This window comes from Triturus cristatus, chromosome 5_2 (assembly GCF_964204655.1).
Source record: "Triturus cristatus chromosome 5_2, aTriCri1.1, whole genome shotgun sequence".
Taxonomy (NCBI): domain Eukaryota; kingdom Metazoa; phylum Chordata; class Amphibia; order Caudata; family Salamandridae; genus Triturus; species Triturus cristatus.
In genome coordinates this window covers 209,063,144-209,135,232 of record NC_140588.1, presented here as the reverse complement: position 1 = coordinate 209,135,232, position 72,089 = coordinate 209,063,144, and the positions used below count along the sequence as shown (strand labels likewise).

The window sequence follows — 72,089 nt, the reverse complement described above, 5'->3', positions numbered from 1 at the left end:
AAGACAATGCTTATTGTACTGAAGCAAGTCTTTTTTAAAGCTCCCCAAATACTAACCTGAATCATTCTGGGATAGTCAGACAGATATCTTCAAAGCAATGCCATGTTTTCATGCTTCAAAAATGTTTTAAATTCTTCAAGATCGGTTGTCTTGGTGCTTGTGATGGATTATTATTACTTATACTGGACTTTGAAAGGCAACAGGAGACAAAGTGTGAAGTAAGCATTGCATTGTTTCAAATTTGATCTTCTTATCCAACATTCTTTCTGCCTATCAACTAACACTTATAATGCTAAAAACGGTTAAATTCAGGATAAAATACATAGGCTATTTAATAGCTTTAAATGTTCTTCACCTTCAGGCAATCTGTATACACAACATTATTTCAGCTTCATTTACTTTCAAGAACTTTATTTCATATACACTTCTTTCTCACATCCCTTCATAATTTATACTAAGTTCTCAGCATTACTAACACGTTGTTCGCAATGTGTGACTCTCTTTTCCTATCTACCTAATTTCCATCAAATATCTGGTGTTATTTATTTTTGTCTCCCACAAAGCGTATACGATAAGGGCCATCTGCCTATCAGGTGCCTTATTAGACCGGAAGACGACTTTTCCGTTGCAGTGATTCCGGTTGGACTTTTTGAAAGTTGTTCTCAAAGCAGATAAAATGTGATTTTCCTTCATGAATATAGGTAATGACATTTTGATGCTAGTTGACTTAGAAAGGATCTTTATGTATAATGGGTTCAAAAACATTTCTTAGCATCTGACAAGAACACTATAAGAAAACATACTTAACATCTGTAATGAGATTGGTGAGGCATGCATGTAAATCACTTCCAAGGTTTACAGATGGCAGCCCACTAAGACCAACTTGTGCTAGTAGTGACACATTAGGCATGTTGACATATCTCAGGTTATTAACACCAGCACTTACAGAAAAATGCACCTATCCATTGTTTGTCTTATGGGATCTTAATATAGCACAAGCTGAGTCTAAATCCAAATGATGCCTCACATTTCTTAGATCTCCATGAATCTATACTCAGACACTTGTATAAACTTGAATAAACATTAGTAATCAAAACTCTTGAATAACAACCATCAATCCAGGAAGAGCAGTTTACCTAGCCACAGGTGTTATGCCTGGATTCGGAAAATCACCATGCATAACATGGACAGTGTGAGGATATAAGTATTAGTTGTTGATAAGCTGTACATTTCTAGTGTTTAGGAATTAAAACCACTTAAAGAAATTCTAACTCTAACTTAGAAGCTCTCCATAATGGCAGCTTAATGGTGTAATTCTATAAACTTAATGACAGTTAATTCGCTGTTCCCATGCACTCTTAGAAATTCCCCCTCACTGCTATACTTCAGGAAAGCCTAGAAAACCTGGTTAAGTTTCCTTTCATACCTGCTCAGTTACCACATGCATAGCTGTAGCACGAGGACATCTTGCAAGGTATTTGTTGCACTTTGGAAATTATATAACAGAACAAATTTGCAGTTTTTTTAAACATACTATTAAAGGTTAGGTGTGAAGAGGTGGGTGGCATCTGGAATGGATCTAGAAATCATTAAGGATGTACCTTTTTCTCTACTTGTGCTCCCCTCATCGTCTGTATCTGTAGGAAGATTTCAGCCCATAAGAGTGCTCTGAAACTCAGCAGGGAATGTCACACTTTGCATGCCCCAAATTAACCCCAGCAAATGGAAACTCCTAAAAAAGTAATTAGATCGCCTACATCATGGAAAACAGCATTTTGGATACAAAACACACCTTTAATATCAAGTCACATTTTAGATGTCAGTAAACAAATTAAACTGCACATTTCTGAGTATTTTATAATCAAAGTGTCCTAATCACAAAAGCATGTAAAAGAGTACTACAGAATACAACTTTACCAATTAAAAATTGCCTTTGTGATCCGGGTCCTCATTACACTGTTGTCGGGTTTTGCTGCAGAGATACTAGTGGGCCAGAATTTAAATTACTGGCCAGTATTTCCACAGTAAGTGTGGCCATTACGATTTGTTTCCATAAAATGTGGAATAACTACTAAGACTGAGATTTACTGGGTGTGTTACTAGGCAGTATTTCACAATTTCCCCCAAAACACAGATATATTCTGTCAACTTTGACCAAGCAGAAATTGTCTGGAGGACTGCTGGTGGAAGGTGAGGGTGTGGGAAGCAGAGGAGGTTTATGTGCTCCCCAAAGACTGCTGCTGGGGGTGGGGGCAGAGTCAGGGACAAAGTCAGGCAATGCTGTTGTTTGAGGTAGGTTTCACTGCACTTCTCCCACATGGATGTCATATACCTAGTTATGAAATTGTTCCACTGTCAGATACCAATTCGATGGGAAAGCCCACACGACAGAAAAAGATCCCCATTAATGGCTGGCCCACCACTGGCGCCATCTGTGTACTGAGAGGGATATCCTCTGGGTGCCTGGTTTCATGGTGCACCAAGACCAGGATATACATGTTGTCCATGGCTGTTTTGATATCCAGTAACCCCACAATGTCTATCCCAAACCTTTCAAAAGGGGTTCTTACAACTGGGAAAGGTTGGAGAGGAGCCCGACACTTTCTTTCACTCTTACCATTTGCCTGGCAGGTCTGGCAAGACCTACAATGTGCATCTGACTGCCTTTGCATTTAGAGGCAAAAGAAATGGATGACAATCGTGTCAAAGTTCTTTTCCTACTCCAAATATCGTGACAAAGGCACACTGTGAACCAGACCCAGTTGGAAGGTCCTGAAGCACTGGGGTACCACCTGCACATAGGCTTACCCAGGCTCAGCGACCTTAGGCTTGCTTTTTTTAGGAGACCATTCTCCCAGTAAATCCAGTGTGATCCAGACTGATTACCAGCTGCCTGGTTTGCAGCCTTCTGCCCCAAACACTCTAGAAAAGGGCATTTATTCTGCTCCCCGCAGAATTCTTCCCTGGTGGGACAATCTTCTTGCTGCCAATGGTTCAGCTCAGGTAAGTCCCCCAGTTTAGCTACTTGTGCCCCCGTAGGCACCGGGGCATCCCCCTCAAGGTCAACCTCCTCCCGAACCATGGGAACCTCAGGGGCAGGTTTCCCAAACCCCCTGTCCTTTCTCTTGGCCGAAACCTAGGCCACTGTTTCAGGCTCCGGGTACTTCTGAACACCCTTCCCAGCTGCCATTGACTGAGTGGCCACGCACGCCCACATTGGCAACGCAAGCATCTCCAATTGGGACCTGAGCTCAACATCCTTCCACACAGACTGATCCAGGTTGTTTCCTGGCAGACAATGACCCCCCCATTCAAAGGGAACCTGTGCCACCGTACACTGGCACTCTGAGCTGTCCACGGCAACTACTTGGTGGAATGCTCCTCAGAGACCAGGTGACACGAGACAGAGGTCACACTGGCTCTAGTATCTCTGAAACCATATACCCTCCTCCCATTGAATGCCACTCAGGCGCTGTATTTTTTAGTGTCAGCAGGCACCTGGTTTCCTGGGACCATCTCACTGTCCCTTAGTGAGACAAGGGTCATTACTGCAGGACCCACACCCTCCTGTGGGCACCCCTTCTCCCCAAACACTACACTTGCCAACACCTTTGACTGCCCACCAATGGGTGGCTGTGCCCTCTTTGGACATTTGGGGTCCCCTTTCAAGTGACCCACCTGCTCGCAGGCAGAGCATTTGCAGGGGCCAGTCTCCGCAGGCTTTCCTGAAGAGACCCTATGTTTCTACACTACTGGGGATGGGAACCTTTACCCTGGGTATTAATATGGGGTCCTTTAGAGAACTCCTGTGCTTTACCCCACTCGTGTGCTAGGGACCCTGCCCACCTTTGGTTGAGTCTCCCCCATACACCTTCTTGTGGACCCTGGTGTCCAACGGTCCCCCTCCATAGCAAACTTCCTGGCGTCATTAAGCTTACTATCAATTGTGTGCTGTTGCAGCTCTGCAAAACATAGACTAGACTGGTGCTCCCACACAATCAAATTGTAAAGCCCCTGAAAATCTGTTACATTGCTGCCCTTCACCCAACCATCCAGTGCCCTGCAGAGAGAATCCACACATTCAGACCATGTATGGGAATCAGTTTTCATACGAGACCTACACTGATCCCAGTATTTATTAGCAGTGAGACCATACCTAGTGAAAAGACCTCCTTGATGTCAGCATAGGTGTGGTTGTACCTCTTACCCAAAGCCAACCAAGTGTCCTTCCCCTCTTCTGAGAAATTAGGCCACAATCCTGCCCCCAATGCTTTTTGGGGACCCCGTTAATGTGTATCGCTTCCTCATAGCCCAATAGTAATAATCGACAATATGGTAGTAGAGCACAACAATCACTGTGTAGTGCAAATGCAAGTCCTATCCCACCACTGCCACCAATGTTAGAAATGGGGTCTGTAGTTGCCAATGCTTTGCACCTTTGTCCAAGTAGTGGCCCTTGCTTCTCTTTAGGCTAAAGGGGACACTCTCTAAAAATAACCTCTGCTCACCCGTTCGGTAGCTTAACACGAGCAGTCAGGCTTTTCTCAGATGCAGTGTGTAAAGCATTTGTATGTAACCAACAGTAATACAGTGAAAACACTTCAAAGGGAAACTGTTGCAGAGATTCTGCTCATGCACAGAACTATGCACAGGAAACCAGGACCTCAGTGAATTGCGGTGTACCAAAAACTCACCTCAGTACCCAGAACCCCTATCCGACTAGCATCAGTGTCCCATTCGTTCTCCGTATCATCTCGAAGCTACCAATGAATAGACAACCCAGAACAAGCGACTTAGAGTACTCTCAGGAATGGTGGGAATCAGAAATACCTGTTCGTTATTATTCTCATGTAAAACAAGACTGTGCACACGTTAAATTTCACAGTATTCAAGGTAAGTTACCAATTTGTATCAAACAAGATTCATGCAATATAATAATTGGATAATGAGGGATCACAGGACGATCAAGTAGATTCAGTTTCCGTTTTTATGGTGAAATTCAGAACAATCCAGCCAGCCAACACGTGTTTCGTCATGGGGTACACACACCCCCCGACTTCTTCAGGGCTGGTAAGAAAACATATACAAGGTATATATCACAGACAAGTATCTGAATATAGTGACATACAATAATCTAGTTAAAATTCTAACTAGGATGGTGGGAAAAAACCGTCATTGGTGAATGCACCATGGATTTGAGAGAGGTGTCCAGGTGTTATGGGTTAATCACCCAAATACATATAGATCATAGACTATAATTTGATTATTCTTGACCAAAACAGAGAGATAGAAAATATCAATAAGTATACGACGTCCTTAGTGCGTGAAAATACTATGAAGACCCCTTCACAGCAGGTGCCGCGCGAACGGATGTGTCCTCTATTTTTACACGGTGTTACGTGTGCGAGTCTTGTGTATTCAAACTTCATGATTGAGACTATATTAGACCGGGTGAACCAAGTGTATGTGGCGAATTCTATCATTAGCCCCACTCAGGGAGAAAATTGCAATATACATGCGAGACGAAATCGAAGTACCCCTACCTTATCGTAGTATGGCCAATGATTCTGACCTATAAGCAAGCAAAAAATCCATACACTATCACGATCCATTTCTTAATTAATAATTAACCATGAACACACACTGAAGAGTCCTTAGATACACTCTTTCACCATATGCGGTGCAATAAGTACTTCGAATCCAGGCTTACCTTACACCTGGTGATAATTCCGACCCAGGGGGTCATATATTTCCAAACACAACCGGTGTGATTAAGCGTTGTCCGCAGTTGTTAAAGGTCCAACCAAATCTGTGACTTAGTAACAATGTTCCAATTTCGACATTCAGGCTCTGTAAAGAGTGATATGAATCAGTCACTCGCACGCTCTAAAAAGATCGAATGGGGCCAACATTTAAACAGGAGTCTCCCAGTTCTGGAGTAATTCTTACCCGTTGACGAGTACGTCTATCCGTAGGTGCTTGGTGTTCTCCGCGTGTATTTGCGTTTCTGTTAGTGCGCATACCCGGAAGTGTTTATATCGGGAAACTGAGTCAAACACTAGAACGTGTGTGTGTAAATGCGTTTAGTGGTGCGCATGCGTTAGATTGAATTTGTGTTTATCTCCAAGTTTGTCAAGAAACGCGAAACTCGAAAGAAAAGTTTAAGGACAATTCTTACATGAAAATACATGGGCGAAAATCAATATATATTCTAAACGGTCAAAAGAATATTTTCTCTTCACTTGATGGATTACATTGGAGAAGCGGTACAAATTGCAGCAAAGTATCGATTGGTATTGAAAAAACACTTCGTACAGAAAAGCAGAGACATTAAGGTGCACATCGGAGAAGAAAGTGAGACACAATATTTATCGATGCATGAAATTTCGTGACAAAAGGTCTGCATCACACATTACTAACAATCTGATATCGTTCTCGGTGTACCCTTGTTCCAAATTACAAAATTTATTGTGACATTTGTTCCTAGGAAAAGGTAGTGTGGTGTTAATGTTGGTACATGATGTTACTTTCCTTAGTTAATACGGTTTATGGTTCAATGGTGGTCATTCCCGTGTATATACTTTGTCGAGACGATCACATGCTCAGGACCATGCCCCAAAGTCAATAACCCTTCGGATTTCAAAATAAAAGGAACCTATCAGTCTCCTAGGAAATAGTGCATCTCATTGTCACTATTAAAACCTAGGTCGTAGGTTCTCAAGCGCATGATCCAAAAGGCTTCTAGTCTCCTCAAGTTAAGCTCCCTATTACCTCCTCTAGGGTTCTGTTTGCAAAAATCTATACCATAGAATTTGAACTTCTTGGTCTGGCCTTGTGTGGGACACTCCCAAATGTGTAATGCCATGGGGTATCTTGAATCTTTCTGTTTTAAGGCTCTTACGTGTTCTGCAATCCTTTCTTTCAGGCATCTTATAGTGCTGCCTACATATTTACCTCCACATGTACATTCTAGTACATACACTACAAATTTGGTGTTGCAATTAATGTTTACCCTGATCTCATATTCTTTATTTGGGCCTTGAAACGTCCTTTTCTTGTCATCCGCCCATCTACAATTGCCACAACATCCACATTTGAAAAAACCTTTGAAACTTGCGCTAAGCCATGTATCTGGGAAAGCGTTGTGTGTATAGCTCGGACTTAGGCGTGCGCGTAAGGTTTTGCCCCTTCGATAAGTGATCTGTGGTTTTTTGTTAATGAACTTAGATAAAGAGGGGTAATTTGTAAGGATGTGCCAGTGTTTCTGTAGGCTTTTGGATAGGGCCCTACTGTGATCATCATAATTAGTGATCAGCCTGACTGATGTCTCTGCGGGTTTCTTCTCCTTGTCTGTGATCGTTTTTATTCTCTCAGTGTTTCTGATTTTGTTCCCTGCTTTCTGGATCACAGATGTGTTGTATCCCCTTTTGATAAATCTTGTTTCCATGTCCCGTAGGTAATGTCAAAAATCTGTGTCAATACTGCAGTTCCGTCTGGCTCTGGTGTATTCGCCTAGTGGAATGGCATTTATTTGGTGCGGTGGATGTGCACTTTTTGCGTGTAAGATCGCATTACATGCAGTGTCTTTCCTATGTAATCTGGTGTGCAGTTGGTTGTTTTTAATGAATATTTCAATATCCAAAAATTTGATACCCATGCTGCTTGATTCCTGTGTGAATTTCATATGTGAAGTGTTTAAATTTAGGTATATGCAGAATTCCGTGAGTTTTTCAGGGCTGCCTGTCCAAATCATTAGACAATCATCGATGTAGCGCCCCCAGTATAGAATAGAGTCATGGAATCTGCCTCCTCCTGGTCCCCATATCCAGTCCTCTTCCAATTTACCCATGAACAGATTTGCGAAACTGGGGGAAAATTTGGATCCCATCGCCACTCCCTTCTTCTGTCTGTCCCATTGGGAATTGAATAAAAATACATTGTTATAGAGAATAATGCGCATCATATCGATCAGCATCTCTGTGTGTTTCCATTGTGAAGCAGCTCTTTTAAACAGAATATTCTCTATGGATTTTATTCCCAGTTCCAGTTCAATGCTGGTGTACAAAGACACTACGTCCATCGTCACTAGGATCATGCCCTCCTCCCATCTTAGATCTGACAGAATGTTCAATATATGCTTCGTGTCCCTTATATATGAAGGAAGGTTTTTTACCAGTGGTGACAGAAACACGTCGACATATTCAGCCAATCTCTCCGTGGGAGCCCCAATTCCTGCTACTATTGGTCTACCCGGGGGGAAAGTGAAATGTTTGTGTACTTTCGGGAGTGTGTAAATGCAAGGGTAGTTGGGTTTAAACACTTTGAGATAATGCATTTCTTCCAGGGTCAGCAGACTGTCATTATACCACTCAGTAAGTTTGTGATTAATGGTTTGTGAAAGTGGACCTATTGGATTGTGGTGTATTGGTTCGTAGCATGATGTATCATTGAGTTGTGAAAGTATTTCTGCATTGTAATCCTGCTTATTCATTACCACTACGTTGCCTCCTTTGTCCGCTTCTCTGATTACAACATCTTTGTTGTTTGCAAGTTCTTTAAGGGCCACTCGTTCCCCTTTGGACAGGTTGTCCGTGTATCTTGATCTCTTTTTGTCCCTTTTGTCTTCAAATTTGTTAAGGTCAGCCAGTACTAATTTGTGAAAAATGTCTATTGAGTTCCCGCTAGTTAGTATGGGTGTCCACTTGGATTTTGATCGAAGCCCACTGGTCAATGTGTAATCTGTCTGGATGTCAAGCTCTTGTAATAGTGAATCTATTCGTTGGGGTGTTTCCTCTGTGTCTGCTAAAGATAAGAGTAATTGTGTATTTAGCGCGTCTTGGATACTATAACTGATGTTCGAAGAATCAGTAGGAATATGCATAGAGATTTTATTGGGTACAGGGTTCATTTCAAAAAAACTTTTCAATTTCAAATTTCTCGTAAATTTGTATAGATCCACTTTGGTATTACACACATCACCCTCATTAGTGGGGTTGAAACTCAAACCTTTTTTTAACAAATTGACCATTTCATCATTCAAAGATATGGAAGACAGGTTCATGATCTCAATGTCATCTGTCGACCCTGCCTTTATTTCTTGTTCTGACCTGACCTCAGTTTGGTGCGGTAATCCTCTTTTTCTCCCTGCCCTCTGACCTCTGCGGGTTTTGCGTTTATGGAATCGCGAATAGGTGGAAGTCTGTTCCCTTTCCTGATTCTCAGTACCTCTCGTAAAAAAGAGGAAGAGGAAGGTGCCCCTGTATTCTCCAATTCGCTGTCGCTAGTGACTGGTGCATTTAAAGAAGAGGTACTGGAAGAGATTGAACTCATATCCTGTCTTTGATTAGTTTTTTCTGATTCTTTCCCTGTCTGAAAAAGATAATCATATTTTCTCGCGTAGGTATACACTCGTCCTTCCCTGTAATCTATTTCATCCCGTTTCAGTTTTCTCGCTTTCCTTTCTTTGATCTCATTCTGATGTTTCATTAAAATCTCATTAAGTATTACATAATTTTTCTCGGTGGCTTCTTTGAGGTCTAGGGCTAATATCTCTTGTTCTAATGTCTCAATATCTTTTTGGAGTTTTATCAATTTCCTGTCTGTATTTTCAATTAGAATTGTCATGAGTGTTTGGGATTTATCATTTAATGTGTCTTCCCATTTCTTTAATAGGTCCTCCTCCAGGTCATCGTATGTTGGGAAGATTTGTGATCTTAGACCCCTGGGGACCCTATTGAGACGCATATACTGCTTCAATGTAGCTCCGTCCCACCATTTCGAATTTTCAGTTTTTTTCAATTTTTCTAATCTCATAAATTTGTCCCGCAGGCCCTCTTTGCGTGTGGGTATATTAAGCCCAGCACTCGCTGCTACTGATTGCCCTTTGGCAAGGTTGTCAAAAAGTTCCTCTGCAATTTTATCTCTATCACTGTTCATGATGAGTCTTCACGCAGATGCTGCTCTAACCTGCGTACCAATTTGATAATTAGCCAAAATGGGGGTATTATTTCACACTGCCAGGTTATTAATGAGCGCTCTCTTTTGAACGTTCTTGTCTCAAATTGAAATAAATCAGAAACGGTGCAACAGAAGAGGGAAAACAACCCCTAAACCCTCTACAAGTGGGCCTGAGCCCGCTATACAGACGTAAAACAAGACTGTGCACACGTTAAATTTCACAGTATTCAAGGTAAGTTACCAATTTGTATCAAACAAGATTCATGCAATATAATAATTGGATAATGAGGGATCACAGGACGATCAAGTAGATTCAGTTTCCGTTTTTATGGTGAAATTCAGAACAATCCAGCCAGCCAACACGTGTTTCGTCATGGGGTACACACACCCCCGACTTCTTCAGGGCTGGTAAGAAAACATATACAAGGTATATATCACAGACAAGTATCTGAATATAGTGACATACAATAATCTAGTTAAAATTCTAACTAGGATGGTGGGAAAAAACCGTCATTGGTGAATGCACCATGGATTTGAGAGAGGTGTCCAGGTGTTATGGGTTAATCACCCAAATACGTATAGATCATAGACTATAATTTGATTATTCTTGACCAAAACAGAGAGATAGAAAATATCAATAAGTATACGACTTCCTTAGTGCGTGAAAATACTATGAAGACCCCTTCACAGCAGGTGCCGCGCGAACGGATGTGTCCTCTATTTTTACACGGTGTTACGTGTGCGAGTCTTGTGTATTCAAACTTCATGATTGAGACTATATTAGACCGGGTGAACCAAGTGTATGTGGCGAATTCTATCATTAGCCCCACTCAGGGAGAAAATTGCAATATACATGCGAGACGAAATCGAAGTACCCCTACCTTATCGTAGTATGGCCAATGATTCTGACCTATAAGCAAGCAAAAAATCCATACACTATCACGATCCATTTCTTAATTAATAATTAACCATGAACACACACTGAAGAGTCCTTAGATACACTCTTTCACCATATGCGGTGCAATAAGTACTTCGAATCCAGGCTTACCTTACACCTGGTGATAATTCCGACCCAGGGGGTCATATATTTCCAAACACAACCGGTGTGATTAAGCGTTGTCCGCAGTTGTTAAAGGTCCAACCAAATCTGTGACTTAGTAACAATGTTCCAATTTCGACATTCAGGCTCTGTAAAGAGTGATATGAATCAGTCACTCGCACGCTCTAAAAAGATCGAATGGGGCCAACATTTAAACAGGAGTCTCCCAGTTCTGGAGTAATTCTTACCCGTTGACGAGTACGTCTATCCGTAGGTGCTTGGTGTTCTCCGCGTGTATTTGCGTTTCTGTTAGTGCGCATACCCGGAAGTGTTTATATCGGGAAACTGAGTCAAACACTAGAACGTGTGTGTGTAAATGCGTTTAGTGGTGCGCATGCGTTAGATTGAATTTGTGTTTATCTCCAAGTTTGTCAAGAAACGCGAAACTCGAAAGAAAAGTTTAAGGACAATTCTTACATGAAAATACATGGGCGAAAATCAATATATATTCTAAACGGTCAAAAGAATATTTTCTCTTCACTTGATGGATTACATTGGAGAAGCGGTACAAATTGCAGCAAAGTATCGATTGGTAATGAAAAAACACTTCGTACAGAAAAGCAGAGACATTAAGGTGCACATCGGAGAAGAAAGTGAGACACAATATTTATCGATGCATGAAAGTTCGTGACAAAAGGTCTGCATCACACATTACTAACAATCTGATATCGTTCTCGGTGTACCCTTGTTCCAAATTACAAAATTTATTGTGACATTTGTTCCTAGGAAAAGGTAGTGTGGTGTTAATGTTGGTACATGATGTTACTTTCCTTAGTTAATACGGTTTATGGTTCAATGGTGGTCATTCCCGTGTATATACTTTGTCGAGACGATCACATGCTCAGGACCATGCCCCAAAGTCAATAACCCTTCGGATTTCAAAATAAAAGGAACCTATCAGTCTCCTAGGAAATAGTGCATCTCATTGTCACTATTAAAACCTAGGTCGTAGGTTCTCAAGCGCATGATCCAAAAGGCTTCTAGTCTCCTCAAGTTAAGCTCCCTATTACCTCCTCTAGGGTTCTGTTTGCAAAAATCTATACCATAGAATTTGAACTTCTTGGTCTGGCCTTGTGTGGGACACTCCCAAATGTGTAATGCCATGGGGTATCTTGAATCTTTCTGTTTTAAGGCTCTTACGTGTTCTGCAATCCTTTCTTTCAGGCATCTTATAGTGCTGCCTACATATTTACCTCCACATGTACATTCTAGTACATACACTACAAATTTGGTGTTGCAATTAATGTTTACCCTGATCTCATATTCTTTATTTGGGCCTTGAAACGTCCTTTTCTTGTCATCCGCCCATCTACAATTGCCACAACATCCACATTTGAAAAAACCTTTGGATCTTGCGCTAAGCCATGTATCTGGGAAAGCGTTGTGTGTATAGCTCGGACTTAGGCGTGCGCGTAAGGTTTTGCCCCTTCGATAAGTGATCTGTGGTTTTTTGTTAATGAACTTAGATAAAGAGGGGTCATTTGTAAGGATGTGCCAGTGTTTCTGTAGGCTTTTGGATAGGGCCCTACTGTGATCATCATAATTAGTGATCAGCCTGACTGATGTCTCTGCGGGTTTCTTCTCCTTGTCTGTGATCGTTTTTATTCTCTCAGTGTTTCTGATTTTGTTCCCTGCTTTCTGGATCACAGATGTGTTGTATCCCCTTTTGATAAATCTTGTTTCCATGTCCCGTAGGCAATGTCAAAAATCTGTGTCAATACTGCAGTTCCGTCTGGCTCTGGTGTATTCGCCTAGTGGAATGGCATTTATTTGGTGCGGTGGATGTGCACTTTTTGCGTGTAAGATCGCATTACATGCAGTGTCTTTCCTATGTAATCTGGTGTGCAGTTGGTTGTTTTTAATGAATATTTCAATATCCAAAAATTTGATACCCATGCTGCTAGATTCCTGTGTGAATTTCATATGTGAAGTGTTTAAATTTAGGTATATGCAGAATTCTGTGAGTTTTTCAGGGCTGCCTGTCCAAATCATTAGACAATCATCGATGTAGCGCCCCCAGTATAGAATAGAGTCATGGAATCTGCCTCCTCCTGGTCCCCATATCCAGTCCTCTTCCAATTTACCCATGAACAGATTTGCGAAACTGGGGGAAAATTTGGATCCCATCGCCACTCCCTTCTTCTGTCTGTCCCATTGGGAATTGAATAAAAATACATTGTTATAGAGAATAATGCGCATCATATCGATCAGCATCTCTGTGTGTTTCCATTGTGAAGCAGCTCTTTTAAACAGAATATTCTCTATGGATTTTATTCCCAGTTCCAGTTCAATGCTGGTGTACAAAGACACTACGTCCATTGTCACTAGGATCATGCCCTCCTCCCATCTTAGATCTGACAGAATGTTCAATATATGCTTCGTGTCCCTTATATATGAAGGAAGGTTTTTTACCAGTGGTGACAGAAACACGTCTACATATTCAGCCAATCTCTCCGTGGGAGCCCCAATTCCTGCTACTATTGGTCTACCCGGGGGGAAAGTGAAATGTTTGTGTACTTTCGGGAGTGTGTAAATGCAAGGGTAGTTGGGTTTAAACACTTTGAGATAATGCATTTCTTCCAGGGTCAGCAGACTGTCATTATACCACTCAGTAAGTTTGTGATTAATGGTTTGTGAAAGTGGACCTATTGGATTGTGGTGTATTGGTTCGTAGCATGATGTATCATTGAGTTGTGAAAGTATTTCTGCATTGTAATCCTGCTTATTCATTACCACTACGTTGCCTCCTTTGTCCGCTTCTCTGATTACAACATCTTTGTTGTTTGCAAGTTCTTTAAGGGCCACTCGTTCCCCTTTGGACAGGTTGTCCGTGTATCTTGATCTCTTTTTGTCCCTTTTGTCTTCAAATTTGTTAAGGTCAGCCAGTACTAATTTGTGAAAAATGTCTATTGAGTTCCCGCTAGTTAGTATGGGTGTCCACTTGGATTTTGATCGAAGCCCACTGGTCAATGTGTAATCTGTCTGGATGTCAAGCTCTTGTAATAGTGAATCTATTCGTTGGGGTGTTTCCTCTGTGTCTGCTAAAGATAAGAGTAATTGTGTATTTAGCGCGTCTTGGATACTATAACTGATGTTCGAAGAATCAGTAGGAATATGCATAGAGATTTTATTGGGTACAGGGTTCATTTCAAAAAAACTTTTCAATTTCAAATTTCTCGTAAATTTGTATTGATCCACTTTGGTATTACACACATCACCCTCATTAGTGGGGTTGAAACTCAAACCTTTTTTTAACAAATTGACCATTTCATCATTCAAAGATATGGAAGACAGGTTCATGATCTCAATGTCATCTGTCGACCCTGCCTTTATTTCTTGTTCTGACCTGACCTCAGTTTGGTGCGGTAATCCTCTTTTTCTCCCTGCCCTCTGACCTCTGCGGGTTTTGCGTTTATGGAATCGCGAATAGGTGGAAGTCTGTTCCCTTTCCTGATTCTCAGTACCTCTCGTAAAAAAGAGGAAGAGGAAGGTGCCCCTGTATTCTCCAATTCGCTGTCGCTAGTGACTGGTGCATTTAAAGAAGAGGTACTGGAAGAGATTGAACTCATATCCTGTCTTTGATTAGTTTTTTCTGATTCTTTCCCTGTCTGAAAAAGATAATCATATTTTCTCGCGTAGGTATACACTCGTCCTTCCCTGTAATCTATTTCATCCCGTTTCAGTTTTCTCGCTTTCCTTTCTTTGATCTCATTCTGATGTTTCATTAAAATCTCATTAAGTATTACATAATTTTTCTCGGTGGCTTCTTTGAGGTCTAGGGCTAATATCTCTTGTTCTAATGTCTCAATATCTTTTTGGAGTTTTATCAATTTCCTGTCTGTATTTTCAATTAGAATTGTCATGAGTGTTTGGGATTTATCATTTAATGTGTCTTCCCATTTCTTTAATAGGTCCTCCTCCAGGTCATCGTATGTTGGGAAGATTTGTGATCTTAGACCCCTGGGGACCCTATTGAGACGCATATACTGCTTCAATGTAGCTCCGTCCCACCATTTCGAATTTTCAGTTTTTTTCAATTTTTCTAATCTCATAAATTTGTCCCGCAGGCCCTCTTTGCGTGTGGGTATATTAAGCCCAGCACTCGCTGCTACTGATTGCCCATATCAGTCCACAACTAGAGTATTCAGAGACACAGTAAAGTTTAAAATGTTTATTTTATAAACTGCGTGTCCTAAGATGCAGTACTTTGGCTAACATAAGCAGACAAATGATTAAAATTAAAACCATCAGCATTGTTACAATACCATAGAAAATGAAGGGAGAAATCATATTACAAATGATAGTGGGATATAACCACCCTCCGTTCGATAGTAAGCTAGTATTAGTAGACTAATAGAAGGTCTCTAGGTTTGAATGGGGAACCCCATACCGTAAAGATCAGCTTAGGTGAATCACATCACAGGATCAGCTTTGCTCTGCGCCTGGAAAAGTTCTTCTCCAGAATGTGTGTCCAATGCATGCAAACTGCAATATTTAAAGGCTCTCGATTTTCAGATATTTTCAGCTGTGTGCGTGTTATGGCTAGAGCGTGGGCCGATCAAACTGAACTCAAAAGCATACATTGATTGTTGGCCCAGACTGTTTCTGCACACAATATTCAGACCAAGGTCACGGTGCACGTCTAGGGATATGAACAACAGACAGTTCTCATGTGAAGAAAAGGCAAGCAAGCAGTTTTCAAATAATAACATCTGTCTGCAGTGTCGTGTGCAAAAGCAGCAAAAGTGGCAAGATGGCGTTTCTAACATCTAAGACGCTTATGCTAACATAGCAATGTGTGCATCTAAAACTCCGCCTACACTACAACACCACACCTGTTTCAGAAAAATAACTAATATTTATCTGTGCAAAGAAGATCTAAAATGATGAAAGACCAACGTACAGTAATCAAAACTAGGTACTTTGCAAGTATGACTTAAAAATGGAGTTCCTTGAAGCTGGTAGCTCCGTCTGGTGCTACCGCGGTGCTTAAAACAACAGAATTCAACATTTCCGCCCGACCGCATCGGTGAGGACTGGCGTTTTTGTCAGCAGACTCGTAAATAGTACCTTTGATTCCGGCAGTCCACGTCAGTACATGCCGGTCGTGGCAACTGTCACAGTTGCTATGTAAAACATAGCGGTGTGGCATGCAGTGCCCTCAAGTCACGGTGCAGGCAGTGCCGGTTGATGGGAGCTGGCATTGGTTGGCCCAGACTTCAGTGTGGGATGGGGCGGTGCATCATGTGACTTATGAGCAGTGCCCCCAAACCATGGTGTGGTCTCGGGTGTCGAAGCAAGCAGGCAGTGACATTGCCGGTGAGACCAGGGTGGCAGAGTGAAGTCAGGCGATGTGGAGTGCAATGCCCACAGGTCATGGTGCAAGCAGTGACTCAGTGGCGGTGGTGTTCATCACTGTCGGTGAGACCAGGGTTGTGGGGCGAAGTGTGACTGTTCCTTCTGCAGTGCCTTCTGGACACGGAGTCCATAGCAGTGTCAGTGATGGTGTTGGCTGCTTTTCCTCACTGTGGCAACTGAATCCCACGGTTCCAGAGCTGGTACCCAAAGTTATGTGAAGTCATTGCTGTCCCTGAGACTTTGTGAATAAGGCACAAGGCAAAAGCAGCAACTGGAGGCCAAACCAACAAAGCAACAACACAGCAATGAGGCTGTACTCCTCCGAGCAGTTCTTACAGCTTTCTTCTTGGCATGTTCCTTGATTCCAGCTAGTTCGGAAGTTCTGCTGTCAAGGCCCGAATATATGTACTGTATTTATTTTTGTTCTCTTCGGTGGAGTGTCTATGCTTAGTCCAAACCAGTTTGGTCCTCTCTAACCCAGATTCCCAGCAGGATGGTGGAAACAGTATTGCCAAAGGTTTACCAGGTCCATTCAGGTGCAAGGAACTCTCCTAGCCTCTACTCTAAATGTAGCCCAGGTCTATTTAGCCCCGCCCTGATCATCCAGGAAAAGCAGAACACACCTTGACCCCCCCCCCAGTGGCTGTCTGAAGAGAAGGCACATTCCCAGCCCCTGTCACTCCAAGGGCAGACAGTCAATCCACAGTCCAGCAGAGGCACACAGGATGGCTAAGCAAGAAAATGCCTACCTTCTAAAAGTGGTATTTTCAAACACAGAACATAAAAATCATCTTAGCTAAGAGATGCATTTCTACATTCTGAGTTCAGGCATACTGAACTCCATTTCTCTATCTGGTCCCAATGGGAAGATATACTGGTAAAATGTTACAGAGTATTCCCCATTCCACCCGATGGGACAGATAGCCTTTCAACAGTGAAATCCAAATTACACTGAAGTTCACTATCAGGACATTATTATTATTACTATCATTGTTTATTACTCAATTAAAACCATGAGCATAGCATAATACACAATACCAGACAGTAAAAAAAGAAAATGTGCAAAAACATAATAGAACTACTTCAGCCGTAATACCTCATGCTTATAGGCCTTTACATTTTCGTTTAGCCCTTCCTTTCAATTGTAGTAAAACTGGTCAATGCAGAAAAACAAAAAGTCTAGCAATAACTTTATCAAGCCAAAAAGAATTTGTAATACTGCCGATGAACTTTCTCCTAAGAACACCACTATAGGTGTAAAAGTGCTTAAATGCAAATTTGAGCAGCGGAAGTGGGTGCTTTACTAAGCAAACAATCATTTTCAGTCAAATATAGTACCCAAATATGAGAATGTGCTTTAGTAAAGACCAATGTGCAAGACGAATGTGCCAAGTTAAGCAAAATTGTTGCCTTAACAAAAGCAAGGTAGGGAACAGCCATTTTAGAGAACCCTAGCAACAACCAATTTATAGCGCTGCCATTTATCGTTCTCATAAAAACACTGCTATGGGTGTTAAAGTACTTGGCCGCAAATTCAAACAGCAAAAATTGGTAAAATACGAAATGGATACTGGTTTTCAGTCGAATATGGTACCTATATACAAAACAATGCTTTGATACTGAACCAATATGCAAGACAAAGGTGCCAAGTTGGGTAAATACTATTAACATAACAGGATAGGGACTAAAGAGAACCCTAGCAGCCCGGCCTTGCTGTTTACCAGCTTGTATACTTTTGCCTAAACAAAAAACAAAATTAACATGGTCTAAATCAAGTGCTGAGACTCTTTCTCCCCAAGATCACTCATTATACTATTTTAATCAGTTTCATGAATTTTTTAAATAGACAAAAACTGCACTAGTCTGATGTTCAACGTTGTGTTAATTGGGTCCATTGACTCCACAAGTGCAGAGTAGCAGGTTCTGATTCCCCGGTCAAGAAATTCTCCCCTTAGCAGACTTCTATGTTGGTCAATCAAACTTGGGCAGATGCATAGAATGTAGAGCAGACTCTCTATTTCCTGATGGCAAAACGACTGGTCCAGTGTTGGGAAGAACCCCCATCCACTATTTGGGGATAAGATCTAACAAGGGAATCTCTCCAAATCTAAGGGCCAAAAAAGGCTGTTTGACCTTTCGATAATAAGATTCTGCCAACAGCAGCTATTCTCTTTGAGATTAATAGGATTTCAACACCAGCCACCCATGACAACGTTTGAACAGTATTTCTTTATCTGCAGTCCAGCTTTGCAGTCTGATTGACTTATTTACTGCTTTCATAAAGGTTTGACCAAAGGTCTTCAAAATCCAAAGATTCCGCCCACTATCAGGACATGTCAGACACACCAGGACATGTCCTATTTTTTACATACACTAAACCCTCCCATCGGGTACCTTGGGTCTACCTTAGGGGTGACTCACATGTAATAAAAGGGATGGTTTGGGCTTGGCAAGTGGGTTCACTTGCTAAATGGACATGGCAGTAAAGAATGTGCACAGACACTGCAGTGGCAGGTCTGAAAACCCTTTGTAGCGCTGCTCCTGCAGGCGGCACAATCAGTGCTGCAGGCCCATTAGCAACATTTGACTTAATGGTTCTGGCACTCTTGGTGCACTTTACTAGGGACCTACCAGTACATTAAATAGGCCAATCATGGGAACACCAATCCAAAATCCAATTTATAATGGGAGCACTTGCACTATGACACTGGACATCAGTGAAAAAGTGCACAGAGACACTAAACCAGCAACAACTGATTCAAAATAGGGAGGTCAGAATGCAAAGAGACAGGGGAAACATGCCAAAAGTTGTCAGGTCTAATAATCAATCAATCAATATAAATTTTATTCTTACCATATCCGTTGCATAAAAGTACATATATCACCATAATTGAAAACAACCATATAGCACTATGGTGCAAAAAGATGCAATAATTCCCACATTCCTAAAACATTTTAAAAAGGACAGAGCTAAAAAAATACTAAAAATTAAAATACCCATGAATTTCTCTTTATAATCCATTCAAAATTAATATAAAATTCATCAAACTATCGCAACTCCTAAAACAGTAAGGGTCCAAACAAGTAATGTAAAATAAGAAAGGGAAGTGGATAGTTCTATATTACACTGTTTAGAACCATTTTAACTATGTAATTACCTATGGATAAATATATAAAAAATAACTACATATTACCAACACTTGTCCCCGTCCACATAATTAAGTTCTTTCCTTTGTATTCATACTGCCCATAAAAAGGTGGTAATCACAAAACATACTAGGGGCTTTTCAAGGCTCTGAAGATGTTGAAACGATTCCCTGTGATCCATTAACTTCACACTGTGCAAAGAGGGAGCAAAAGCTTTTGCCTCTGTTGACTATACACTGGACAGAAAAACACTATAGGGCCGATTTCGATGTCGAGCAGAATTGCTTCCGCCCAACACCAACTTGGTCCTGGGACCATCCCAACCACCTCAATAGGATGCGACCAAACACTGTTCGGTCGCATTCCTGCATTTCCCTATGGGAGCATGCATTACGGCTGTAAACTGGCCATAATACATGCTCCCATAGGAAAATGGGAGGTGCTGTTCATCCCTGCACCCCGTGGCAGGCACCTCAAGGTGCCTGCCACGGTGTGCAGGTATCAACAGGGGAGCACCATAGGTGCCTCTCGGCACCCAGCTGGAAGCCTAGCACGCAAGGGGGCCCTGCGGTGGGCCCCCAAACACGCTTTCCAACATGGTTTCCAAGTGGGACAGGCATTCTTTGAGGAAAGGGCAACCTCTTCTCAATGCCACCCAGTCTCTCCCAGGGTAACATAAGTTACTGAGAGTATGCCTTCCAGAAACAGGTATCTGATGGCTCCTGGAGGAAAAAGCCCAAAGCCACAACAAACCCTCCAAGGTGTCCAATCATAAAACAGTTCTTCCAAGACTGAAGTTTTGGTTCTAGGTAATCAGGAACAGAAGCAGAACTTGTGCTGGCAAGACTGAAGAAGACCTATATTTAACAGTTCAGAGGCAGAGGTGAAACTGGCAGGACTGGTGTAGTTCCGAAGGATGCAGATCTGGATCAGAGTTGGGGCTGGCTGGACTGGAGCAGGAACAGGGAATAACAAAGTAGGAACAAGCCATAGGAGTTGTGGTTCATTGATCATGCACAAGAGAGGAGAGGAGACCTCAATGCCAGCAATTAGTCCTTCTGCAACCTAAGCAAGCAAGTGACATTCAAGTTCATGAGCTCCTGATATTTCAGTTTCCACTTTTTGCAATCCAGACCACACATTCTAGTTCACCTACAAACCTTTACAACAGAACAAGGATGTAGTTGAAAAAAAACCTCATAGCCATCTCATTCATCCTTAATGCCCATACCTCCTTTTGGGTACCTTCAACCTCCAGAACAACACCAGCTTATCAGCATATCACTCAGTCAACACACTGCAAACACCACATTCTCTGCTTTTTCTTCTTAACTCCACCAACAATCCAATAAAAAAACACCCATAACCCTAGACTAGACTAACAACCTCACCATCTCTATCACTCTGCTCAGCATGCTACAAACAAACCGTGATCACCACAAAATAGAAAAACAAACCTTGAGATTAAACTAAGATGTTCCATTGACAACCTAATGAACTACTGTCTCTCTTTTTGGAAAACTATGTGAACATCCACACTTCAACTACATCATGCAGGTACTAGCCAAAATATCCAGTTCCCTGGTACTTTAAAGACCTAGCTGATAATAAACGCTCTGTCAGCAGAAGAAAAGAAACAAGGACATAAAATTACCTGATGATACTGAAGTACTTCCTCCCAAAATAAAGACACCTCATCACTTGAGCCAAAGCAAATTACTATACCAACAATATCAATGATGCCACAAACGGTAGCAGAAGAATCTTTAAGACAATCAAACATTGCCTCAACATCCAAAACAATGAAGAGAATCTGCCAGCACACTGACAAACAAGCCAGATTTTCCTCCTATGCCTACCCCTTATTGTAGAATCTAGCACTGACATACTTAGCTCCCACAAAGCTACTTCCCATGAAGATGATGTTTTACCATCATCCTTCATCAAAGTTTTCTCCAGGGAAGGTCTCTTTTCTGTACATGGTTTTCATATTGGGTGTTTATCTTAGAAATAAGTCTGTGCTTTATGGTCATTTTAGAATGGAGTATTACTAAACAGGAGTCAAACAGATGGTGCCTGATTGTGGCCCTGCCTGTTGCTGGTCTGGAACTGTAACAGATGATAATGGTATAATAAACACTTTGGGCCTCATTACGATGTCGGGTGAACTTACATCAGCCCAAGAACATTGTGGTATCGGGACTGACCACCCTCTGGTCGGTGGTCCTGACCGCATTATTAAGATGCGGCTGCACATGGTGCGGTCGCACACCCCTTTTTCTCTATAAGAGCTTTGCTGTGGTCAGGAACCGGCCGCAGCACAAGCTCACATAGAGAAAAGGAGTTTTTGGTAATCCCTGCACTGCATGGCAGGCACCCCAGGGTGTCTGCCACTCGGTGCAAGGATTGACAGGGGGGGGCACCATATGTGCCTATCCAGGTCCCCAACCAGAGGCCACTGTTGCAAGGGGTCCCTGCTAAGGGCCCCTAAAGTAAGGGTGGGCAGAATTTGCAAAATTGCCTTTTGTAAAATTTCGCAAAACGGCAAAAAATCTCCGCGAACACGCGTAATTTTGCACGCTCGCGGAGATGCTGGGCTGATTAATGCATTACTGAATTTGATCTTCAACTTGGGCACCTGCTTTATTTATATCTGTAAGTGCTTCCTGTTGAGGTTTAATTTTTGTGACAGGAGCATCGTGCCAGAATGAATACTGCCCTGCATATTTACCCAAGAGAAGATGCCACCGTTTTGTGCAATACTACTCAACTGGAGTACTTTCTACTGGCTAATCAGTAAGTGCTACCTTGTTGGGTAAATGTATAGTGCCGACGGGCGCCGGGGTCCCTCGAGTGAGCTGTCCATCATAGTGGGGGAAAGGGCGGGAAGACGTTGCACACCGCTGGTGTGTGGGCTGGGGCCAAACGGGCGGGGCTTCCATGCAGTTCACATGCCTCTTGTTTATAAAGAGCCAGAGACCGATCAGAGCAGCAGATGAGGAGACAGAGCCTCCTGGTGTCAGGAACTACACGGGGATTGCGCTCGAGAAATTCATGGATGCACAGAACTCCATCAAGGATTACAGCAATTTGTTGAGGGTTAGTGACAGGAGAATCATGCCAGAAGGAATCCTGCCCTGCATATTTACCCAAGAATATGCCACCGTTTTGTGCAATACCGCTACTCAACTGGAGTACTTTCTACTGGCTAATCAGTAAGTGCTACCTCATTGGGTAAATGTATAGTGCTTTTCCTACACTACAGCTGTGTAAAGGTCCAGAAGAGTTGTCTCCTGTGACCATGTGTGTCTGTAACGTTGCCACCGCGCCGACGGGCGCCTGGGTCCCTCGAGTGTGCTGTCCATCATAGTGGGGGAAAGGGCGGGAAGACGTTGCACACCGCTGATGTGTGGGCCGGGGCCAAACGGGCAGGACTTCCATGCAGTTCACATGCCTCTTGTTTATATAGGGCCAGAGACCGATCAGAGCAGTAGATGAGGAGACAGAACCTCCTGGTGTCAGGAACTACACGGGATTGCGCTCGAGAAACTCATGGATGCACAGAGCTCCATCAAGGATTACAGCAAATTGTTGAGGTTTAGTGACAGGAGCATCGTGCCAGAATGAATCCTGCCCTGCATATTTACCCAAAAAGATGCCACCGTTTTGTGCAATACCTCTACTCAACTGGAGTACTTTCTACTGGCTAATCAGTAAGAGCTACCACATTGGGTAAATGTATAGTGCTTTTCCTACACTATAGCTGCGTAAAGGGCCAGAAGAGTTGTCTCCCGTGACCATGTGTGTCTGTAACACTGCCACCGCGCCGACGGGTGCCGGGGTCCCTCGAGTGAGCTGTCCATCATAGTGGGGGAAAGGGCAGGTAGACGTTGCACACCGCTGGTGTGTGGGCTGGGGCCAAATGGGCGGGGCTTCCATGCAGTTCACATGCCTCTTGTTTATAAAGAGCCAGAGACTGATCAGAGCAGTAGATGAGGAGACAGAGCCTCCCGGTGTCAGGAACTACATGGGGATTGCGCTCGACAAACTCATGGGTGCACAGAGCTCCATCAAGGATTACAGCAAATTGTTGACGGTAGATATGGGGAGAAAGTACACCTGCCTAGCCACGACCATGCTCAAAAATGTTTTGGGCTGATTATTGCGTTACTGAATTTGAGCTTCAACTCGGGCACCTGCTTTATTTACATCTGTAAGTGCTTCCTGTTGAGGTTTAGTGACAGGAGCATCCTGCCAGAATGAATCCTGCCCTGCATATTTCTGTTCCGCCGTGGATCGCGGAAGTTTCGACATTTTCGCGTTCCGCGCGGAACGCGAAAATGCTGAAATTTCGCAAGTTCCGTGAGCGGAATGGATTTTGTCGCCCACCCTTACCCTAAACTCACGTTCCGACAGGCTTTTCATGTCAGAAGCCCAACATGAAAACCCTGCGCGAAACCGACATCATAATCCTGATGGTGGAAACGCTGTCCTTAAGGGATTACGATGGCCTTAGATGTTGATTTCACACTTCTCTGTCTCCCCACTTTTGTTATTGTGATAGGAGAGTAGGATCAAGCTGTTTGGATAGCAGCCACCTTTAAAGTCCATCTGCCAGGACATTTATTGGTGTAAAGACTGATTCACCCAAACAAGAGCCCTGTCCACTTTTCACTATGGAGATGCAGAGCTCGCAGGTTACTATATTACACTTAGCAAAACTTCCTCCATACAACCACCTTCAAGAAATCATCTCAAACCAAAATATAATGAGAAGCATATAGAGAATGTCTGCCTGAAGCTGGCCTCTGTAGCTGTACTTACATGAATTTCGCTAGTTCCTCCATCAACACCTCAGAAGGATTCACAGTTATGAGGCAATGTACATTCCCTTCTTTTGCCACTGTTACCTATCTTGTCACAATCACATGACCCAGTTCAAACCTACCACTGCCTCCTTATTGGGTGCTGACCGATTCAATAGATTGTGGCTTTCTTCTCAACAAGTACAATAAATTATAATCCACCATTTGTTAATTCATCACCTCCTCCGGGTTCACTTCAGGTGAAGCAACGAGCCCTCAGTTATTGTAATAAAACTATCTAGGAACAGCTCAGGCTCTCCTAAAACATTACAAACAATTCTTCTATTTTCCCCAAAATAGCAAAAATTTAAATATTCCTCAACATCTTTGCACCCCTAGTCTCTGTCATTTCTACAGCCTGCTAAAATCTAGAAAGTATGAAGCAATCCAGAAAATATATCCCATGCCTGCTCAGTATACTGAGCCTCTGCTACATCAAGCTGGAGGAGTTCAAGGGAAGCTAGGTCATAAGCCTAATTTTATGTGCTCAGTGCAGTCTGGAAGTTTATGGAAGATTGTACACATAAAATACAAAAGTTTCACTATGTCTAATAGAGAACATGACATTCCTTCTTGAGATAAGTACTTCTGCCGAGCCATTACAGCCCTCATTAAAGCTGACAGCAAATCTACCTGTGACTATTGATATCCCATTAACTGTACCTAATGCCTTTAAGACATTTTGAAACCTTGTGGCCTTCATTTACGACAAACCAATGTCATTAATGTAATTGGTATTATCCAGAAAATGTCTTTCTGTTATCTAATTTTCCCCATAAAGTATGTACTTAAAATATTTGACTGTCCTCATCATGTTTTGCTTTTCTCAGTGAATGGCACAGACATGCCAGGACCTGGCCACATAGCTAGGTGTGCCATAGCTGCAATTCACTCCTAAGTTTGAAAAAGGTGAACATTGTCAACATGTATCTGGCATTGCAGTTCACAGAAAAAGCATGCAAATGCAGAAATGTGTAGAGGTCAGGCATAGCTGTAAATTAGTTACAGTTCTTTCCCTGATACACAAATGAGGCAACTGCACATGTGTATAACAAATTATTGTCTTCAGTTATTTGTGAAGGAGAATGATGTTCACAAAATATGTTCCCTGTAGGCAACGTGTGGTGCATTCTCTCAATATGCCATAGTGATTGCTTAAAAGTTCCATGTAAATAACACACATTCTACACAAATCTGCATCCCTACGTTCAGTGGCTATGGGCCCTGATCGTGCTCAGTCTCTTCCAAAGTACAGATGAGATCTCAGGTAAATGTCATGGTAAAGGATTAGATCAGTCATGACTACCAGATAATGTCAGGGCCAACTGTAGTCTTTCATTTAGAAAAGTTACATGTGATATTGGCATTTCGCTGCCTCGCTCTGACCATAGTCGATGTTGTTTCCATTATTGGCCAGGACTCGGATTTAGTGTTGTTTTATATCATTGGTCATCAATCTGGAAGTGGCAGTCCATGTCGCTGTACAAGGTGAGTGCATCGGAGTGTATCATGGGTCAGTGGAAGGTCATGAGGCCATGTGCAGGGCCAAGCAGAAACAGGCCAGGTGGTGGTAATGAATGCTAGTGCCTGGTCCTTCTAACCACAGTCCCATCCATGTCCTCATTCCCGAGTGTGTGCCTTGCCCCACCTGTGGGTGTTGCAGAACCGGCTGCCACACTGTGTGCCACTGACACATCAATGGCCTGGGCGGATACGTCTGCCGCACTGTGTGCCACTGACACATCGGGGGCTGTGTGGATCCGACTGCCGTACTGGGTGGCACTGACACACCAAGGGGTGGGGATGTGGATGGTATGGGGGCAGCTTCATTCATCAGCGCCATGCCTTTTGGCGGCAATGCCATATTGGAGGTCTGTAGGGCATGATAGATCCCAGCTACATTTTGATGATGTGCAGCGGTGGCTGCCATCCTTTCCCCCTCCATAAGCACCATGTCCTCCACGAGCCTCTGTATGTCTGCCAGGTCATGGCTGGCATCACTGAAGCCACTCTGAGCGGAAAGCTGTTCTTCTCTCCACGTCATGACTCCAACGATGACAGTCAGGGCTCGTTGGAGACCATGGGGCGAACATAGACACCCAAGGATGGTGTCCAGTTTGGCAGCCATGATACCGGAGCCCACCTGCACCTGCTCCGCCATCTCCATCTGGCAATCCAGCACACGGCATTGGAAAGCCATGTGTTGTTCCTGGAGGTCTTGGGAGGGTGCCGGGGCTGTGGGTGCCTCCAGCTGGGTGGTTTGGCTGGTAGGTGGGGTCTCATCGATGTAGCTGGGCTGCCCTGAGCCTGGAGGTGAGTGGTGGATGGGGTCAATGATGTCTTGGATGGTTTGGATGTTGATGCTGGCATTGTCCTCCTCGTCATCCATGAAGAGTGGCTGGGACTGCTCTGAAGGAGGTGTTGACGGTGACCCTGCGATGTGAAGGGGAGATGGTATATTACAATGTGTCCACATATGTGTAGGCGCATGGTACAGGTTGACATTCAGACAGCATGGCATTGTACATTGTGACAGTCTGTAGATCTGGGCGATGACCCAGAGTCATTGTGGGTGTGCACTGTGCTCTGCTTGATTGTGCATGTGTGCCATTGTGCCCATCTCCACCCGTCCCCCCAGTACCTGGTGGTCACTCACCCTGGTGCGGTTGTGTTGTGTCCTGTCGAGCAGTGTCCGGTCCCTCGACTTTGGCCACAGTCTCCACACTGATGAATGTCGACACCAGCTCCTCCATGTCATCCATCTCCAGCTGTGGCGCTGGGCCCCCACCTCCAGTCTGCATTGCTGCCATCTGGTTTGTGGAGACTTTCTCCTTGGTCTTCCGCTTGATGTCATTCCATCACCTCTTGACCTCGTCCATTGTCCGCATGTGCTCTCTGACGGCATTCACCTTGTCGATGATGTCCCGCCATATTGCAGTTTTGGTGCCCAGTGACACCTTGGAGGTGATGAAGAGTTGTTGATGGTGTTCCATCACCTCCGTGACTATGATCCTGTTCGCCTGCGGACCGAACTTCGTCTTCCTCGTCTTCTTGTCCTTGCCCTTCCCTGTCCCCGTGGTCCCAGGCTAGTCGTCGCGGGTGCTTGTGGGGTTGCGCTCGTCCTCTGCGCCTGCTCCAGCTGCCTCCATCATGCATGGGTGAAGGTCAGTTTGTGTGTGGGTGTTTTTTCTGTTTTTATGGAGATTTTTCCCACCGGCCAGGTGTGTGTTGCAGGCCTGCCACTGCTTATAGCTGATTTCCTCATCGTGCTTTGGCCCGTCGCAGATTTTTTGGTGTTGTGGTTTGAGCTTTTATCTCCATCGAGGTGGTTTTATCGCAGACAATGTCCGCGCTTTCAGCAGACTATCGCATGCTATCGCCTTGTTGTGAATCCCACGTTGTCACTGGGTTATTTTCCCGAGATGGGCTGCGAAATTGAAAGTTGTGTTAAGCTACTTGCGGTAGTTATCACACGTTCTTGTGAATATACCCCTCAGAGTACACATTGTTTCATGAGTAGTGATACAGCTATGTTTAAGAAGTGAAAATCAGCCTCATTGCAGTAATGATATTAGTGTGTGCAAAGGTTACATGAGAGGTTCCATGTTAAAACAGGCTCCTACATAATGTAACGTGCAGGCTGCAGCTTCAAACTCACACTCAGCCCCCTTAGCTGGAATCACAATCTAGTGGGAGCTTTCAAGTTTCCCATTTATAGCTCAGGGCTTATCTCAGCCCTGTGGTACTTGAAATCTTTTTTTGATATGACATAACCAGGACTTTAGATTCTAGAATGCACAGAAAATACTAAGCCTCGATGAGCTAGTCGCGAACAGACCTGGCAAACGTGAGAGGTCTGTCGATGCATTTTTTTTTTTACCTATGTTCATATTATGAGGAGAGTAAAAGCTTGGTAGGAGGAACTTCATGTTTCTCTGTTGCCCATGAGCCTTTCATCAGCTGATGTCACAATAGCCACTCACCTGAAATCCAGGCGGTTGCACTTGGGTGAGGCCTTTTCCCAAATCCCTTTGAAAGTATGCAGAGAATGATGATGTGTTAAACATCAAACTTCTACGATTTCCCAGGGAGAAGGGGGATATGGGATGAGAGAAACAAAAGACAAATAGAACCAGGCTGCCGGCAACTTCAGTAAGGGTACTGGAGTTTTCAGGGAACTCGATCTGGCTGTGACTGTAGTTCACGGTTTTCAGATTGTAACCAATGCATCAAAACACCACTTGAACTGGTTTGTTACTACAAAGAAATATTATTAAACACAATAAGTTTAAAGTTTTCTCCTATTGTGTGCAAAGTGGCAAAATTATGCATTCAACTGAGAACCAAACAGTTACCTCATGCACCGGGTAATCAACAAATATATTTATGAGATTCACTAGAAGCATCTATTTTGCTCAGGAGTAATCTGGGAGCAATGGTATGTCAACTAAACATCTGTGAGTAAATAAATACAATAATGATTAGACAATATGACCTTTCAAATAGTACTAATTATCACAGGGCCTTGTTACAACAAAAGAAAATACATTACCCATTCTACAAGTGACTGATGTTAATCAAAGAACGAAAGTGATTAAATTGTGTGACTCAGTAGCCCCTTATAATCAACTCTCTTGGTTTCTTAATGTTCACAGAATTAACTCTGTTACAAGTTTCCAAAGAAGTCTTTGCAATTTAAAGAAATATCGATAAACTTTTTAAGTAGGTAATGCCTTCAGGAACATTGGCCTGAAGATTGTCATTTGAAATACAATGGTTCACCTTTCCCGTAAATTCTATTGTCCTTCTTATCTTTTTCCGCAGGCACCTGGCGAATGGGAGCAGCAGGAAAGAAGAAACGCCTCCTACAGGAAGCACGTCGAGTCAACAGAGACACTGCCGAGAGCCGAAGGCAGCAGGAAACGCCTCTGAAGCCGAAGACCCGAGAAGGGAGCAGGGCAGCTCGGGATCCCAGGACCGGAGACTTCAGGTCAGTGGAATCTCTCCCGGGACGAGGCTAAGCAATGTTCAGACGTGCACTTGAGCCTTAAATAGGCTGAAGACACGTGCTGGAAGCGCACCACACGAGGAAGCCTTAATTGACTGCACGTGCTGAACCAGTGGCAGGTGCTTGACGGCTGCAGTCACCTAAGCATGAGGAACCTCATTGGACTACACATGCTAGAGGGAGCATGTGTATAACGGTTGAGTCTTCATTTAAATGAACATCAGTCCTAGTGAATGTTTATGAATTACTTTGATTGCTTTCCCTTCTAGAGGCATAACATGCAATGTGCAAAGTTTACCAAATACCGGTTTACAAAACACAACCATTCGTGATAAATATACCTGGCATTAGATGAATTCAGAATTCAATATCAAACATTACTAAAGACTTGCTATGTTTATGTAGATAACTGTGCATAGCAGCATAAACGAAGAGTTTGTGAGCTAACAATCATAGCATGTGGTGTGGTACTCATGACAGCTGACACCCTGAAGCCATGGCCTAGGTCTTTGAGTGCCTTTAGTCTGTAATTACTAGGGAGCTTGAAAGCATAGAACGGGGTGACAGAAGCTCTCCGTTGTTTGATATTTAATTATATGATAACCAGTGTATGTTTTACAGACATGCACATTTTAGGAAAAGGTAGGAAAGTGAATTAGGAAAACGTGTGAGGGCTTTTCTTTTTATAAAGTTTTATAAAGGCGAACTCGACCCGAAGGTATCAGGTATCAGAGCGCTTCATATGAGCACACGTTTCTTTACAGATTGACACATTCATTTTTAATTTTATTTTTATTCAGGGGGAGATTACATAATTTGCCAGAAACAGAGGATGTTAAGCATTGTTGCCAAGAGTTGAACCCCCCCTTCCCAGTTTCGAGGTCGACCGCTATAGCCATTATGCGACATCCTCTCCACTTTCCTATTGATTTACATTGAAGTGGTGGATGTTTAAGCCACCATTTCTAAAGTGTCATAAGCATGCACAAAAGTGAACAACTTAACATCAACGTGCATTATGCAAATTAAAAGCCAGGGGAACATTTTAATGGGCATCTGCATGAACGCCTACCCCCAAAGGATAAGACTAATATAGGTTAGAGGAGAGGCTTACATGTCAGGAACACTGTGCAGTTGTTCCTTATGGGCAATCATAGGCAGAACATGGGTATTACTAATCAAAGTAGTTAACTCAAACTTGTTAAATAACAGTCTATGGGGCATATTATCAAGGGTGTAATAGCCGCTTTTTCGGCACTTAGCGCCGAAAAAGCGGCAATTTTTTTATTAATCAACAGGGACACGCTAACAAGCGTTAGCGAGTGTTTCCTTGCTACTTTGCATGCCGGCGATCAATATTGCTAATGACATGCAAAGTAGGCGTTCCCGTCCATAACTCCATGTCAATTCACGCTGACACGGCTTCGCGCTATTTACAACCCTGCAGCAGACCCGCGAAGCGATAAAAAATAACGCTAACTGCGTTTATCACTGGAATTTAACATCTGCTTTTTATTTGACTTAGGTACACTAATAATGGGAGGTGGATTGTATGTTTAGGTCAACACTCCCCTATCAGCAAGCAGGCCCATAGCGCTATGAAATCTTCGCTGGATTTCACACGCTATTTCTCATTTTCGTCCTCTATTGCTGGAATTACATCGCCTGTTAGCAAAGCGTTGATAATACGCTGCTAACACGGCAATGTAATCCAGCGATAGACGGCGATAAACAGAAACGCGCTAAATGCGCTTAGCGATGTTTATCGCTATTTTTTGATTATATGCCCCAAAACCTTTCACTTAAAAACATTTACAGCCCAATATATCTTCCATAAAAGTAAGTATTACACAACAATACATCTTTGATATCCCAGACCCTTTTGTTCTATTGAAGAAAGAACTAGGGCGCAATCATTGTGTTTGAGCTAACTTGGAATTCTGCATAGTACCAATCTACACGAGCCTTGCATACTGGGTCTTTCAGGGCACATGTTAACATTTTTGGGGCAAATGTAATGACCTAAAAAAGAAAAGGCTACTGTGTTATCATTTGAACTGCTTTGCACGATTGTGTAAAAGGATGGTTGTGAGTTTTTCTACATAAAATAGCCAGTAAGATAAGGCATTTGCATGCATGCCTGTTGTTGAGATCTGTCTTTAACTTTTAGGTCGAAGTTTCTGGTATGAGGATTTCCAAAAATGCGGTTTATCAAATGACAGCTGTGGACAATATCTTTGAGCCAAAAGAACGATGTATTGTTCCAATCTCTGCTTGGTAAGTGAAGCACGAAGTGATCACCCTTTCATACCATTAACACTTCTTTATTTAGTATGCACCAGTGCTTACCCATGAGGGTAACAAATTCCTCCCTGCAGTATTGGATGATTACTTTATGTCTGTCTTATTTCAGATGCCACTTAGCAAAATAATAAGGCAGGCAGACGCACTGCATTTGTTCTGTCTACCTTTCTGTCACACTGTAAGGGATTACTGTTGCCACTGAGTGTCTATTGTCTGTAGTAGACTCAATTCTCACACCCAGCAGTGATACATTGTGATGCTTTGTGAAGCTTGGCCTTTTATTTTATTGGTTTATTGTTAAGCATTTTTTTAGGTGTTTTTTAAAGAATTATCTGGTGATATATTTGAAGGATGTTTTATATCATTTTTTGGGCAGGACTAGGGTGTGCAGTTTTTTAAATATATTTTTTTATTGATTATAAAATTGTTTTTATACGTTTCAATTGGTTAATTTGATCATTAATTATGTGAGTATTTTCTTAGCTATTTTGTAGATAATTTAAAAAATATGAGAATCCATATTTGTTACTTGATTGAATAAAGGTTAATTATGTAATTGTTATTAATAATTTGGATATTAATCAATTATAGTATATTGAGGGTTTTATGTAGTACAATTACATTTATAGGTTATTGTTTTGTAAAATGACATGTATTGTTATTTTTTTCTTTAATTAATGTAACTTTTTTTGGTTGTTGGTATTTTAAGATAATAGAGAGGGAACTATTTTAAATAATATATTTTTGTTGAGTTTTAATTCCTATAATGTTTTAATAATATTTTATGTATAAAACTACATGTTAATTTCATTGTTTTGGTTATTAATAATTTAAATAATTTATTTAAATAACTTAATGTTGATAAAAAAAATTCTATGGACAGATATTTAATGCTTATTTATTGTAAATATGTAATTTATTTTCAATTAATTTAGGATCGGTAAAATGAAATCTGAGTATTTAATAGTTTTACATTTTCCCTATTGTTGCTCTTGCTGGAGTGGAATAGCAGTTTGGACCCCTCCAAAATTCAGCACTTACCCTATGGTTGCCCAGGTTTGAGTTAGAATAATAAATCTCACCACTCCAAGGTCCAACATGTTCCCTACTGTTACTTACATTAGAGTGGGAATAGTAAATCTAAGCCCTCCAATGTCCAATGCTTTCCCTACTGTTGCTTCTTTGGAGTCGAAAGACTAAATCTGACCACTGAACAAATAAAAAACTGACAGGTGCAATTCTTTGGTAGCGGATGTATGGTTAACCCAGGTAGAGAATATATACACTGAGAAAGCAGGAAAGTCACACACATTGCTAACCGAATTAACGTGATGGATCAAAAAAGGCTCAACTATTGACAACATTGTTACTCTATTTTACATTGCACAGCAATCCAACATAAAAAATAACATGCCAGTGTACGCCTGCTTCGTAGACTACTCCGCCGCATTCGACGGGGTTATGAATAACAATCTATGGAGGAAGCTAAAAAAATTGGAAAATTCCAGACAGCTTCTTGAATGCTATCATGCGTGGTGTGCGGCATCGGGTATGGAGTCACACAGAAAAACTGAAAGAACCACCAAAAAAACCATTCATGAACATATCAAAACGCAAACGTCTTGCAATTGAAGAATTACGACATCAAGAAGGCGGTGGTATTGTGTTACTCACCAAGGACAACTACGAAAAGCAATGTACCGACCTCCTATCGGATCAAAAACTCTATTAAATCCTAGACATGGCCAAGCATCAAGGCTACAAAGGATCATAGAATTGATGACAGATGAAGCTGAGACCAACCAATGGACTGACAAAAATGAGTCTGATTTTCTCAAAACCAAGACACCAAAAACTCCCTACTTTTACTCACTGCCGAAAATACACAAGAACAGAACTCCCCCACCGGGACGACCGATAGTATCTGGCATAGGCTCTATACCTGAGCCACTATCTCAATTCGCAGACCAATATTTAAGACCTTTGGACCAAAAAACACCAACATAAATGAAAGACACAAGAGACCTGCTTAACCAAATAAAAGACTTGACTTTTGAGGAAGGGACAATGTGCCTAGTAGGATTAGACGTGGAAAACCTTTACACAAGTCTGCCGCAACAAATGACACCACAAACCATCAAGGACATCTTGTTCGCCCAAGAGTGGGAGCATAACACCCCAAGACACTTTGCACTGGAATACTGCTGTCTATCTCTTACAGAGAACCTTTTTAAAATATAACGGTACCCTCTTTCTGCAAACCCATGGAACTTCCATGGGTAGTACATTTGCCCCCACTATAGCAGGACTTTATGTTAGTGATTTCAAAACCAACCATATCCTCAATGATATAAATCCCTACACAACCAAAATACTTTTCTGGAAACGCTACATCGACAATGTCATCATGATCTGAACCGACACCCCAGACAGCCTACCAGAATTCAACACATGCATCAACACCAGAGATGAATTCCTCCAATTTACAAACACAGACTTTCTGGATATTACAATATCAATCGAAATTAACATCAACACAAAAACCTTTTACAAACCAACAGCCCAGAACAGTCTCCTCTCTTTCAACAGCTTTCACCCGCGCCCTCTATGAGAAAACTTACCATATAGCCAATTTCTGGGTATAAGACACTACTGCAGCAAAATTCAGGACTACAAAAAACAAGCAAAAGACCTGAGTATAAAACTAAAAGTGCAAACTACCCAGAGAGAGTAATCAAGCACACTAACAGACACATGGAACTTTGCACCCATTACTGGTCATTACCCCTGTGGATCCTGCTCCGTCTGCAATCGAACCAAATAAAAAAAAAAATTCAACTCAAACCAGATTTCAAATGGACATTAAGAAATCACGCAAACTGCAATACGACCCATGTGATCTACATGATCACATGTCCCTGTGGCCTTAAATACAGAGGCATGACCCACCGTAAAATAAAGCAAAGAATTGTAGAACACAGGAGCAACATCAAATGCAAGAAAATGACTACAAAAATGAGCACTCGCTTTATAATTTAAAACACACAACTGAAGAAATAACGTGGGTGGTTTTGAAAACCCTAACAACAAGAAATGAGAATTCCAAAACGCATCCTATTAAAAAAAGAACAGAGATGGGTCGATTGTCTGAAAACCTATGATGATGAGCTGAATGATAATATACATTGGCACTCAATCCCACGATGATGCCAATCAAACTCTGGTATCAAAGCAATGCATCACCACATAAAGGCACAACATGTCCTCACTGAATAAACATATGAGTCTCCAAATAGGACAAAATGAGAATACCCAAGACTCTGAAATGACGATCCCCCCTTTTTTGAAGCAACATGGAAGTTATTCTGCCAAGCTCATTATGCTTGTCCTACCCGCTGAAATGACATATGAGGTTCACGTCATCACAACGTCATGACAGTCATCTATGCAAAATAACTATAGCACTAGAATTACATCACGTTATACCAAAGCACACAATTGTCCTTCACCAGTACAAACAATGAGGAAACTCTGACTTCAATATTGAAAATTATTTATAATCCCATTGTGAGAGAAACACACACATAACTGCCAAAATAAACATAGAAGAAATTCAGAGTTTTTCTACAATTCTGACTCCTTAGTGAGCACTAGAAAAAGACTCCTCTACCGGCCCGCGTCACCGGGGCCCGGCAGTTGAAGCAAGCACAAGTTGCGAATAAGACGTCTTAAGGTAGGTCCTCGCATTAGCGGGTAGAATGCGCTCAGAGACTATCAAAATCGCCATTCCATTGCTTAATCTTTGACCCCTCTCTCACCCTTTTAGTAGAGACAGTCCCAGCCCACCCGTCCCCCTACGAAGCTTCTTGCCATGAAAATAAGGCAATGAATATAACAGCATCTGAATGCATGTTGTTTTTACAGCAGACACAGCATGTAAGATTAGCCACATTATATTACCGCCACAGAAAACAGCAAGCAACCATACGACGCGCGACCTTAATATAATAATAAATGCTGCTCCACTTTAAAATTTAGGAGACATTATTTCTTGTCTGGACTAACAAACGATACCCACGGACATGTAACAATAATCGAACGCACTAAGCACCGCACGTGCGAAAATAGAAATATATTATAGCTACATGTATCCAGCTGAGCATGAATTTAACAGCCATGATATTCATGAACTAGACTATCATTTTGACACAATTGCGAGCGCTCTACACAAGCCACTAAGTAGCGCTTAAGAAGTAAAGCCTAATCACAAAGGTTTCAAATTAAGCGCGGTAACGCACAAGCATGAACCAAAATTTAGATGTTTACATTTAGTAATCTAGTCTGTTTTCCCAGAGCATTAAAGCACACAATATTGTGACACTCAGAACGTGTGAGCATCATAGACTGGAAGACTAGGATTGACTCTTGTACATTGGGCTTATTCCTATGGTTTTTTATTGTTTTTTCTCTAGCTACAGGTACAATCACCTTTAACAAGTCACAGTGCTAATTAGCAAACACAAGAAGAAGGGTAAGTGATCTACTTACCTACGCATACTATAAAGGAGTGTGTAACCACATGGTCCTGAAGAAAGCCCAACGAACCGACAGGGCACAAGAGGGCTGAAACATGTCGACCAATCACACTTTTTTACAGGTGCAATAGAACAGTGACACTTCTATTTGTGCACCGCCTCTCATTTATGAACCGTACCCAATCATCAACGTAAAAAAAGGCAACCTGATTAGATGGAAGTATTTTTAAACTCACTTCACTCTCATTTTCACAATCACTGATCACTACTGGGAACACCAGTTGGTCTCCCTCCAGGTAGAGGAAAGCATAATGTAAGACCCTATGAAGATGCTTTTCACGTCATAATGCTTGCGGACAATCTAGATATACTGCACCAACAGCTTCTACGTGAATGAGGGTTTTTAAAGACGGATAGACCCTAATAACAGGTCAAGTGATTCATTCTCTTTTGATAATTTGCCTACTGGATGGAAACCGAATGAGTCACAGCTTCTCCCCACCTCCCTTTTGATTATAAGATTATAAGGTCACATAGACTCTCAAACAACAGTACCTTGGAAAACAAAATCTATGGATGATGCACATCGTCATGGAGGTGAGGCATAAGTGCTGAGGCCTGTTCCCTGGTTGTCATGGGGAAGGTGGGGCGTCATGTCCATCAGGAGGCGACGTGTTGAGTCCAGGACAGGGGAAGTCGGTGGTGTTGGCGCTGAGGAATCGGTTCCAGTGAGGCAATGCAACATCAAAGAGTTTGTGAAGGCACCCTCGTCGGTTATTGGCTCTACGATAATGGGATGCTGGCGCAGACAGCATCTGTGCGAGCACTGGTTTTGAGAAGACCGATAATTTCAGGCGTCAGAGGGCATCAAAGGGCATCCCAGCTGTGGTGCAGGCAGGGCAGTGCGTCGTGCACTCCACGAGCTGTGCCCCTGGCCTCGGTGCAGGACACAACATCACTGGGGATGGCGCTGACAGCGGCAGAATTGTTTTTACTGCTTTCTTTAAGGTTCTTCCAGCTCTCAACAGCAGGAACAACCTCCAGATTCCCAAAAATGGATTAGGCACCTCCTGACAGGTCAGAACTCCCAGCAGTGGAGTTTGGGGGAGCTGGTGGTAAAGTCTTTGGGCCCGATTCACAAAGGCAATCTGAGACAAAAGTCTAACTTTATGACTTTTGGTATTCACAGAGGACATTTACGAGTCGTATCTTTACGTATGTGGTCGGGCCGGAATCTCCACTCCCGGGCCATACTCTCTACTCTCCGGCTCGGGTCAGATAAACTGTAATCAATGGGCTGGAATGCAATTTTTACAAAAAGGAACATGAGAACATGAGGAGCGTATGATAAATGGTAGAAGAGGTCATAAGAATCAGTTTGGGCAGGAAAATGGGTGTGGCCAGATACTACATCATATTCCAGACAAGTTTGCTCCTTTGCATCATGGTTCATGCAGTCGACAATTTGCGCTCCCCTCATTGTTGACTGTAGTATCAACTCTACAATCAACACTAAGGGGAGCGCAACACAAATTGTGGACTGCATGTACCATGATGCAAAGAAGCAAACTTTCTGAGATATGATGTAGCATTCGGTCACGCACTTTTCCCTGCCCAAACTGATTTTCATGACCTCCTCTACCATTTATAACATGTTCCAAATGTTCCTTTTTGTATAAATTGCATTCCGGCCCATTGATTACACTTTATCTGGCCCGAGCTGGAGAGTACGTCCCGAGCCAAAGAGTATGACCAGAGAGTACGGCTTGAGCTGGAGTGTATGGCCCGGGTGTGGAGAGTACGGTCCAGGTGCAAAGATTCCAGCCCGACTGCAGATGTAAAGATACGACTCGTATATAACCTCTGTGAATACCAAAAGTCGTAAAGTTAGACTTTTGTCTCAGATTGCCATTGTGAATCAGGCCCCCTTGTGTCCTTGAGACTTCAGAAGAGGAGGCCAGCACACACAAGCCCTTAGAGATTCTTCTTCAAGCAAGTCCTTAGCAAAATTCCAGTCTTTGTCCTCTTGCTTGGCAGAAGCAGCAATTGCAGGCCAAGCCAGTAAAGCACACAGCAAAGGTGTAGTACTCCTTCTTACAACTCTCCTGCTCTTCTCCTTGGCAAAGGGTTCCTCTTGAGTTCTGAAGTGATCTAATTCTCTAGGGTTTATTAGTATGTATTAAATGTGTGTATTAAATGTATGTATGTATGTATTAAATTCTTGTTGAGCGCAACTGTCACCCCAAGGGTATCCTGGCGCTGGACCCTAGGTGAGTCATCAGATCCGATACACTACATTACTTTGGAAAGAGATAGGTCTTTAGCTCCCTTTTAAAGGAGGGGAATTCTTGCTTACTCCTGAGCAACAGAGGGAGAGTATTCCACAGCTTAGCTGCTGTAAAACCAAAGGCACGACCACCCATCCTCACTCTAACAAATTTAGGGACTATGGTCAAAAAAGCCGAGGAGGATCTTAGAGGTCTAGCAGCCTGGTACCACGAAAAGAGGTGTTGAAGTGGCAGCGGTCCCAGCCCATGCAGCGCTCTGAACACAACACATGCAGCTTTAAAGAGAATACGCTGCTGAACAGGCAGCCAATGGAGGTCAGACAGAGCTTCTGAAGATGATGCAGAGCGAGGTCGATCTAAAGCCAGTTTGGCCGCCATGTTTTGAACCCTCTGCAGCCTACCTACTAAGGACTTAGGTGCCCCCAGAAGTAGTGCGTTACAGTAGTCTAACCTGCTGAGTATAGTACTGCGCACCACCTCTATTCGAGCCTGTGGGGGGCGCAACGGCAAGATTTTGCGTAGGGCTCGAAGCAGAACCATGCACGTAGCTATGGTCTTATTCACCGAGGTATTTAGTTGCAGCCCCGGCTCAAACACAATCCCCAGGTTACGGGCCGACTCCGCCGCTGTCACCGTACCTAAGATAGAAGCTGGCCAGAAACCTTCTGGTAACGTACGGGAGGGCTGATCCAATGAGCAATGAAGCACTTCAGTCTTTGCCCCATTGAATTGGAGTGAGTTGAGTCGGAGCCATTCTGCTGTTTCCGACATACACTGATGGAAAGTGTCCCTCGAAACCGCCTCCTTTCCCTCAAAAGAAAAAATCAGTTGTGTATCATCGGCATAATTGATAACCGAGATGCCGAAAGATTTTATCAAACTGATTAGGGGCCGGAGGTATAGGTTGAAGAGGATCGGGCTGATCGCAGACCCCTGTGGTACACCCTGCTTCACCTGACGTGTATCTGACCGAAAAGGTGGTAAAGCCACTGCTTGCTGCCTATTTTCCAGGTAGGATTCAAGCCAGCCCAGCGCCAGACCACCCACGCCTGCCCCCTTGATGCGATCCAGCAGGACAGCGTGATCCACCGTGTCGAACGCCGCCGACATGTCCAGCAGCACCAAAAATGCTGCCTTACCCATATCGACACGCGTTCGCAGATCGTCAAGCACGGTGATCAGGGCGGTCTCGGTCCCATGCGCCGGCCTGAAACCAAACTGGGCAGCATCCAAACAAGCGTTGGATTCCAGGAAGTTTGATAAAGTTCTTGTGACCAACTTCTCTAGAATTTTTATAGGGAATGGAAGCAGCGATATGGGTCTATAGCTGGCAGGACAAAGCGGGTCCAGAGAGGCCTTTTTTAGCAACTGTGTCACAATTGCAAGCTTCCAGCTATCAGGAACCGTGGCTGAGGTCAGAGACTGACAGCAGATGGTATACAGCGGAGGTAGCAACTCTATCTGAAAGGCCTTCCATATCCTATGTGGCAGGGGGTCCAATGGGGAACCCGACGACACACCATTAGCCACTATGCAGAATTCCTCCAAGGACGGGGTGGGAAAACAGGATAATAATTGTTGTTCACCCTTAACCTCCTCAACACCCGAAGGGTGAGGGGTTTCCGTGGGGAGGACTCCATCAGGGCCACATGGCTCGGAGTCGAAAGGCCACTCAAGATGAGTCTGATTTTTTCCTCAAATGCAGAGGCCAATGAATCACACAGCTCCTGAGATGGTGTGGTAACTGGGGCTGCAGAAGCCGGATTTGCCAAGTTGTCAACCAGCTTAAAGAGGGTCTGCGATTTATTAGTGGCTTTAGTCAGAGAATCTTCCAGGAACTTCGCCTTAGCCAACTTTAGATGGTCTTTGTATTCCCGCAGGGCCTGTCTGTATTGTGCACGATCTGAGTCTGCGTACCCTCTCCTCCAAGCACGTTCCGCCTGTTTACAGCGGAGTTTCTGTTGGCTGAGATCACTGGTGAACCAAGCATTGGTTCTCCGAGGCTTGTTCTTCACCCTTTTTAAAGGGATCAGTACATCCAGAGATGTTACAATCTGTTTACACAGGGTAGTATAGCTTTTATCCACCGTTTCCTGCGCCTCAAAAGTTGTAGGCAGCAGAGAAGGTAAATTTGACCCCCTTAGTAGACGGGACCACTGTCTACTAAATTTATACCCAGCCGAACTGTCACTGCGCTGCACTCCAGCCACAGAAATAGACATGAGGATCAGAGCATGACCAGTCCAGCATTGATCCAGGACTTCATTAATGGCAACCAATTTTTTATCAGCAAAGACCAGGTCCAAAATGTTCCCCCTCACATGTGTGGGACATTGCACAAGCTGTTCCAGCTGTATGTTATTGCATGCTTGGCAAATTTCCCTGTAGGCTAGGTCTTGTGGGCCTAATGGTCGTAAATTAAAATCACCCAGCACTATAAAGTTGGAGTGTGAGTTGGATAAATTGTACACAAGGTCAATAAATTGCTGAAAAGAAGGGGCTATACCGGAGGGAGGTCTGTAACACAAAAGACCAGAAAAAACTGTGCCACCCTGAGCCAATAAGGAAAATCCCAGGAGTTCAAAGCCCACCACCTGTTTAACTGTAAACTGTGAGAGGGCAAGTGTGTCTTTACAAATAAACCCCACTCCGCCACCTCTACCCGCTCTATAGTCCACTACTTATACCCTATTTTGTCTTTGTTCTCCTTGTGGCAAGGGTCTCTGAGCCCAGTCCAAACCCGACCTGTCCTCTCTAGTGCAGCATCACTGGAGACAGTATTGTGCATATTCCAGTGTAAATGAAACTCCTACCACCAATCTAAATGCAGCCAACGTCTATTCAGCTCAGTTCTGAATCACCCAGGAAAGGCAGGACACACTTCAACCCCCCTTGTTGCTGTCTACAGTGAATTCACATCCACAGCCCCTGTCACTCCAAAACAAGACAGTCAATACACAAACCATCAGAGGTACACAGAATGGTTAAATAATAACATGTCTACTTTCTAAAAGTGTCCTTTGCAAACATACAATTTAAAAACCATCTCCCTAAAATGAGGTGTTATTAAATTCTGAGTTCAGAAAGTCTAAACACCATTTCTCCATCGTGTCCCAATGGAAAGATATTATTGTAAGATGTTACAAAGTAACTCCTATTTTAGCCTATGGGAGAGATAGCCTTTAAATAGTGAAAAACAAAATCAGCAGTATTTCACTATCAGGACATGTAAAACACACCAGCACATGTCCTACCTTTTTTTGTACACTGCACCCTGCCCATGTAGGTACCTTGGGACTACCTTAGGGGCATCTTACATGTAAGTAAAGGGAAGGTTTGGGCCCGGCAAGTGGGTGCACTTGCCAGGTGGAAATGGCAGTTTCAAAACTGCATGCAGACACTGCTGTGGCACATCTGAGATACCTTTACAGGGTTACTCATGTCGGTGGCACAATCAGTGCTGCAGGCCCACTGGTAGCATTTGATTTACAGGCCCTGGCACACTCAGTGCACTGTAGTAGGGACTTACCTAGTAAATCAAATATGCCAATCATGGATAACCAATTATGTTAACAATTTACATTAGGAGCACTTGCACTTTTACACTGGGCAAAGTGCCCAAAGCATCTAAGTCACTAAAAAACGAAATCCAGCACAGCATCAAAAATACAAGAGGTAGAGGCAAAAAGTCAGGGGAAACCACGCCAAGGATGCCAACTCTAACACACGAGGAAATTGACAGTACATCAGTACAAGATGAAAACAAAATCTCAGGCAACCATATACACCCTGTGTAAACTTAATGGAAAGCTATATAGCACAACGATTGTTGCAAATGAAAGGGTCATCAAAGCAAAACTGTTGTCTACATTAGGCTATGTGCAACAAGCCTTTCCAGGGCAAATTGAGTCTTTACTAAAGAAAACTCAGTGTCAGGGCTACAAGCGCCTCTTTCGGCTACCACAATACACACACAACAGTCTGCTATGACTGGAGTTCCACCTCTGGCAGCAAAAATATGAATGAATTCTTGGGCATGCATGTGAAGTACTACTACTGGCTCCTGAATGCTCCAGTAGGATCCATGAAGGAGGTGCTAAAGCCAAGATATGCAGTAAAGAATAACTCCTGGAGCAGGTATTTAAATAGAGCGGTGGAGACTAAGGGCCTGATTACAATGGTGGATGGACTTCTGTCTGTCTGCCATTGTCCCAGGAATGGGTAACGCCCACCTATAAGGAGGCAGTCCCACATATGCAATTACAATGTACCTGCCACCATGGCAGCTGCAAAATGCATTTTTTCCATTGCGGTGGGTGCAGCTGGCTGCAGCAGCTGCCGCAATGGAAACAAGGCAGGTTTTACTTTTCCCTGGACTACGTGGCAGGCACCATGCAGTGCCTGCCACATGTTGCAGGGAACTGTAGAGGGGGGCCATAGGTGCCCCGCCAAGTGCAAAAACAAACTTCCCCTGAACAAGGGTGGTCCGCAACAGGCCCCAAAGGCCATCCACGCCAGCCTTTCCATGGCGGGTGAACAGCCATGGAAAGGCTGGTGGGGAGCCAGCATCTTAATCTGACCACTGCTAGGCACTGCCGGCATTCATTACAAGCTGAGGGCCACCGCAATACCGACAGGCTCAAGGAGCCCATCGGATACTTGGCAGTAGGTGTTTCCGACCGCCTCGGTACCGCCCTCCATCCTAATATCGCGGGCCGAAAATGGCTTCACTATGGCAGTGAACCTACCACCCACAGCCTGTCGGTGGCGGGTTCACCGCCATCGTAATGACACGCTTAATCTGGCCATTGAGAAGTGGACAACAGAAGAAATAAGTTACAAAGCCATAAAGAGGGCAGTAAACAAACAAGCCCATCAGTTATCATGGGAAGGCAATATTGCAAGACATGGAAAAACAATGGCACTCACCCCTTATTGCATCCTCCAAGGCTAACAAAACACAGCCATACCTGAGCCAGGTCTCGGGAAAGCAATGCTTGAAAGAGATTCTGCGGACCAGGATGGTGCCTTTGCAGATAAAAGAGCTAAATGTGAACTGGAAATCACCATCACACAACATAGGTTCCAGATTATGCAAATACAGAAAGGAGTCCCTGCTGTATCTCATATGCTGCTGTCCAACCTTGGTACTGCCACGAGGGAAATTATTAAGACCAATTTTCCTGTCTAAGGGGACACTGACATGTGTAGGTGAAGTTCCAGTTCTCTTTTCGAGCACCAACCATTCAGCAAATTTATCCTGGCCGTAGGAACCTGGCTGACAGAAGCCATGCGTTAATGACTCAACAAAGACAAAAATTAATCACCTGTGCAATTTATCCGAAAGACCTTGCCTCCCATCTTGCTCTGTTGAACGCAGCAAATGTTGCACTTTATCTTACCCATTTTCACATTTTCAAACTGGTCATTGCTGTTCTTTTTCTGTCAGAAACTGCGCCAGCTTTGGGGATATTATAATGCTTAACTGACATGAAAGCTTTTATTACTCTATGTTACTATGTGCACACTTTTAATGCACAAACTTTTATGAAAATACTTAATATGCTCTTTGTGTATATTTTATCAGCGAACAATCATTATGAATAATGTGTCATTCTGCTTAGTCATACGAGGGAGACCCTGCACTTTATCCTGCTTATTTGCACATTGTTGCAAGCGGCCGATGTTCTTTGTTTTTAACCAAAATTGACAATAACGGTGTTGTTTATAATTTTGTTCTTCCATAAGAGGGAGAGCCTCTACGTTGCCAAGTGTACGTGCACAGGGTTCCAAGTGGCTGGTTGATGTTCTCTGCTTATAATTAATATTGCCGATCACAGTGGTTTTACCATTTTTAATCCACATGAATGTTTTTATTATATTTTGTCATTATTCACACATTTTCTACGTAGAATATTTATGCAAGTACCGCATCACGCCCTTTGTACAAGTTTCTTTTCTTTCATGAATCATGAATCTCTCTGATATATGTCTGTATGCAGTATTGTGAAAAGTTACAATGCAATTGTATTGGTTGAAGGATTGCAATGATTTTAATTATTCTCACAAAAAAGAATGAATTAATTCATTCATTCACTCCAAACCTCAACACATTCCCTACTGTTGCAGGCCTTGGATTGGGAAGATTATATTTAACCCCTCCAAAGCCAAACACTTTCCCTATTGTTTCTAATGTTGGACTGAGAATATTAAATATGAGCCATATTAAATATGACCCCGCCAAAGTCTAACAATTTCATTACTGTTCCTTATGTTGGAGTGGAAATAGTAAATCTATCCTCTCCAAAGTCCAACACTTTCCCTACTGTTACTTATGTTGAAGTGGAAACAGTAAATATGACGGCTTCACAGTGCAACACTTTCCCTGCTGTTGGTCAAGTTAGAGAGTGAGTAGTAAAGTTGAGATCTCCAATTCAAATTCTATACAGTTTTACTATCTAGTGCTTGTATTTATAATTAGTTATGATTATTATGTTTTAATATTTATGTTTAAATAATGTATTTTTGTCATTATTTAAAAGTATATATCTTATTTTATCTTTCAAGTTATAACTTTTTGAAATAGTTTAAGTATATGTTTTAAATGTCATATTTTTAAAGTTAATATATGTTTTAAAGTTAATATAGCGCGTAGTTATTAACATTCAGTACACTTATCTATTTTATTAGTTAAGTCGATAATTGTAAGCTCAATATTTTTGTCAATATTTTTTGTAAATGATGTTTTGTTGAATGACCATCATCAAGAGGCTCTCATGTATCTTAGCCCTCTTATCGATCCATTACTTGCTGCAGAGTTTAGGAAATCATTTGTCATCAAGGACTGCTGAGTATGGGGCTGAGAGGACAAGCCTATGATATATCAAAAAGGAAGGACAGAGACCCGGGTTAGGAGGTCCTGCACACAGGCTCCCGGGTAAGGCTAAGAACTAGAAGGAGTGTACAGTTCCCGTCAGGACGTGGGTAAGACAGGTCTTTCTTCATGATGCCCTCACACACCCTGAGAAGTGTCATGATTCATCAAAGGACGTTTGCTCCTCATCAGGCCAGTTCTGCAATGCCTGACGGGCTTCCGAAACCGGGGATCTTTTGAAGAAGAAGCCGTAAGGTGCGTGCGGGTGTGGGGGCTAGGTAGTGCACAAGGGGGTGAAATAGTAAAAAAAGGTATGGAGCAGTCCTATTGAATCAAATTTTAATAAACTAGGTAGCTCTTGCCCAGGGGTCTCCAACCTTTTGTGTAGTGAGAGGTACTTCTGGTTAGTGAAAATCGTCGTGAGCTACTAAACCCCAAGCAACTCGCGTATTTTTCCGAGAGACCCCCCACGCCCAGTTTCATTGACTTTAAGCCTAATTTCTTCAGAGTCCATACTGTGGTTTGAACAAAATACTTAACCACTCTCTCTCAGATGCATTTAATTAGTTTTATAGCACCACTCCTACCAATGTAAGGTATCAGAACACTTTACATCACACAGAGACAATCAATCAGTGAAATGTTACATAAGGCAGAGGACAAGAAAGTATAGGAGTCATAGGTCATCCATACTGGTAGGCAGGGTAGTTTAACAGAGCATGGTCAGGAGCGGCAGAAACATCGAATTTAAAACCTAACACCATGGTTGGGGGATTCTCTTTAATAATAGGAATTGATTTCTACCCAAATGAACCTATTTTGCAACATTAGGAGGATGAAAAACTGGGGGAAATCATAACGGTCCAGCCAGCCCTATGCCTTGCAGTTTTCATGCAGCTCTTTGATAACAGTTACTTGCTCACTGTTCTACATTAGGATTTTAACTCATAAAGAGCTAGCAACAATATGGTCTCTCTGACAAAAGTAGTAACCCACGGACCTATTTACATTACGTTATATATGCACTTTGTGATCTGCAACTTCTTTGCATCTGGCATATTAACCCTATGTGCTACCTTACGATGAGTAAAAACTTCCTTTACACTTACAGATTATTACACAAACCTCCAATCTCTCTCTCTCTTTTTCCAGTAAGTACATTTATCACCCCGTTAATTTGCTATTTTTATTGTTGGCTGAAATTTGCTGGATGCCTGGAATGCAGCAGAAGGTGCTTTTACATAATATTGGCGCCCCCACTCGAAGTCAGCACCCGGTGCTACTGGTTGAGCCGCCCTAAATCCGGCCCTGGAAGCACAGTACAAAGACACAAACCCACCACTCTCCTCTGCTGAAGGCTCCTCACTGGTTACCAGCCACAAGAAGTTTTCATCCAAGCTATCATGCATCACTCACGTAGTGAGATAAACAGTAAAGGTCCTAAAAAATCATTGCAGACAAAACTGCTCAAATACTTCCAACCTAGAAACTTATGTTGCGGGCTAGCACAGGGTATAATAATTCCAGCATACAATAAAATGTGGTGGCAGTACTTTCTCCATACAGGCCTTCAAATTATTGGGAAATGCATTCCAGGCAAAAGTACGAGCCATTCAGACTCATCTAGAAATCAGAAGAATTGTAAAGGCGAGAGTCAATGCAAATACCGGCTCAACTCTATTGCTGGACAAACATCTTGCCTAAAGTCTTTTTTGAACAGAACATAATTAATAGAAAGGCCAACACGCCTACAAAGATAGTAGACTTCTTAATCTCCACCTGCTCAAACCCTATGCAAGGACTTTTAATTTGAATGTCGGCTGCCACTGTGCTTTATTACTGTTAAGGCAGAAGTAAAGCACGTGGCAGCTGATGTTAAAATCAAAGGTACTCGCATGCTCTGAACAGCTTTCCTAGTCATGCAAAGGCAAATATATAGCGCGGTGTAGTAATCAGTGAAAGACTTTCACTGATTACTACACCGCGCTATATATTTTCCTTTACATGACTGTGAAAGCTGTTCAGTGCAGGCAAACACTTAGGATTTAACATTGGCTGGCACCGTGGTAACGGTCAGTGTCTGCAAGGACCTTTTATGTTAACGTCGGTTGCCACGCGCTTTATTCCTTAATGCAGATGTAAAGCACAGTGGCAGCCGAAGTTAAAATCAAAGTTACTTGCATGCACTGAGCCGCTTTCACTGGTTACTACACAAAGGCAAATGAAAGCGTGGTAAAGTAAGTGAAAGCGGATTAGTGCAGACAAGTAACTTTGATTTTAACATCGGCCAAGTGCCTAATTTTAACGTTGCCTGCCACTGAGCTTTATAACCGAAGGCAAATCTAAAGCAAAGTGGCAGCCAACATTAAAATGAAAGGGCCTTGCATGCAGTGAGTCAATTTTACCGATTCTGCTACTGCTCAGTCAGGGCCCCACTTACCTCACAGATGCTCCGGGAGGCACAAACGGAAAATAAATGCAAAGCCCGGTGCCAGCCTACAAAGACAGGTGGCGCAGACTAAGAGGAAGAACGTCACATTCTTCAGCACGCCCCACCCCACCCCAGCTAAACTCACTTCTGCCAATCAGAGCAGCTGGTTTGTGTGAGGGCGGACAAGGGCTGAAAGCTGTCAAAGAGAATGAAGGGTTACAAAATAAAATGCTTAAATGATGTCTCAATAATTAGATAGCAGCACGAGCTACTCCCAGAGGGTCGGCGAGCTACCAGTAGCTCACGATCGACCGGTTGGAGACCCCTGCTCTAGCCTAATTAAAAACTGTGTGTGTGCCCCTGTGTGGAACATAATGCTCCTCAAGGGTCACACTATGTGTGAATGGTCAACATATTTCGTGCCTGGTTTGCCCCTAATGGGTCAATTGGCACTTTGGCAGGACCGGTAAAGTGTGATAAAGTGCTCTACCGCCTGGTATTCTGTATAGTGATATAAATTACCAGGGACGGTAGGAATGCCCTAGTAGACGTGTACTGGGGAGTTCTGCAGACCTGTAGGAAAAGGGGGGGACAAGAGGGGTAGGAACAACCAAGAGAAAGGCGTCAAAGCATTAGCCTCGGTGAGTGACATGTGTTGCCCATGGTGGCAACACAGTATGATACCACAACTTTTCATGAATACATTTTAGTAAAAAAATGACATCTGGCAGGTTCTCCAATGGGTGCGGCTGGTCAGTGAATAAATTAAAAGCAATCTTCAACACATGTGGCAGGGTTATGGGAAACAAAAGGAAGGGTCATGGGTTGCCGTGGTGGCAACACAGCATGATACCACAACTTTTCGTGCATACATATTAGTAAATCAATTACATATGGCAGGTTCGCCAATGGGTGCGGCTGGTCAGTGGATTAATTAAAAGCAATTTTCAACACATATGACAGGTTTTTTGACAAGTAAGACAATAGAAGCGGCTGATCAGTGAAAACGTTAAAACCATGATAGTAAACTTAAGTGCAAACGTGGCCAATGACCAACAGTCTCATATAAATATGAGCATTAATACTGTTAAGTGTGACGGGTTGCATAGCAAAATGGTCCCGACATCGCTTCTAGACGGACTTATGTGTGTTGTACCACGGATAGTATCGTCAATGCTAAAATGCGTGATTTCATGAGACCTAATAGCAAATTACACGGGTGGCAATAACACAGTGCAGAATGTTTCGTTTGGGAAGGGGCTTATGCGTCAGTGGCCACCCGAAAGACGTGTTGGTAATGGGAATGGAACACAGTGCTGAAAGTTAAAAGACTTTAATGCCGGCAGTGAAGAATTGGTGTGCATTCTTACTCGTCCGTTATTATAGCGTAGTGGGGACTCCACGGGTGCGTACTGGCAAGTGACATAAGTACGAATACTCACACAACAGCAACAATATAAACTCACACACCCTCACAATGCTAGCATAAACTCACCCCTAGTCTCAGCGTCATAGGCTGACGGGGCTGGCCAGAGCACATCGTTGCTCCGGTGATCTTGAAAGAAACAAACGGTGCGTTCAAGCGTGATTAAAAGGCGCCGATGGCTTACCGGTAGTGTGGGAGCTCCTGAATGAGAGGTATACTTACAGGCCTCGATAGGCAACTTGCCTTCGTCCTACCCTTGCTCCGGGACCCGTAGTAAAAACTTCCGGGTCTCCTGTTTTATAGTAAAGGCTAGAATGCTAGTGGTGTTGGTGGCCATCTTGGAAGGATGCAATCTTGAAACTTTATTGAGAGTGACACGGTTTGTGTAGAAACGGACGGGGGTCACAGTTGGTGAGCCAGGAAGTGGCGGGTGTGTGCTACGGGGTAAATTGCCATATGTGATTTTTATGTGAAGGACAAAGTGTTCCCTAAAACTCATGGGTATTACAATTCATTAAAGTAAACTTCGGGCAGAGGAGGGACACTGATCTGATGTGTGGCGACCAATACGAATAATAGAAAGGGAACTAGGGATGGTTCTGATTGGAATACTCATAGTTGGAGTCACCGTGCAGAGACTAAAAATTTGCGGTGGACGAGTTAGTGTGTGGTCAGTGGAGGGTATACAAGGAGGTGAGTTCTCCAACAAGGGAACATAATGCACTTGAGACATATACTAGAACAAGTACAGGGGTGGCTTAGATATACTGAAGGGGGGACAAATATTCACTAGTGATTTAGTTCTGCCCAGGGAATATCATCATTGCGTCCCCTAATGTGCCCTCCCAATTTGAAAAAACAACATTGTTCCTTTCTAAATAATGCCTCCTTGGTGATAGTAGGAAAGGCCTCGAGAATTGTCCATTGTATGTCATTGGCTGAGTGATTATGTTCCACAAAATGAGCACACATTTTGGTGTTTGTTTTTATGCAACGAACGTTGCTCCTATGTTCGGTGATTCTTGTTTTGACAGCACGAGTGGTCATCCCTATGCATTGGAGTGGGCAGGGACACGTAATGAGGTATATGCAATTATGTGTATTGCAATTTGTGTGTTTGTTTTGGGTCCACGTCCAGTTGTTAGTTAGTGGAATGGTTTTCGTGTCTTGAGTGAAAGGACAGACTTCACATTGTCTGCAAGGATAATGTTCAGTCACAGGGGGTAGGTTCCAGAGAGTGTTAGGTGCCCTGGTTGTTTGATTTTTGGTCTTGTATTGACCAGTAGGTCCTTTATGTTGGCTGTCCTCTTAAAGGCGAACCGTGGTTTGCTTAGGGCAAGATCCCCTGTACCCAGAATTCTCCAGTGCTTGTTTATGATTCATTTTAACCAGTTCGACTCAGGGGTGTAGGTAGTGACACATGTGATGATATCACTGGCAGGTTTGGTATGTGTTTCTAGGAGGCTTAACCTGTTGGTGTTGCGTGCTCGTTTTTGAGCATTGGTTACGATCCGTGGTGGATATTGTCTCCTGACCAAGTGCGTACTTAGTTTAGATGCTTGTTTTTTGTTGTCCTCAATGTTACTACAGTTTCTACGGATGCGTAGGAACTGCCCGTAAGGTAGATTTTCCCTCAAGGCTTTGGGGTGGAAACTTTGGTACACAAGAGGGCAGTGACTGTCGGTGGGTTTTTTGTATGTGATGGTTTCCAACCTATTTGGTTTCTTGATGATCATGAGATCAAGGAAGGGGAGTGCCTGTTTAGAGCAATTGGCTGTGAAATTGAGGAATGGATTGATGTTGTTGATCCACCGGAGGAAGTCAGGGATAGTGTTCCTGTCACCCCTCCAGGAAATCAAAATATCATCGATATATAACGCTTCCAAAGGAGAACGTTATTCGTGAAGGGGTTGGAATCCGTGAGCACATACCTCGCCTCGAAGTCTGACATATAGAGACATGCCAGACTTGGGGCGAAAGTACTGCCCATGGATGTGCCCTGTGTCTGAGGACAAGCCTATGATTTCCGGGGCTTTAATCCTGGCCCAGCGACAAATGTCCTCCCAGAACTTGTGACACACCTTCCGCCAACTGGTGTGGGCACACAATGCACTGCAGCACATTGAGATTCTCACCAGATTTGGGCCTCTAATACATTGCTCAACTGGGTATATCGCCCCCCATAAAGCTATGGGTACTTGTTGAAGAGAGGGATGATATTTAATTAATTCTCAGAGTTATTTTTGTCAAAATCCTCAGCCATTTCGTGGGCAAGTATTGCCTGGAGGAGGATGGTGCGTGGAAGAGAGGACAGCTCAGATTGAGCACAAAATGGCTGATTTTGTCTTCCTGTATGTCTTTTCCAGTTTCTAATGGTACATGAAGATCTCCACTTGAGTGCTGAGTCTTCAAGTCCATGTTTGGTGGGGAGCTTCCGCACACAGGGCAGAGGCTCCGCATGTGGGAGGACGACCTTGCATGTATTAAAAGAAATCTTACTCTGATTGGTAACAACATTAGTAATGGTAAGTGTTACAATGTTTGAAATATTTACTAGCATATTTAAACTTGAGTATATCATGTTAATTGGCGATATGATGTGAAATAACCAGTTGTCTCAGCATGGCATCTATGGACAGTGTGTTATTTGTCCACCATTCAGCAGAGACTGTTCAACAACATAAATACAGCAAAGAACTAGCATCTCAAGAGAATAATGAATTGACCAGCCCATCCCACACCTACATAACCTGACCTATGTTCAGTACCACCACCCTGTTTACCCATGTATGGGCGTAGATCAGGGTCAATATCTATATGTATTTTTTTAATGCTTTTAACAAATGTGCCTTTATTCCGATTGTACCATATCATGCCTATCTACATGCAGGGTGTGTCCGGGTAATGTGCATGTATTGTGTTGTAATGAATATTGACTGTGTTTGAGATGTCACCCCAGATGCTAATGAAGGCTCAGTGTAATGTGATTTACTTACCAATAAACCACATCTGATCAATATCCCAAGCAACCAATTCATATGCAAGAGGTGCTTGTTGGAAGAAGTAGCTGTCATGTGTACTTCCAGGAAAGGCAATGTAGACATCAGTAAAGCAGCACCTGGCATCACAGACAGCCTGCACATTGATAAATGCCAGCTATGTCTGTTGTGCAAAAAGTGTGCGATACAGTGAGGTAGCTGAAGAGCTGCCTGGATCCGTTAAATGGCACTTAGCATGCGAGGGAAGTGAACAAAGGCATACAATTTCCTTGCCACCCTTTGCCTTTCTGCCACTGAATGTGTATTGTGATCAACTTCGTATTTTGCTACATCTCAGTACCATAGGCAGATACAGAGACTGGTTTGTGTCTGAGGTGCCAACTTGTCAGAGGAGAACCTATGGAAAGGTGCAGTGGCCATATAATGGAGTGCAGTCAGTATTGTGACATAGGGCAGGATTGTAGTGAATGAGCCACTTTTGTGGTCTGACACCCTATGATGACCTTCAACCGCCACCATTTTGTACTGACTTAAGTGTGTTATGTTACCCTAGCCTTAATGTAGGATGGGTTTGCATATGCCTGCTTCTCTTCTGTCCTGTAATCTTGCTGTCTTTTAGTAGAATAGTCTTGCCAAGAATAGGAGGTGTGGGATGTCCAGGTGCAGTGTTGTGGGTGATGGTGCACACATGTGCCCAATGTTGTATACTGAGGGATAAAGTCTATAATGTTATTTGGGTTAGGTGATTTATGACTTTGACCTATTGGCTTTGACGTGGTCTAATGTCATTCTGATTTCTGACTTTACCTTGCTTTATGGCAGTGCTGGCAGTGCTTACTATTGCCTTTAAAAAAAAAATTGATACTTGTATAGCGCACTACTCACCCGCAAGGGTCTCAAGGCGCTTGTACGAATACCGCTGTGGAACCCATCCTGGCTTTCCCTGTGAGGCGTCCACTCCTGGGCACCCCCAAGGTGGAGGCCAGGCATCCTTAGCGTTGTGGGGGCCGTTGTGGAGATTAAGCAAGCTATTGCCCAGAGTTGCAGAGTGGGACTCCATGATTGGAATGGCACCGAGGCGAGAATTATCAGGTCCGTGGAATTTTTGAGCCCAAGACCCACCGAGGCGGGGAATTGAACCCTGGTCCTGGGCTAGACCTCTGCATCAGGGTCTGCCGCGCTAATCATTGAGTTTCATGTCATCCTTGTTTTTCTAATTCCATCTTGCTTTGGGCCTTTGTGTGCATGGCTTAACTAACTCCATTTTCATGCTGAAGCCATTTTCTGTGCCTGCACGAAGCTGCGGAGGTGAAGAGGGCACGTTTTGCTTTTCTCCTGTTTTTCACACTTTACTGACTAGAGAGAACTGGTTATTATCAGAGGAATGTACATGGTCTGTCTCGGAGCCATAGCAAAGGCCTGATCAACTGATGCAGTGGCCTTGGAGCAGGCTGGTACAGGCTCTCATGAGAACGAGGGGTGAGGCTTGCTAGAAGCTTCGTTGTGTTTGAATTTGTATTAAAAAGGGGAGCCTACACTGGCTTGGTGGAAGTTCATGCCGTGGAGCAGACGAGTTGTCACGGAAGAGTGGTGTCACCTCTGAGCTTTCACTCGGTTCAAGCAATGGACTCCCCTTGAGCAAAGTGGGGTGAAATGATGAAGCAGTAGGTGAGGTGTCTCTGCTACTAACTGTCTCTTGATTCTTTTCTGAATTCTTTCCTTTCCTTCTTATTTTCTGATTCTTATATCCATACATATATATTTCTAAATATATGTTTGCCTTGATTGTGTTTCAATCATACTATTGATATGTTAGAGTCTGCTATGATAGGTGCATTTGGCTTACTGTGTGGTGCTATTTACAAATAAATAAATCCCAGATATACCAATTCATCTTTTCCTTGTAGCAGGAGGTGTGGACTCTTCTTGGCCAAGTATTCTGTTGTAGAAGGATGGGTGAATTCCCTCCTAGCAGGTAAATGTGTTATAGGAAGTTGTTCTAGTCCTGGCAAGTGATGTGCAAAGTATATTTCGATATTGTTTTCTTGCCTTGCCTTTGGGGGAGTGTTGAAAGTTTACCCACCTTAGGAAGTGCTGTGTATATGTTATATTCCATAAGTTTGGAACTGATAATCTCTCCCTGGGAAAGTGACGGTACATACCTTGGTCCAGGGGAGATCTGAGACCTTTCATTACAAGGATATCCTGGTAGAGGTCTGGATGTGAATCCTGCTCCCATTCAGCAACCACGTCCAGGATCACATCGAGGGGGTAGGAATATCTGTCAATGACAGCTTTCTGGACATCTCAAAGATGTTGGTCATGTGCCTGTCACCTCTCTCTCACCTCCTCAAATGATTCCTACTCAAACAAGGTTCAAGACTAAAATGACGTTCAGTGACACAGTGAGTCAGCTTAAGGTATTTGCTGTGTGAGCTCATTTCTTATGTGTTCAGCCTGGCTGTGATTGGTTGTTGTTAAAATTAGTTTCAGCTGGAGATGGGTGGCGGAGTTGAGAACAATCACCCATTTCAATAGCAGGTGTGTTGCAAGTGTTGTAATCCTTGTTATATAAATCAGCAGCATTTGGTTCTAAGTGAAAATTAAAAAATGTACAATCAAACATTTCCCCAGGTTCAATCATTAAACATCTTTTTATTTGTGAAGTCTCCCTATGCTAAAGTATAGGGGAATGTAAACAAGTTTATAAACTTAAAAAGCATTAGAAAAATATGTTTATGCTAATTAATATTACAAATTAATTTTATATATTTATTTCAATTGTAGAATAAAATTAAAAATGCTACAGCACTATTAACTTAATTTTAAAATAATCCTTGTGTTGAAATTATTAAATGAAAAAAAATCATTTTCAGACTTTTGAAAAAAATAATTTCAAATAAAATGTAAAATATATATATTTTATTATGCACTAATGATTATTAAAAATAATGTATAGAATCAATCAAAAGTAATTTGTGTGTTTTTGCTCAATATAATTAGGTTGCTAAAATATTTTATAATTAAATAATGAATATGTTTAATTTTTATTAACTTTGATATACATTTAATTGTATGCATTTGTAGTTAAACTATTTAAACTAATTTAATTTAATGTAACATTTTTTCCTAATGGGTTTATTTTAAATCCCTGCATCCATTATTTTCTATTGAAGGAGGTTACAGTACCTGTAAATGACCATGTGTAGTGCCGAACTTACTTCACCTCTGAGGTCAAGCAATATACTACTGTTTTTGGTCCCTTTTTGGCTGTAATCGATTCAGAAGGGCAGTTTGTGAATAACAATGAGCTAACTCTTTTGCGGTTGGGTGCAAGTCCCTCCCTAAACCCCTCCCTAACCGTTCCTAAACCTTTCCTTATACTTTCCTTCTCCCCATCCCTTTAATCTTCAGTATTCCCCATATTCCAGCCACTCCCCTCTGTCTTTTCCACATTTACTACTGAAACACATACTTATGGGTTTGGAGTCTCTGCATTTGGAGCAGAGATTGCAGCGCAGAAAAAGATAGGAGAGACGGAGTGCTAACCTTTCCACGTAAATTTGTTAATAGAATACATTTGTAGTACTATTGTAGTAGCACAAAATATACAACAAAATGCAGTTTGTGAAAAGCCCCCAGGAGGACACAAAGAATATAATATATAACAATTAACTAAAGTAATATTAATACGAATGTGTGTCTATATGGGTCATCACACTTTGTGAGGTGGGATTTCTCTATAACGATGAGTATACTCAGATAATCATTAGTTTCTACAAAAAAGTAATCAAACTTCTCAGTATACCACTTTTGTAACATTATTTTAAATGCAATTTGCTTTTGAAATAAATAGATAAAAACCTATCATAATGTATAATGATGCTTCATAGTGAATGAATTCCTGTTGCTTAATTCAATTCATATTCGTTAAGCAGAGTGTTCTGGCTTTTCTTCTTATCAGCCAAGTTTCTAGCTTAGTTCTCTTCCTGGAATGAAATCAATCAATTAAGTTGAGCAGCAAGCATATTTATTTTGCTGCGGTAGAAGCACAGTTCCATCAAACATAATTACGTTGATGATGCATAATGATATGAATTTACAGACCTGGCTGTAATTTCAGAATCAAGCCATACACTAACAATGTTTTTCGGAGTCATTATGCAGTCACTCTTGACTCATAGGTCCAAATTATAATCATGAGAAGGTGAAGCAGATCCCGGTCTCAGTTCAATAAAACATCATTTAAAGTCTAGACACACCCAAATGTCTTGTTACACCTTAAACACTGAACCTATTTTCACACAATTAGAATATTTTCCAAACCCATGAAGCATGCCTCTTTATGGATACAACTCACCCCTCCCCACTTTACATGCACAAAATGGCTGAGGGAGCATGTTTTGAATATCATTTCATAATTATTTGATATTGTATAAAATACTTACTTTACGTGAATCACACATTTATTTTGTTTTTACTTTACAACGAGCCTCCAAATCCATACATTTGAAAACCAACAAAGATAAAGATGGATAAGGAGACATGGAAATATCGAGAGACAACTTTGATAAAATAACTAAATAGAGATGGGATGCCATGTGTAGGTGGGAGCGTGGTGGATAATATCTGGAAGGATGGCATTTGATGTCAAACAGCTAACTAACACACACGGAGGAGGGTACAGCATACTAGAAATGCATATGTATTCGTTTTGTATTTAATACTTGAATACATCTCTACCTTTGCATTTAGAGACATAAGTATAAAAACATCAAAGGTGTCCCCACACCCATTCTCCAAATTGCTGTGTTTTTAAATGACTGATTTAATTAACCCATAATATCTTAGTCTGAGGGACCAATACATAAACAGGCCTTTCAGAAAATGGCCTCAAATATTACATTCCGAATTTTACGACCTGCCTGTTATTTTGGTATAGGTCTTATGTATTAATAGGCCGCGACTCGAAATATTCTGTTGCAAAGGGTACCAAAATGACGTACCTAATGAATATTAATTAGGCAGGTGGATATTTCTAACAACCTCTCATTCGCTACGAACAGATGAGAGTGCAAGGAATAGTCGGTCACTTTCCCTGTATTTCCATTCGCAAACCGCAGGCCATGTTCTTTAACGAGACAGGTGCTGCTTAAAAAATAAAAAAAATCCCATTTGGGAAGATTAACGGGCATGGACAGCTTCCCTTTTACAAATGTGTTACTGCCTTCTCTGGAATTAGTTGCTTTTCAATAGTTTGCAATGGTCACGGACGACTAATTACTTTTATTGTGAGCTGCAAATAGGAAAGGCTATCTTTTACACCCCTCCTACTTGCCATTTGAAATTAGTCATTAAACTCATTTTGAAGTCAAGAAAAGGGTTTACCGAAGTGGAAAATGAGTTTAGTAGAAGGCAAAAGACAATTTTGCGTTTGCAAACACTGCAATGTCGTAAACTGCAGGGGTTTGCAACAGCAAAATGGTTACGTACCCCTGGACAACTGTATGAACGCCCAAAGGACAGCAATCCCGTTAAGAGGCAGTATAAAGTGTGTGATTCCTTGTGCATTAACGCTTTTTCCGAACAGTGAAAAGTCAATAGCACCCACTTTCAAATGTTGTTATTCGCTGTTAATATTCACAAATACTGAAGAGAACTAACAACTGGGCAAAAGGCTGAAACTGTGCATTAGGCAAACCAAGGGGCAATTCAATTGTAATCTGTAAACATGGGTCCATGTTCATAGTTTAGCGGTCAAGCGGTCATCCTACTGTATACCTGCAAACTGGACCCAGTGCATCCCTTCTGCAATTGATGATCAGGGCAGTGAGGGCAAGCAGTCAAAGGCTTATCTGGGAGGTAATAAGGGGGGTGGCAAGAGCTCACTATTCAACAGTCAAACAAGAAACACACCCATGTACTGTCCAGTCCAGGCTCTATTTTTCTGGAAACAAAAGTGCTGCAATATCACAGCAAAACAAAACACTACACAGGTCAGTAGGGGCTCAGCAACAGCGCTGCGCTCTCCCCTATGATTCCTAGTCACATAAAATGCATGCATTGTGTTCTGTCCCCTTTGAAGGAAGCTCTCCCAATGTCTACAGTGATGTGTACAGAAGTATAGGTAAAGGCATAGATTAGGCACAGGTGCAGTTCACTAGTGATTGCCCCATGGGGTAGCTCATAGGTCAGTTCAGTGATCTCATGGCAGTTCGTTTTCTCACAACAGATTTACCTGCTTGATCATTTCTTTCTTTAAGTCTTTCATATTGGGTTTCCTCCGTACCTTCCCATGGAGATGTAGCGGCACCTTCAGTGTTGGCTCCTGTGATGCGGGGTCTCGTGGCAGCCTCAATGTGAAATTGGACCTCTGGTAGATGAGCAGCTTGCCAGGGTTCTTCAGCAGGTGCCTTTGTTAGGCAGATGAGGCCCCCTGGCCAGGATCAGGTGAGTGATCATCTTCCGTAGTTGCGGCTACTAGACCAGGTTTGGATGGGCATTCTTCTTGAGCAGTTGAATCGTCCGGAACAATTTCAAATGGATACTCGTCTTTGGCAGTTGCAGTTTCAGGCCAAGAACAGGGTTTCTGCTTCAGCTGTGATGAAAGATTCCTCACAAGGTACACTAGAGTCAGAGAGAGGCACCACCAGTGCTTGGGCATGCTGGAAGGATGCGGGACTGCATAATATTGCCTTTAAGGCTGATTTATTTACGTTGTTCACTATTGTAACTGCATTGGAAAACCTCTCGTGACTCGGGGGAACTCTGGCTTGCTCTTGGTGGAAGTTAGCTGCCTCTGGCTGTTCTTCCTGCCAGGAATTCAGCTGGGATTATTTTTCTGGACAGTCTTTTCTCCTGGAGGACAAGTCTCTCTCCTTCCCTCTCTGAGTAAGCATGTAGGCTCTAGGCTGAACCTCGGCTACTCTGGTAAGTTGCACAGGCTTCAGGTGATATCTTCTCATCCCTGGGAGACAGAATTGGGCCACGAATAACTTGTATCTAGAACAAAGTGTTTTTTTAAATTTATTTTTTATTGTTTCTTAGGCACGGGGAGATTAAATGATTTGCCCAGAATCACAGGATGTTCAGCGTCATTGCCGAGACTCACCCGGTTCCCCAGATTCGAGGTCGACTACCCTATCCATTAGGCCAACTCCTCTCCAACATTTATGCTCATTTTACTGACAGAGGATGTGGTTCTATTGTCTATAGTTTTGGGAAATGTTTGGGGTGTCTCCTTTTCAGATGCTGTTTTCTGCTTGCACTGTGCAGAGACAGCCTTTGCTGCAACAGCAGGTAGTGAGGAGGCTTGTTGCAAGCAGGATAATCTAAAGCAAAAGAGCAGTGAAGTGTGAGATCTCTGACTCTGGCTGATATCAGCCTTTTTGAAACAGCAATCGAAGGGTAGGCCCTGCCTAGACACTTCAATGAGGAGAAAACCATGGACCCAACCCGCACCTCTGACATCTGCCAAATAGCACATCTCAGGAAGAACTGATCAGCAGTCACTTGCTAACCCTGTCTCCATCCTCCCTAAAATCAGCGTCTGGATCTTTACCCTCTACCCACAGAAATGATGTCAATGCACTTCCACTGGTTGGGGAAGCTGTATTGCACTACCATCTTGTGATGTTTTAAACCGGAGGCCGTTCAATTGGATCCCACTGGTCTTAGCAGTCAGACTCAATCCATACACAGAATCTGGTCACTAATGAATGTGCTACACACTCACCACATTACATGCACTCAGGCACAGACTGAATGTCATTGCAGAGGTCTGGGGGTCACAGTACAGAGGAACATTATAACAGTGGTATGAGTAGACAACACTCCTTTTTTTACACATACAAAATGTGGTAGGCACTAATAATTCGCACATCTTGATATGCTGCCACCACCGCTTTATTTGAGCAACAAATTACAGTAGTCCCATGTCAGTTTAGGGCACACCTGGTGCACCCTCCAGGTTACAGAACAAGGTTGGGACATTGGCATTATCATGGAAAGGCCAGAACCACAGTGCACACTCTAGATTCGCTTGTTGGCACTGCCAACAAGAAGTCAGGATAGCAGTTTCACATACACCTGGATTAATACAGGTAATGGTACTTGCCTGTGTGCCAAGTCAAGGACAGTCCCACACCACAAATTTGTCGAGTACACTCTGACTTTTTGTAAAAGCATCCTTTGTGTTGCAAGGATTTGTAGCCTCCCCCACACTGCTGTAGAATAATTTGGCCACTGCACAATGGGAACATTCCAATTTGCTCTCTCTCATCTGAGAAATGTTGCTGGAAATGCTTATTGTTGCAACGTTGTAGATGCTCATGCTGAAAGCAGGGACAGGTTTATCACTATGAGTGGCACAAAGATTACAAAAATGTTGCAAGATATTGTTTTGATCAGACCTAGAAATACGGCCAGAGCTGAATATGTAAGAAAAGTTAGAAAAGGGTGAAATAGTAAAATATCACAGCTCGGTTTCATCCACTGGATTTGTAAGCCATATTTTCTTGTTCAGACAAAAATAAGGAAACAGACTTCTGACATTAAATTTGAGGGCCTGATCATATTTGTGGTTTATAGGCATTTCATAATAGTCAGATTCCATCTTTCCTATGAAATCTTTAAAAAAGTACATAGGCTGAAACACTAGATATTAGGGGTGCACATCTTTGTGTTACAATATTAAAATAACAGCAGATTTTCTTTCAATTACGTTGGCATGACAAGAGGTAAGAAATAGATAGTCACCATTTGACTTTGAGCTTGTTCTCTGGCGTTTTGTGAAACCCTTGAAACAAGATTTGCCTTACCTTACTTGACAGTGTGCTTGGCCATAATTTACTCCCAATGGGAAAGTTTGGGATTTGATTTGAATTAAGAGGAGTGTATTGGAGCAGGGGGTTGGTGAAACAAAATATTATTTTCCACATGTAATAAGTACACTTTTTATGAGACTTATGCGCATTCCAGGAAAAATGCCTTGGAGATCATCTGTGTGAAAACTGTACATGATGCATGCCCTCGCATAAAAAGTCATGTAAGACACTTGCTCAATGTGCATCCCATGCAGTTTCTAAAGTCATGTGATGAAAGTCGTTAACATGGCACAGATAACACTACCTGTTTTACAGCTCCCACCAGATATTTTTTTGCTCCACTTAGGCTCCTGCAAATAAACTTTATGTGAAAAATGTATGTTTAAGGATAAAAAAAATTACATTAAATACTGAAACCCCAAAATCAGCATTTGTGTGAGATTATACCTGCATAATAACCATCTGGCCTTAGTTGTAACCTTTCCAGTCTCAGAAAAGGTTTCTTTTATGGAGACCAGATTACATTTATGCCCCGGGACAGGGAGTAATTTCTCAGGAGTCTTCAAAAACAGAGCATTGTAATGGAGCAAGCATTTTGACATGAAAACAGACTGCAAAATAGTTGGATTAATGAAATGAAAATGCGTATTTAATAGAGCGTTCAGCTACTCAAACAAGAGTGTCCTGGCGCTTAAGCAGCGATAAGAGAGGAGTGAAGAAACCCAGTTATTGACTTACAACAGCCTTTTCTTTAAGCTCTTTCTAAAAGAAAGTAAGTTTGGGTCAAGCCTCACAGTTTCCGGCAGGCTGTTCCATAGTTTTGCACCCAGAAAGCCGAAAGATCTACCACCTGTACGAACAAGGCGTGTTTTGGGCTCAATGGCCCAATTAGTGTTTGAGGACCACAAGGGTCTGGATGCAGAGTAATGGTTGACTCGTTTAATTAGGTACTTGGCACCAACCTTGTGGTAGACTTTAAAAAAGGTGGTCAAGGCCTTAAAGTCAATCCGCTCTTTGATGCGGAGCCAGTGCAAAGATTTAAGAATTGGGGTCATACCAGTTCCGGGTCTGGATCTCACGATGGCTCTGGCAGCCGCATTTTGAACCACTTGCAAGCGCTGGGTCAGAGATTTTGGGATACCAAGGTACAGACAGTTGACATAGTCAAGTTTAGATGTTACAAGAGCCTGCACGACGATCCTTCTGCTCTTCAGTGGTAGGAGCGGCAGAATTTTTTTAACATTCGGAGCATTCCGAAACATGCACCAGAGAGGTGTTGGATCTGAGGGCGCATCGACAATGATTTGTCAATGATTATCCCCGGGTTTTTTACTTTCTCTTTTTCAGCAGGCCGCGGTGGCAAATCCTTGGGCCACCAAGTGCTCCAGTCAGGTGTTTCAAGAATTCCAAAGAAAACCACTTCTGTATGGTTCGGATTGCACTTTAGCTGATTAACCTTGAGCCAATTGAAAATCTTTGAGAGGCAGGAATTAATCTTTACCCCATCATAGTCAGAGCCTTTTTCACACGAGAAGAGAAGCTGCGTGTCGTCAGCATAAGTGACAATTTTGACGGCCGCTTCCTCAACCAAGGATACCAAGGGAGAAAGATAAATATTAAAAAGGGTCGGGCTAAGAATGGAGCCTTGAGGGACGCCAACATTGATAGCCGGGATTGGAGAGGTGAAAGGTGGAAGCCAGATGTCCTGGGATCTATTTTCCAGATAGGAGGACATCCACTTGAGGACGGTCCCACCCAGGCCAATGTTTTAAGTCTATTTAAAAGCCTCTCGTGTAGGACCGTATCGAAGGCCGCCAACAGATCAAGCAACATCAGAACTGCCTTGCCCCCCTCATCCAGTCTACCCCTGATAAACCCTGTAACTTTCAGCAGCGCAGAGTCAGTACTGAATTTTGCCCTGAATCCAGAGTGGTATTCATGGAGAAGCTTCCCTTCTTCAATATGTTTTTGCAAGACTTTGTTTACGTACTTCTCTAATGCCTTAGAGAGGGCCGGAAGCAGAGAGATCGGCCTATAATTAGCAGGATCTGTTGGATCAGTATTAGTCTGCTTTATCATAGGAAGAATCTTGGCATGCTTCCACGATTTAGGCATAATACCTGTGGAAAGGGAAGTATTAAAAAGCTGATGTACAATTGGGTTAATTGTAGAGGCAATCTGGGACAAAATGTTAGCTGGGCAGGGATCAGAAGGAGAGCCTGACTTACTGCTTTGAAGAAGAAACAAAGATTCTTCTAACTGGAGCTCAGGGAAAGTAAGAAAGGGTGGGGGATCCTAAATGTGGAATTTGCCATTATTGTATAAATTCAGCTTGTCCTCAGATATGTTAGAAAGCGCAAGTTGGATCAGAGAGACTTTCCAATGGAACAATTTAGCAATCTTCTTAGACCAATCCTATGTGTGAGGTCCTACCGTAGAACAGGCTTTTGGGAAATAAAATATTTGGCTATCCTAAAAATTTCTTTGCTCGTATTTTGGGCATTGTCAATTCTAGATTGGAAAAAGTCCATCTTGGCTCTTTTAACAAGTGTATGATAAGTTTTTAGACTATCTTTGTAAACTTTCCTGTCCTCTGGAAGGTAAGATTTTTGCCATTTCGGTTCCTTTTTCCTGCAGTTCCTTTTATAATCTCTAAGGCGATTACTATACCAGGGAGCCGAAAGGGTTGACCTTTTCGAAGAGCGGGTGATAACCGGGGCAGCGGCCTCGATTTTGGGACAAAGCCAATGGTCAATTTGGAGAGCGGTGCACATCAACCTAGGAAAAGAGCGATTGAGAACTTCAGCTAACGTAGGGATAGATATTTTGTGAAATGCCCTTTAGTCTGAGGTCGTTTGCCCAGTAGTCTCCGGGGAAGCTACAGCGGAGTGGGGGATGTCAAATTTGACCAAGGAGTGGTTGCACCAGACAATAGGGAGTGGTGAGCTGGCTGTTAAATCGAAATTATGGAAGATTTGGTCCAGGGTATGACCCTTCACATGTGTGTCCGAGGAGATAACTGGGAACAATTTAAAGGTATGCAGCGTCTCCAGTAAGAGGATAGCATGGGGATCTTTATCGTTATCCATGTGTATGCTAAAGTCACCAAAAATAAGTCAGTTATTGTGTTTTAGGACCAGCGAAGAAGTGGCTGAGTTAAGTGAAGAAATAAAATCACTAATGATGCCCGGAGGCCAATAAATCAAAAACCCAGTGATGCTCTGGTGAGGGGAGATAATACAGCCAAAACCTAGGAACTCTGTACACTCAATAGTTTCTGTAGGAATTTGGGAGCAATCTAAATCATGCTTAAAATGATCGCAACCCCCCACTTTCCCCAAAGATCTATATTTCCTAAGAATAATATAGCCCGTAGGAACGGCCATAGTAATAGCGGGGTTAGAGGCGACAGAAAGCCAGGTTTCAGTAAGAAATAGCAGACCAAGTTGTTCGTCAGCAAGTAAGTCATAGATGTGTGCGCGTGTTTTTGCATAGAATGACAGTTAACCAGAGCGGCCTGAATGCCCTGAGTTGTTTTTAATGTTTCTACCCTTTTTGTCACCATGGAGGGTCTTAGGAGCAGGTGTTTTGGCAAGAGGAAGGTACCAGCTGCAAAGTTTGCAGCAGAAGTCTGCCGTTAAGCAGAGATCAGCTACACCACACTGACATGATGGTGATTGTATATATTTCAGTAGCGACTCCCTATTGTAATGTATAGAAAAGACCTATTAATGCAAGTTAGAATGGTGTTGGTGCAGAGAAGGACACCACTGTGATCAAAAGTTTGGTAAAAGCAGAAAGCTGCTGTTTGGTTGTCATATCCCTGCTCATCAGTATATTAATGGCTCGGGGTGCAGAAGGCCTCAGGTGCTGGTCAGTGTTCTGGGTTCCTCAAATGTGGATTTGGGTTGTAATTCAAGATTTGTGAGGGATTACACAAAAGGGACGTGGCTACACCTAAGATGTCAGTTTCTGAAGCCGTACTGGGGTCCACTTCATATAGATCATATTGCCCTCACACTTTCAAATTCTCTTATTATCTTATGCACCTTAGTCAGATAACTACTCCAATGGTTAATACCCTGAGGGGTATATTCACAGGAATGCGTGATAACTACCGCAAGAGAAGTGTAATGCAACTTTCAACATCGCAGCCTATCGCTGCAAAATAACCCCTTGACAACGTGGAATTCATGCGGCGGTACCATGCGATAGTCTGCCGAAACCGCGGACAATGCCCTCGATACAACCACCTCGATGGAGATAAAAACACAAACCGCAACACCAAAAAACCTGCGATGGGCCAAAGCGCGATGAGGAAATCAGCGATAAGCACCACCAGGCCTGCAACACACACCTACTAGGCGGGAAAGATCACCATAAAAGTAGAAAAAACACCCAAACACAAACTGACCTACACCCAAGCACCATGGAGGCCGCCGGAGCAGGTGCAGAGGACGAGCGCAACCCCACTAGCACCTCGGACAACCAGCCTGGGACCTAGGGGACAGGGAAGGGCAAGGACAAGAAGACGAGGATGACGAAGTTCAGTCCGCAAGCAAACAGGATCATAGTCATGGAGGTGATGAACACCATCAACAACTCTTCGTCACCTCCAACGTGTCATTGGGCACCAAAACTGGAATATGGCAGGACATCGTCGACAAGGTGAATGCTGTCGGAGAACACAAGCGGACAATGGACGAGGTCAAGAGGCGATGGAATGACATCAAGCGGAAGACCAAGGAGAAACTCTCCGCCTACCACAAGACAGCAACTCAGACTGGAGGTGGGGGCCCACCACCACAGCTGGAGCTGGATGACATGGAGGAGCTGGTATCGACAGTCATCAGTGTGGAGACTGTGGCTGGAGTCGGGGGAGCGGACACTGCTCGACAGGACACAACACAGTGGTACTGGGGGACGGGTGAAGATGAGCACAATGGCACACATGCACAATCAAGCAGGGCACAGTGCACACCCACAATTACCCTGGCTCCTCGACCAGACCTACAGACTGTCACAATGTACAATGCCATGCTTTCTGAATGTCAACATGTACCATTCGGCTACATACATGTAGACACATTGTAACACACCATCTCCCCTTCACATCGCAGGGGCATCATCAACACCTCCTGCAGAGCAGTCCCAGCCACTCTTCACTGATGACGAGGAGGACAACGCCAGCATCGATACCCAACCCATCCAAGACATCATTGCCCTCATCCGCCACTCACCTTCAGAATCAGGGCAGCCCAGCTACATCAATGAGACCCCACCCACCACCCAGCAGAAGGCACCCACAGCCCCAGCACTCTCCCAAGACCCCCAGGAATAACACATGGCCTTCCAACGCTGTCTGCTGGAGTGCCAGAGGGAGACGGCTGAGCAGGTGCGGGTGGGATTCGGCATCATGGCTGCCAAACTGGACGCCATCCTTGGGTGTCTATGTCCGCCCCATGGTCTCCAATGAGCCCTGACTGAGATCGCGGGAGTCATGACGTGGAGAGAAGAACAGCTGTCCACTCAGAGTGGCTCCAGCGATGCCAGCGTAAGCTGGCACACATACGAAAGCTCATGGAGGACATGGTGCGGATGGAGGCGGAAAGGATGGCAGTCGCTGCTGTACATCATCAAAATGTAGCTGGGATCTATTATGCCCTGCAGACCACCATCATGGCATTGCGGCCACAAGTAGTGGCACTGATGAATGCTGCTGCCCCCACACAACCCACATCCCTGCGCCCTGGTGTGTCAGTGCCTCCCAGTGCAGCAGGCGCATCCACTCAGGCACCTGATGTGTCAGTGGCACACAGTGCTGCAGCCGGTACTGCAACACCCCCAGGTGAGGCAGAGTACACATCTGGGTACAAGGACGTGGATGGGTTTGTGATCAGGAGGCACTAGCATTCATTTCTGCCAACTGGCCTGTTTCTGCTTGGTGCCGCACATTGCATTTGGTGTACCGGGTCCCGTGGACACTACAACAGGGACACACTCATCACTCACATCCTTGTCCAGACATGGACTGAACCACACCCAGAGCCCACGAGTCATTGTTGCAAGCCCTGCGCTGGTCCGGTGTATGGCAGGCCAGACCACTCCACTTATGTTCCGAGGGGGGGGGCCCTCATTGCTATCCATCGCAGGCGAACTCGCTGGTGGTGTGCAGGTCACTGGTCTAGTTGTCAACATGTCACAGCCACTCTCTGAGGGCAGGTTTGCACGCACACCACACCCATCCAGCACAGGCGTCACAGGCCATGTGAATCCACCAACATAAGGGGCCGATGACGTCACATTCCCCTCTGCCGGTGGTGACTGGATGACAGATGCCACGGGTCTCAATCATAAAAGGCCCAAGATTTGTTGCGCACAGGGTTAGTGGCAACCGAGGCCTGCATATGACATGGGCCTAACACCACGTGGTGCTGACTGGGGTTGCACAGGGTTAGTGGCAACCGAGGCCTGCGTACAGCATGGGCCTACCACCACGTGGTGCTGACTGGGGTTGCACAGGGTTAGTCGCACCCGGAGAATTTCGGCCGGCACAGGCACCCCACCACGGGACTGTGACTTTGGGTGCACTGAGTCAGTGGCACCTTAAGCTGCTGAGTGGGTGAGCAGCCTGAGATGATGCCCCATCCTGGCGGTCCGGACAACTCAGATTTTGTGTGCCCTGCTGGACCGCAGGGTAGGCCAGATCCAAAGGGCAGCGCGGGCCTACCGCCACGTGGCGTCGCTTCCAGGTTCACAGAGTTAGTGACACCCATTGGGCTGATCGGGTGTGCAAAAGACACACAATTGATGTACATAATGCTGAACAAATCAAAACTGAGCGGGTGTAAAGCCTGCAGTGTTGCCGGGTGCACTGGTATGTCCTATGCCATGGAGTACTCAAGGCCCAGCACCAAACGTGAGACCTGGTGGTCTGCAGAGCGTGGCTGCATGGGGTGGAGGGTGCCATGTGCGCGGGCCTCGGGCTTGTGGCTTGCAGCAGCCCGTGGTGGGACATCCTGTCTACACGCCGGTGGTGGAAAATGAGCAGTGAGGCCTGGGTGTACATTGGCAGGCATGCTACGATGCACGGTGGGAGGCTTCAGGGTGCCTCTGCCTGGGTGTGAATGGGCGGGCAGGTGATGTTATCTTGTGCAAATGTGTGTACTGTGCCAGTCATGTATCTGGACTCTGTTTCAGATGACGGCTCTGACTCAGATGTGTGACCTGGTGTACTGCTATACATACCGGCACGTGGTGGAGACACACCGGTGGCAGCAGGTGAGCAGTGTGGCCTGGGTGCGCAGGGGTGGCACTCTCTCTCTCTCTCCCTCTCTTCTTCTCTCTCAGCCTCTCCCTCTCTTCTTCTCTCTCTGTCCCTCCCTCTCTTCTTCTCTCTCTGTCTCTCTCTCTCTTCTTCTCTCTCTCTCTCTCTCTCTCTCTCTCTCTCTCTCTCCCTCTCTTCTTCTCTCTCTGTCTCTCCCTCTCTTCTTCTCTCTCTGTCTCTCCCTCTCTTCTTCTCTCTCTGTCTCTCGCTCTCTTCATCTCTCTCTCTCCTTCGCTCTCTCTCTGTCCTTTGATGTGCGCAGGACACACATTCTCATCATGTTTTTTGTCTTGCAGGCTGTGACCTACAGAGTGTCCAGAGGGGAGCCGCCATGTGTTTTCATTTGATTTCAGTGTTCATTTTAATAAAGTTTCATTTGTTGCTTCAAAAGTGAATGTGTGATGCTCATTTCTGTGATGACACAGGCCTGTCACCAGTTGTGATTGTGCAACATCACGCGGATTATTTTGTACAAGTTTAGGTGTAGCTGATGTAGCATGTCTTTGTTCGGCAGGGTGCCAGGCAGGGGTGGTCCGGAGAGTGGTGGCGGTGGTTGTTGTGGCCCTTTTGGGTGTCCGGTCTGCATTATGAGTGGCTCCATGGCATCTGTTGCACTTCCGATGTAGCCCTGGGCTGGGCACCCTTTTGTTGTGCAGGCTGCAGTCCAACTTTACACCAGGTCAGAGTAGGTGTAAAATTCCTGCTGCTAACACTCCTTATCACCGGTTCGGTGTTCTTATCGCCGATCTGGATGGTCATTGAGAAAGTTGTGGTGTGGTGTTGTTGCGGCTTTTGGCACGGGAACGCCTACTCTGCATCTCATTAGCAATAGTTGCGGGGGTCCTCTGTGGCACTGTTTTTTGTGGCTACTATTGCGGGTAAACTGGTGCTGTGGGCTGTTACCACGAGCTTGTGAATGGGGAGGTATATTTATCTCGACTTTGGCTGCGATAAAGTGCCGTTAAGTTGGCGATAGCTCCTTGTGAATATGCCCCTAAATGTCTTCAATCAGGATTGATGAATAATAGCAGCATGTCCCTTTTTTCCACGTTCAATAATTTCACGAGTGATTTTAAAATGTTCATGGTTCAATAGTGATCCTGTACTTGTTTCTCTATTCTGGCCATCTAAGTCTTAGATCTCAGCTCTTTTGCAGTTGGGCTTCCCAGAACAGTGGCTTCTTTTTTTCACATTGTTTAATGAAGGATCTGCTATGCATTCATCAACTTGGCATCATGAGGGTTCTTTTCCTCCATCAAACTGGAAGATTTCTGGTCACCTTGCAAAGTCTAAAACTCTCCAGGTCCTTGAGCTTCACCTCATAGCTACGAGTTGGAGAAATGTAGTGAGCTGTGGTTCACAATCTCCAGAATGTTTCCAGACTATCGCACAAACTTACAGGGCTGTTTGAAAAGTCCTATATTTTAGACATTATTTCAATGAAACATCAAGGTACAGATCCTTCATACAAATACAGAGTAGGTGTTATAAATCATAAATTATATGCACCCCACCTCCTTAGCCTACCTTGTAGTTTCCTGGGACTCCAGGGATTGGTAAAAGATATCATCAGCCTGAAAGTTAGGGGTAGGTTATTGCTTGGTGTTTGAAACCTATGGAGACCCATCTAGAAGTAGTACCTTGATAGAGAGAGGCTAGGGTTGCCTCTTGAACAATGCATGTTTATTTGTTTACAATTTTGCAGTTCTGTAGTTGTGGTTCCTATTGAAATAATATAGAGTTTTATAATCAAGATCAACTATTTTTGTAAGTTGGAAATAAAGCTTTGTTGTTACTTTTTGTGTCATGAAAATAAATTATTTTCTTCAGACCAAATAAATATGATGCCAGAGACCTAGGGCCCGATTCACAGAACTGACTTAAGACAAAATCCTAAACTTACTACCATTTTGGTATTCACAGAAGGCACTTACTCATTTTGGTATTCACAGAAGGCACTTACTCATTTCGGTATTCACAGAAGTTAGGAGTCCTAACTTTAGGACTCCTAAATGCCTTCTGTGAATACCGAAAGTCTTAAAATTAGGATTTTTCTCAATTTAGTAGTAGTAAAGTTAGGACTCCTAACTTTAGGACTCTTAAATGCCTTCTGTGAATACCGAAAGCCTTAAAATTTGAATTTTTCTCAGTTTAGTAGTAGTACAGTTAGGACTCCTAACTTTAGGACTCCTAAATGCCTTCTGTGAATACCGAAAGTCTTAAAATAAGGATTTTTCTCAATTTAGTAGTAGTAAAGCTAGGACTCCTAACTTTAGGACTCCTAAATGCCTTCTGTGAATACCGAAAGCCTTAAAATTAGGATTTTTCTCAGTTTAGTAGTAGTAAAGTTAGGAGTCCTAACTTTAGGACTCCTAAACTGAGAAAAATCCTTATTTTAAGACTTTCGGTATTCACAGAAGGCATTTAGGAGTCCTAAAGTTAGGACTCCTAACTTCTGTGAATACCGAAGTGAGTAAGTGTCTTCTGTGAATACCAAAATGAGTAAGTGCCTTCTGTGAATACGAAAATGGTAGTAAGTTTAGGATTTTGTCCTAAGTTAGTTCTGTGAATCGGGCCCCTAGTGCTGAAACCACCGATTTTCTGCAAAAAAAAACCTTACAACAGAGCGTTCCCAGGTGCCGCACAGAGAATATGGAATTCACTACCCCCAGACATCAGAAGGCTACCCAACCATGCAAGATTCAAGAAAGAAACCAAGATCTTCTTAATGAGTAAATTCCTACAGTAAACATTACAGAGCATCCACACATGGCTCGCCCACATACTCTCGCTCAAGAACACAAGAGTTTTAGAGCGAATGTTGTTTGTCCATTACAGGGCTCTTGCTTCCCTTCGGGACATGGTCCCTCTAGTATTACAGCATGCGAACGTTCTATAACAGTTAGCAAATGAAATAGGGATGTCAACTTTAAACTGGATTGGAATATATTTAATGCTATACAGAACTTTGTACCGGATAATTTACCTTGTCATGATCTGTGAAGCGCTCTGCTACCCTACGGGGTCAAGTTCGCGCTATACAAAACACTGAATACAAATAAAAAATTAAAAATATGATGGCAACAGAATTGTTGTTGGCTGATTTCATTTAGGCATATTGTGTCTGGGTAATTGCTGTTTTTTTCTAAGATATATTCTGTTCTGTAGGTGAAAGATTGCAGTCTCAACTCACTGTATCAAATGTGTGTGTTGGACTATCTATAAAAACATGACCTTGTATTTCTGAGATTTCTGAGATTGAGGATCCAATTTAATTTTTGACAGAGAGGAAACTCTGTAGCAACAGCAACAGAGTTCCCTCCCTAATAAGACTTTGGTCCACCCACCCGATTTTGATTCAGGCGGACCATAGGTTGACGATGACGGAGATTATTCCATCTGCACCATGGCCAATCCTCTCAGACAGCCCAATGGAGTAAGTGCCATCTGTGATTTGGCTATATATCTGCCCATGAAATTTAGATGGGTGGACATATAGCTGTTTTTCAATGCCCATCACTGCCAGGAAAAACCTGGCCATAAGAGGCTCACTGTCCCCCTTACCATGGGAGAACACTCTCATGGTGAGGGGTGGCATTGATTTTTTTTAATGTTTAGAAAGAAAACATGATTTTCTTTTTGAAAA

At 43.3% G+C, this 72,089-nt stretch overlaps 1 long non-coding RNA gene across 1 annotated transcript; it reads left to right on the top strand.

Annotated features, from left to right (window-relative positions):
• Positions 1-29,337: 29,337 nt before the first annotated feature.
• On the top strand, positions 29,338-68,398 carry LOC146822808 (uncharacterized). Its single transcript, XR_014961838.1, has 4 exons — positions 29,338-29,416; positions 31,605-31,711; positions 51,659-51,817; positions 68,317-68,398. It is a non-coding gene; the product is annotated as an uncharacterized LOC146822808 (long non-coding RNA).
• The last annotated feature ends 3,691 nt before the right edge of the window (positions 68,399-72,089 follow it).